Source organism: Arachis stenosperma, chromosome 5 (assembly GCF_014773155.1).
Source record: "Arachis stenosperma cultivar V10309 chromosome 5, arast.V10309.gnm1.PFL2, whole genome shotgun sequence".
Classification (NCBI taxonomy): Eukaryota; Viridiplantae; Streptophyta; class Magnoliopsida; order Fabales; family Fabaceae; genus Arachis; species Arachis stenosperma.
Window position 1 is genome coordinate 4355203 of NC_080381.1, and position 70535 is coordinate 4425737.

The following is a 70535-nucleotide window of genomic DNA, read 5'->3' on the forward strand; positions in this document are numbered from 1 at the left end:
GGAAGGTCTAACCTTGTCTGTGGTATTCTGAGTAGGATTCAATGATTGAATGACTGTGACGTGCTTCAAACTCCTGAGGGCGGGGCGTTAGTGACAGACGCAAAAGAATCACTGGATTCTATTCCGGCCTGATTGAGAACCGACAGATGGATAGCCGTGCCGTGACAGGGTGCGTTGAACATTTCCAATGAGAGGATGGGAGGTAGCCACTGACAACGGTGAAACCCTTGCATAAGCTTGCCATGGAAAGGAGTAAGAAGGATTGGATGAAGACAGTAGGAAAGCAGAGAGACGGAAGGGACAAAGCATCTTCATACGCTTATCTGAAGTTCTCACCAATGGAATACATAAGTATCTCTATCTTTATCTTTATGTTTTATTCATCATCTATACCCATTTGAGTCTGCCTGACTAAGATTTACAAGGTGACCATAGCTTGCTTCATACCAACAATCTCCGTGGGATCGACCCTTACTCGCGTAAGGTTTATTACTTGGACGACCCAGTGCACTTGCTGGTTAGTTGTGCGAAGTTGTAGTGATCACAATTTCGCGCACCATCTGGTCTATGAAGATATTTATACTTCTTTTCACATACGGAAATATGAAATTCAAACTCATGTGACAAGCCACGGTCCTGAAAAAATCATTAAGGAAATCCCACACCTAGAAGCCCATTTACTCCGAAATTTAGACAAAAATGGAATTGTTACCCCCGGATCTTGGGTAGAGACGGGCGATAGTGTACTTACCAAAATTTGAATCTGAGTGCAACATATTAAGAGACATGATTTAACTAGTTGTGCTAAACCTCAGCTGCCGACCTTTTTGAATTCGAAATGAAAGGGTTGGGTTCGCTTTGACCGTTAAAAGTAGGTAACCCTATTTGACTCGGACCTATTCTAAAAAAGTCGAGGCATTTCGAATTTTTTGTTGACACGGACAAAGTCAAGGAAAACCTCTGAAATTATTTCAATATTGGACCTTGGACCTACCTTCCGAAGAATAACACATCTACATTAACATTCTCTAATTGTCTGAAAGGTAAGTATCTCAATTTCACATATCATGTCATCAAAGTGCATATCTCTTTTTCAATAAAAAAGGTATTCTCATATATATATCGTTTTGGCGGCATGGCCGAGGCAGAATTTAATTTTTTGGGGGTGATAGTGGAAAAGTTGACAGATATTATTTTTTAGTTAGGTTATTAAATTTTTTTATTGAATATTTTTTATTTCTTTTTAATTAATAATAAGTAAATATTCTTTTTCATTATGGATAGCAATGGTATGGCCAATCATTGTAGGGATAATGGTAGATGTTCTAGACCAAGTTATTATTATTTTTTTCACTGTTGCCCCTTTAATAAATATTGATGCTATTCGTGAGCCTGGATCTCTATTTTATAGAAACATATTAAGGGCAAGAGACAAATCATTTGTCATATGTGTATGGGCTTTAATCTTTTTATTTTATTCACATGACCCAAAAGGATTTGGCCCAAACCTTCGTGTATGTCAAGACCAATAGAATAGAAAAAATTAATAAGCCGACTAGCTCGGTGGCTCCCTCGTGAATTTGAATTTAATTTTTCTAAAATGACAAAATTGGTAAAGTAATAATAAAAAAAGTTAATCACTATTAAATTTAAAATTTTTATAAAATGTGTATTTTATTATCTTAGAGTTTGTTTAGGTGTAATTTAAGTTGTTAAAAAAATTTAAATATTGTTTTTGTATTTTTGTGTGTTTAACAAAATTTCAGTAATGAAAACAAAAGAATTAGAAAAATAAAAAATATTTTTTAAAAAATTACAATTTACATTTTTTAAAGGTATTTTTTACTTAAAAAAAACATTTTTTATATAATAAATAAACAAAGAAGTACGTTTATATTATTGTACCCAAATATAATTATCAGATAAAAAGATATTTTTACATGATTACTTTTATTTTTTTTTTAAATCTTTTAAAATAAAGATAATTAAAAAATATATTTTTATAGAAATTCACCCAAACAAACTTTTAATTTAAGAATGATTAACTTGTTATTTTATCACTTTACTAATTTTTTCGCTTTAAAAAAATTTGATCAAATTGTTGAGAAAATTTTGCGTTAGACTTACAGGTAGATGATGAAAAAAGGGAACTAAGTAAATCCCTAGAAATTTACAATAATGAATTTATAGATACTTTTCTTAATGGTATAGAAGATAGAAGGATAATTATGTCCAATATTATAATTTTTAATGATCTTTAAGCGTAACAATTTATGGATAAAAGACTAAGAAAAATGAAGAGTAAAGACTTATGGCAAAATTTAGTGTTAATCTAAAAAGGAGAAATAATTAGGTGTTTTTGGAGCAGTGTCACGTATAGGAAAAAAAAAAAGATTGGATGACAATGATAAAGATGATGATAATAATATAAAGGTAAAATTGAAAAAGAAAAAGAAAAGGTTAGCCATTTGTTGATTATAAAAAGAGGTTAATGATAAAGTCATAAAGGTATTTCAATATAAATTGAATCAAGTTAAATCTTAGAGTTATTTTGAAAATTTTTCAAAAACAAAAAAAGAGTTGAAGTTAAATACTTAATAGTCTTAAATAGTGATAATGATGCATAAGAGAAAATAAATATAAATATAATTAACTAAAACCAAATTCACTTATTAATAATATGAATATATATCATTGAAGTGACATTTCATATTTCACATTCAATGCAATTTGCAACCATGATAATGTTACAGGATATATCCTTTTGGCTATAGATTACATAGATGATAATGTTAAAGCAAAAATGAAAGTTACAAACATATGTTCACCTTTGTTCAAGTGTAAAATCAAAATCAGACAAGGTTCCTCTACCACTAGCAAATTTCTTCATGGTGCCCAACGTTGGGGTGGCTGATTCTTTCTCTTCCAATACAAAAGCTTTCCCACTTTGCTTTGATCCCTCGTTACAATTTCCCTTGGCAATCCACAGCAGAATCTTCTTTTCAGGGCTTAGAACAGAGTCAATATTCTTATGTATTTGGTTTTTTTGTATGTTCTTATGGTTCTTGTTTTTGTTCTTGTTCTTCTTCTTGCGCTCAACTTGTCCAATGCATGAGACCTTGGGAGAGGAGGGTTCCTTAGCACTGAAGCTTGTACCCCTTTTGTGGTTTCTTCGAGCTTCCTTCGGAATTATAGAAACTGGTGGTCGACGAGGACTTAGACTCGGATTCTGAATGCCCATTGAGGCTACAGGTTCTTTTGGAAGAAACTTTAAGAATTTGTTCTTAATTTGAGATAGTTTCTCCATTTTTTTTAAAAAACTGGAATTAGAACTTAGTGCTCCAACTTTCAATGGCACTTATATATAGTGTCATGATGCTAGACAACATAGCAGCACAATATATAGACGTCTAAACAAACAAACAAACAATTATAATAGAGAAATGTTTTTAGAATATCTTAGTAATTTATGTAGAAATAAACTATCTTTAAATTTTGGTGTGACTCCTAAATTCATATATAGTTTAATATATCAAGTCCGGTAATAGCATAATAGAGGGGAAATTGGAGAAAGACTGAGAGCACAGTTAACAACTTTAATATTGAATTATTGATCACATATTCATATTAGAGAAGTGGCGTGCAGTTATAGTAAAGTAATTAAGAGAAATGAAGGCTGCAGATCCTGTTGCCGGCAGCATAAAATATATAGCTTGGATTTTGTCTCATCGATGGAAACGCTCCACTTGTTTGGCGGCAGGAATTTAGGCATAATTAAACAAGATCTACAAGCATGTTATTACATATTTTAGAATATTTACTAAAGGAAAATTGTGATGTGTTACGGAATCGCAATCATATTTCAAAAGCACCATTTTTTTTTTCGTGTTGTGTGTTCCTTCCTACCCTTTGTTGTATAGAAAGTCTTGTGAGAATAGGTACACAAGTCAGAACATCAGAAACGGTAAAAACTCCGATCTAAATCAGAAAAATGTATGCCACTTCATAACATACCACTAATACTCTATTTAATCACCTTCCACTTGTTCTAAGAACATATAAAATAACTTGCAAGATAGTTATTAAAATAATTATTATGCTTGGAGATAAAGTTTCTTACACGTAAACATTACATTAATTATAACGATTAACATCTTTGTTTGTTCTCGCCGTTTTTTCTTTCATCGATGACTTAGATCCACTATACAAGGGGGCTCTACGGAAAAATATAATCAACTGACATGACACGGGACACTTGATTCAGTGAAAGATTAGAATCTGATTTATCATTTTGCTTAAAGTCCGTATCTTACATTTGTTACAAAGAGAGATATTTTACAATGATCCATCATTAAGGCTTAACATGAACATGAACTAGAAGTGGTGCAAAGACACCAACAGAAAATAAAGCGAGACCCAAAATGTTCAACTATTAAAGCAGAATTTGAAATCAGAGTTCCACAAACTGCTGCTAATTCTCAACAGGGAATCTAATACTTTAGGCAAATAAATACTATGAAAACCAAATACACTTGATCATATTCATTTCCTTGTTGCCTCGTGTTTCCCCTGACTTCCTCATCCTTGGATATTTTTCCAGTGATGCTTGAATTTGCAGCAGTCACGTTCATATCACTATTCACAATTAGCCTTTTTAAATTAGAAAACTAGCAACAGGTTATCATTGATCCAAGGTTTTAAACCATGTTTTGGAAAATTGAAACATGCTTTAGCTGAATGTATTCTTAAACTAATGTCGAAGTCGAACTGGTGGATTTTCTGAATTATCAATACAGACAGAAGTATATTTACTCCGCTTCATTTTAGGTGTGATAGCTTACCTCAGCGAGTGCTCCTATCATCCTTGTCACTTGTTTGTGGGGTGTATTGGCTGGTTGATGATGGTGAATAACCAGGTTGACTCGGTGAGTATCCCGTACTGGGGCTGCAAATGATAAAAAAAAGACACAGCAATAACCAACCATGCTCAGAAATATGGCTCCGTACAATAACCAACCATGTTTGTATAGGTGCATACCTGTATTGTGGAGAGCTTGGGCTATAGTCCGGGCTTGCACCAGAATTATTGTATGGGCTACAGAATATGCAAAATTATGAATAAGACACATTAAGGGTATATACATACATATACAGAAAATAAAACTTTCCATTGGTTGAGTGGATACTAAGTGAAGTTCACTAACCTGCTGGGGCTGTATGTTGGGCTTGATGGAGAATAAGATGGAGATGTTGGAGAATATGATGGAGATGTTGGGCTGCAAAATATAGTTAATTGTTATGTATTTAGTTGGAGTAAACAGTTGTCACTATAGGATAAAATTTCAATTTTAAATGTTTCCATTGCTTGACCAAAAAAAATATGTTTCCATTGAAAACATTCTGTCCAGAAAACCAGTACTGAAGTTTCTAGAGAATGACTCGCCTGTAGTTTGGAGATGTTGGACTATACGGGCTTGACGGAGACAATCTAGGGCTACTTGGAGAATATGCCAAGGAAGGACTATACTTTGCAGACTGTGGATTGTAACTGGGAGAAGTAGGACTATAACTGGGAGAAGTGGGGCTATAACTAGGTGATGTGGGGCTATAACCAGGAGAGGTAGGGCTGTACGCAGGTGATGTAGGACTGTATGAAGGTGATGTAGGACTGTATGAAGGTGATGTTGGGCTATATGAAGGAGAAGTAGGACTATATGAAGGTGATGTTGGGCTATATGAAGGAGAAGTAGGACTGTATGCAGGTGATGTTGGGCTGTAGGCAGGTGAAGTTGGGCTGTAGGCAGGTGAGGTGGGGCTGTAGCTTGGTGAGGTGGGGCTATAGCTTGGAGAGGTGGGGCTGTAGCTTGGAGAAGTTGGGCTGTAGCTTGGTGAAGTGGGAGAGTATGATGGACTAGTAGGAGAATAAGCTGGACTTGTAGGACTATATCCTGGAGAACTAGGACTATACGTGGGAGAGGTAGGGCTGTAGCCTGGAGAGGTGGGGCTGTAGCCAGGAGATGTCGGGCTGTAGCCAGGAGAGGTAGGGCTATATCCAGGTGATGATGGACTATATCCCGGTGATGAAGGACTGTACCCCGGGGATGAAGTAGGAGAGAAAGCCATTCCACCAACATAAGGTGAAAACTGTGCATCACTAGTTGGTGACAGGCGCAGATTTGGGCTCAACAAATAACTTGGAGACATCAAACCTTCATGATAGGGAGTTCCAGAAATTGGGGAACGAGCAGGCGTCATGCCAAAATCAAGACCATCCATATAGCTAGGTAGCTGGAGCTCAATAGCATTCTTAAGCATCTCATCATTTAGATATAGAGCACATTCTCCAGTTCCAATAGGGGCAAGCTGACCTAACATAATATTTTCAGTGACTCCCCTCAAGTAATCAGTCTCGGCATATACTGCAGCATCAAGGAGAATGTCAACTGTCTCTTCAAATGAGCATCTCATCATTGGCCCGGTATCATTCCTGTTGATACCATGACGTGTAATAGCCATCAAATGCCCCCGATAAGTCATGGTATCACAAAGAATAGCCAGATGCCTGTAGTTCACATAAGAACCATCAAAAGAAATGACAACACGCAGTTCATCAAGCAGAGCTTTTCGGACTGCCTCAATTCCAAGAACTTCGATAACTTCAATCAAATGGTTGCTTGTGGTCCTCTTGGCATCAACATGCTCATGGCACATCACAGCTAAAAGATTGACACCTTCTGTATCAAGTGCCCATTCCTCGTGAGTTTTAAAACCTTCAATCTCGTCAAATTTCTGAACTTTGGTGGGTTTTATAAAAACTTTGTTGATGTCTGGAATGCCACGTAAGGTCATTTCAGTCAGCATGTTGCTTTCTATTTTCTTTAAGAAAACATCATCTTCAGCCGACTCATCCTGAATCTCTCCCTTGGGAGCTTCATCATTCATAATACGGATACGAAGTATAAGCTTTTCAGCATTGTCATCATTAAAAATACATTGCAGATCAGAATCAAATTCGAGGTTAATCTTCTCAGCAATGTCAGCCATACTCAACTTCTTATCCACCATCATTTCACGATTCAGTTCTATGCGAAGCAACCAAGGTGACATTTTATCAAGAGGAACTTCTTCATCGGGCATTTCAAAGTAAGACTTCACAAAATCAACATCTTCTTCAATTATTGTACTCTGGGGGTCTGGATCATACCAAACCTCTGTAGCCTGAGTCACACTCCTAAGAGTAGTATATTCTAAAGCACACTGCACACCCTTGGCCCTTTCTTTAGTCTTGCCAGTCTCGGGATTCAAAAATACCGACAAAGAAGGTGTTTTGATCCTCTTTGCAACATTAATGATTTCCCTTAACCTCGGAACACCAAGTGTAACGTTCTTAGCACTAACACCAGCATAGTGGAAGGTGTTGAGAGTCATCTGAGTAGCAGGCTCACCAATTGATTGCGCTGCTACACAACCAATCATTTCCCCAGAGGCTACAAGTGACTGCAGGAACCTTGATTCTATTTCTCCCACTAGCCACTCAAATGCCTCACGAGAGAGCCTATGTTCTTCCAAGACACGTTTACTAGCAAAAGTGCTGCGGAGCAAAATATTGAACAAGAGGGTAGCATTCTTCTGAGCTTCTTGACTCAAGGGATCTTCACCTGGAACAACCTTAAGTCTCTCTTGTAGCTTATCAATAGCTTCCACGACTTCCATTGGATGCATATCAGAAGGCCTTCGGAAGTCAACCTTGAACATCTTCTGAGCATTCCAGATAAGCCTCCTTAGATTAACAGGTAGTGGAAGAGAACTGTCACCAGTAGTGGCTATCTCAGTTGCAAGTTGAAGTCTATCATTTTCAAGCTTTTGAACTTCAGCCTCAAACACATTGCGAAACTCTCTGATGGTTTTCAAGTCTTCTATAGGCTCTTCTAGCATGTAAGTGGGCCTCCAGTTTTCATCATCAAACTCATACTTAAAGGCCCTATCAAAGTCTGACTTCTTCATTTTCAGTGAATCCAACTTCTGTGTTTCTATCCAAACTGCATCCATACCATCTTCGCCATAAAGAAATTGTATAACATCTCCCAAAGAGTTCCTAACTGTCCCATCATACTTAACCATGATGTCCTCCATAGCCTTCACAAGCCGTCTCTGGATGTACCCAGTTTCAGAAGTCTTCACTGCAGTATCAATAAGACCTTCTCGACCTCCCATGGCATGGAAAAAGAACTCCTGAGGGGTAAGTCCACGGAGATATGAGTTCTCCACAAAGCCACGACTTTCAGGCCCATAATCATCTTTTGTAAAGTGGGGCAGTGTCCGATCTATAAACCCATATGGAATTCTCTTCCCCTCAACATTCTGCTGTCCCACACAAGCAGTCATCTGAGATATATTGATAAAACTTCCTTTGGAGCCTGCTGTGACCATTGCTTTTAGATTATTGCTCTCGGATAAACTTCTTTGTGCACTGTTTCCAGCATCATCTCGAGCTTTATTCAGTGCCTAAAATCATCAACAACATAAGATTCAAACAAAGAAATTAACTGACATAGCAAAATGACAGCCAATATAATGGAATTACCTGATTCACTCTATTTTCAAAGGTATCCATCATTGTCCGACCAGGTTCAGGGTCCAGATTTTTTTCTTGAGCCTTCCTAATGAGTTGCTTCACTTCCTCCTTAGCCTTTGATATAGTCTGGTTAATAACCTCCATAGTCGAAGCATCAGCAATTGTATCACCAATTCCCATGCTAAACGCATTCTGCAAAAGCCAGTAGTTTACAAGCCACTGAGTATGGCCAAGAAATTTACGAGCTGCATCAGGGCCAACCTCTTCCCTGTATTCGAGCAGAGAGTCAGTTGCAGGGGAAAAACAAAAAGGAAAGCAATTGAATATGACAGTCTCCCCAGAGCCAAACAAAATTTTCATAAATATAGTTGGAACATTTCATTTTCACCCCTCTTTACAAAAAAGTTGAAAAGGTGCTTATTGATTGTTGTTAAGGTGAATGGGACACATGATATACCACAGCTAGTAATTTCAAAAGGCAATATCTGTATCATTAGTGTATGCTGGAGCTGCATACCAGATGACGTGAATTAGACTTCCAGTAGATGTACCAAGTGTCTTTTTGCAAAGAGTTCCAGTAAGTAATTCTCCCTTCTCAATTCTGACCAAGGTATCCCCAGGGGTTATGGATCCCCGTTCACTATCATTGTGCCAGCTTGAAACTCTTGTTAAATTTATTTGTTTAGGAATGATGAGATTGAAAACTTGTTTCCCAGTCCACAATGGCTCTGGCTTCAATATTGTAGGAGTCGGAACTTTCCCATCAAAATCTTCCCACCACATCAAAATGTTCATAAAAACATCCTGTAAAATAAAATCATGTGTCAGACTTCTGAGTTCTGAATAACTTGTACAACAACCACAATACTAAAGTCAATTGCAGCTAAAGAGAAATTCAATGAACATTACCTTTGTGATGAAGGTATCTCTCTTTGTGATTTTTCTGCATCCTAAAAGTGTATCTTGCACAATTCCCATTACAGGCCTGTTTGATTGAGGTGACACAATGCATTTAGGCACCATCATAAGCTCCAACACCTCTGCTCTTGTTTCAAATGACTGAGGAACATGCATATTCATTTCATCCCCATCAAAATCAGCATTATAAGGGGAAGTTACAGACAGATTAAGCCGGAACGTAGAATAAGGCATGATTTTGATTCTATGCCCCATGATAGACATTTTATGAAGACTAGGCTGACGATTGAAGAGAACAAAGTCTCCGTCATTCAAATGACGCTCGACCTGAGACCACAACATCATTATGACTATTAGAACACACATCAAATATTAACCAAAAAAAGCCTAGCATATAAAATATTATGTAGTCTATAAACAATACCTTGTACCCAAGCTCCAAATGATGATCACTACTTTTCTTCAAATATCTGAGATCAAGTCTTTGCCCATCATCACGAATGATGTACTTAGCACCAGTTTTTCCAGGTGGAGGATGGGGTCCATACTCAACAAGTTCCTTCAACCTGATTTTCAAGTTTCAAATAGGTTCCCTTTTAAAATCCCCAAAATGCTTGAAACACAAGAAAATGGAAAAATATATCCAGATGACAACCTTTCAATGTTATATGGAGTCACAGTCTCAGGATAAGTAAGGTTCAGAGCGATACTCCATGGTACCCCCAATTGATCGATGTTAATGGTTGGATCTGGTGTAATCACTGTTCGGGCAGAAAAATCAACTCTTTTTCCCATCAAGTTTCCTCTAATACGACCTTCCTTTGCCTTGAGCCTGCTACATATTGATTTGATAGGCCTTCCGGATCTCTGGGTAGCCTGCAAAGTAAAGGAAATCAACATATATGTAACTTCAAGCATTATCAGAAGTTTGAAATCAACTGAGATTAAAGGATGCATATCATGTCACTATTGAAAGGTAATCATACTCTTGGCAACCCAGGCAACTCATTGTCAAAATATGTGGCTATGTGGAACTGCAACAACTGAGCAAACTCAAGTATAATATGGGCAGGTGATCCATTCCTCTCTTGTCTCTTCAAATTCTCATTGTGCCTGATGATCATGGCCAACTGATGGGTCAAATCATCCTGTGGATATCAGAAACAAAAATGTCAGCATTAGAAACACAAGGATAATTGCAGCATAAGATTACAGTTTTCGAAACAAACATTATTGGTCGTACAATCAGTGGCAAGAGATAATTAGATAAAAAGGAGGAATTTGCGAAGGCCACATAAAAAGTTGTTTGAAAACACTTGCCTCACTCCTTGAGGATGTGTCCATCATAACAGAAGGTCTCACAGGTGGAGGTGGAATTGGGAGAACTTGTAAAATCATCCAGTCTGGGCGGGCATAATTGGGATCCAAGCCCAATAATTTGCAGTCCTCATCACTTATTCTTTTTAGAACACCAAGAACCTTCAACAATATAACAGTCACCAACTACATAAGTCTCGGGCACCAACAGACACATCATATATTCACAATTTGAATAAATTACCCTTTCTGCAGTAAGATGCTGCTTCCTTTCCCCAGGTTCAGGAAGCTGCTCCTGATCATCACTCTTCTTCCTTTGAGATTTGTACTCTGCAGTCATCTTCATACCATCGATGGTGATCTTAGGCTGCTGAGCACCACAGCCGCCACGGCTCTTTTTAACCGGCTCGTCTGTGTCGTGACCACCAGCAAGGTCAATCTCGTCACCACCTTCACACTTGCTTTTGTTCTTACAAGCATCCAAAATCTTCTTCAGCTTATTTTTCGGATTCCTAATCTTCGTCGCCTGTTTAAACTTATGGTCATTCTGCACCAAACAAAATATAAGCATCAAACATCATCTTCCCGTACACTCACAATAAAGATAACATTAAACAAACTTTCATATAAACATTCATATCTAATTCCAGCTATTAAACGTCAGCAACAGTTCACAATCGAATTGGAACACAGCTTCAGTTAATAAAAGACCTCATCGGCTAAAATCTTGGAGCAGTTGAAGCAAACACAACGCATTATGGAGAGAACCGTCTTCATAAATCCAATGTGAAACATTGGCTTAGCCAGCTCCAAGTGACCGAAATGCCCCGGGCACTCGGCCATACCAGCCGTGCAAGTCTCACACTTCAACTTCTTATCAATGGTTCCAAGGCGAGGGTCGCTCAACCCTCCAACTTTGGGTTTCCCCCTCTCCGTAGTCTCGCCGTGCTCAATTTGCACCACAGACATTTGTCTCTGCAAAAAACAAACCAAGAAAACTTTTAAGAAACATATAATTATAGTAACAGCAATATAGCTCAAACTAAACGCTTTTTTCGATTTCTGAAATTCGCAGAGGAGAAATCAGAGTCAAAGGAAAACAAATTTACAATCTCGTCGGGGCTGATAATTCCGAATTGAACCCTTCGGACTTTGGCGACCTCCGCCGGAGAATAAGGGAACCGAATATCCATGGCGGTGGTGGGGAATGTGGAATTTGTTGCTTCTAGGGTTTCAGAGGAATTGTTTGCTGATTAAACTTCGAATAGCGATGGTAATGATAATGGTGCAATAGAGCTCAGTCTTTTTCAGTTACTGGGTGTTCAAGGCGCGAATCAGATTTAGAGATCGCTGCGAAAACCCTCTCTCTCTCTATCGCAGATCAGAGGATTTCTCCTTGCATGGTAGAGAATGAAATTGGGAGCCCTAACCCTATATTTATAGACGGAGGGTCACGGTATCCTACGCGTATTTTCTATCGTGCGCTGCATTGCGCAGTTGACCGACTTTCATGTATCCCTTGTGGGCTACTGGGCTTGTAAGTGTTACTGGGCTTGTGCAAATGGCTGTGTATAAAATAATTAAAAATTTGCAACTAAAACTTTAGTTGAGTGGCTATAATGCTATATGCTTTGTTTTTTAATACGTTGTAGTTGAGTTTAAATCTTAATAATAGTCAAGCAGTAAATAAAATTTTTGTGATAAAATTGTGAAAGAATAAGAAAAGCAAAGAAAAAGAATTTTTATTGATTATTGATTGATTGAATTGTACTGAAGTGTGTTGTAAATTATGAAGGTAAAATTAAATATATATAGAGTATTGTGCTATGAAAGATAAAAGCAAATAAAGATAAAATAAGAATAATTAAAGATAAGATAAAGATAAGATAATAAAGATTAAAATTTTAGTTGAATTTATGTATTCTGTTGGATTGAATTTGTGGGTCACGAAACTTCTTTATTGTTGTCATTGACTAAAGTAAAAGAGTAATTTAATATACTTTGTATCCCGTTTCAATAATAAAAAAATAAAAAAATAAAATCTCTGTGCGTGTAGTATGTATAAATGTGACCTAGAATTAGAGATTGTCCAACTCATTTAACAAAAAAAAATTAAACAAAATTATTTGAAAATGTTTGGACTTGTATTATTGATTTTCGCAAATATCAAAAGTCAAAACCAAACTTTACCGTATCTTATATTAAACTTCAACATCAAAATAACAATTACATTCTGATACACTCTCAAATAATTTAATTGAAACAAACTTTGAACTCTTTTAAAATAAGATATGTAAGATACTGATATAGGGCTATGACATATTTTAAATGTATGTTTAGACTAGTGATTATACACCAAACATATAATTATATTCTAAATTTTTAGGAATGATTATGGATTTTTAAAGGATGGCTAAATAAGATAATAATATCTTTTATATGTGTGTTGAGTCAAAAAGATAAAGTTTGAAAGAATATTTTAATGAGTTGATTTTATCTTTTTAAATTAAATTGAGATAAATTGGCTAAATTTAAAGTTAAATAAATTAAATTAGATATATATTCACTAATCTCATGTGTAATGAGTTTTTTTTTTCTTTACATCTTTTAAAAAGAATGCTCGAAATATTATTACTTTAACTTATGTGATTCAACTGTATTTCTTTTATTATTTTAGCTAAAAAACCTTTCAATAAGAAAAATACCTAAAATTATTTCCAGAAAACCGCCCTCAAATTTACTAGTTTGGGTTCAAAAAAATAATTTTAGTAGTAAACTCTCACCTTTTTTTTTTAGCTCTTACGAAAATGATTGATAATGATGCCAAATTGTATTTGTTTTTACTTGTATGTAAACCATTAATTGTATGGTTTTGATAACCAAATCGAATTATCTGATCCAATTGAGAGTTATTTGATTAATACGTTTCAAAGTAAAATATTAGTTCAAGTTATAGTCACTTGATCAATTTGTTTAAGACTACAAATTGGTCAAAAATTGATGAAATGAATACCCAATTTTTTTTTTTTTTTGTTCAGTAAACTGTTAATTTAAAAAATATTTTTAGGAATATGTTATAAAAAAATATATTATGTTATTATAATTAATTTTAGTTAAATTTTGGAACAAACGAACTTTTAATTTTATATTTTCATTGATGGATTTGATTTTCAATAGTATTCTAAAAATTAGTTCAATAAAAAAACCGGCGAAAAATGTGATTCGAACTACATTAGAACCTAATAATCTTTAAAATCGGTGTTAAACTGAAAAACCGATCGAAAATTAGTTAGTAAAACAAAATCGGCAATATGCCAATTTAAAAAAAAACTCAAAGAAATAAAGTTAGAAAAATAAAGAAGGAAATAATGCTTGAAATTTCTAGTCCTCAGTTTCTTGTCTCCCATTCCAAGCCACCATTCGCCATTGTTCGTGACTATTCCCTTTGTTCTAGCGGTTCTCACCTCAATTTTCATCATTCCTCTATATTTCGCTACTCATCCTCCAATCTTATGTTCTACATATGTTCACCGTTAGTTCTACCCTCCTCCTATGCTCCGATGCCAATCCTCTTCTGTTCCAGTATGCTCAGCGACGTCTTTTTCTTCCTTTTCTTGCTTTTCTTTTTTTTTTTTTTCTGCTCTCCCTCTTTGTTTTTTTTTATTTCTTTTTGTTTTCTTTTTTTTCGTTTTTACTCCCTTGGCTGCTCTGTGTATAGGGGTAAGAAGTACTAGGAGTAGGGGGTTGCATTTGAAAGAGAGAGTGAGACTAAATTAAAGGGTTAAGTACAAAAATCGTCCTTAAATTTTGGGGCGAAAATCAAATTTGTCCCCAATCTTTTGTTGTTATTAAAATTATCCTGAACGTTCAGAAACACTTTAAAATCATCCTCCCCTCCTTAAAACAAAATTTTTAGACAATTTTACCCTTTTAGTCGTTACTAACTGTTGGAGATTTTAATGAATAAAGTTAATTTATTTGTTTATTTATTTATTTTTATAAATTATTGGTTTGGGGAGGGTTGGGATTAAATCAAAGCAGTCATCCCTAACCAACGAAGCAGAGAAGGAGCTAGGGCTTGCGAAGGTGAGTGGAGCCATGACTGCCGAGAGCTCATGGTTGTGTCGGAGTCGGTCGTCTGCGCAGAAGAGGGAGCTTGTGTGTGGACATGAGGAGAGACCGGTGCTTAGAATTTTGGGAACGAAGAAGAACCCTGAACGACATTTTGGGGGGTGTGTCTACTATGAGGTTAGGGTTTTAAGTTTCTGTAGGTGGGTGATGGCAATGTATTGTTTGTTCTGGGTACTAACTCTGGTGGGTTGCTGCAGATCCAAGAGTAGTGTAATTTCTTCCGATGGGCAGACCCAGAAGCAGAGAGTGAGTATCTTCATGTTGCAAGGATGAAGAAGAAAGTTGCGGCCCTGAAAGCAAAAGTGAGGGACATTGAGTGGAAGTTCAAGGTTGCTGCAGTGTTAGGAATTTTTGGAAGGGTTGTTTTATTTTGCTTCTGGTCGCAGATTTAGTTCAATCAGAGACAGGGGGTAGCATGTGTGATGCCGTTGAAGTATGGTTGATGAAATTATGGGAGAATTTAGGGTTCAGTTTGGATTTCTTTGATTGGTCTGAGTTATGTAAATTGAGTTGTATTGAATTTTGAATGAACATGTGGGTTTGGTTTAAGGTTTTGGTGATTAATTATGTGAGTGAAATGATGTCCTTGTAATTTGACAATTAATTAAAAAGGAAAATTCATCTGTTAGCCTGAAAATTGTGACTGAATAGTTGTGTTAATTCACTTTACAACATATGAACTAAAAGGTAGAAATTCATTAAACATAACCATAATAATATTAGGCAGAACACAACTATGTGTAATTCATTAATAAGCATAGGAAAATAACACCAAAAGGTTAAAACTTCAGTCACCATCACTTTCATTACATGGACACAGAACAAAATATAGTCTTTAGCCTTAAGGAAACAACAACAAAAGCTAGATTCCTAGGACATCTAGAAACCTAGAGCAACTTTGTTGCTCACTAAGAAAGATGAATCATAAACCATGTTATGTAAATTTCATTAGGAACCAAAAAAAGTGTCACAAACATTGTGTCTACTCAATCAATAATACATTAATAACAGCACAAAACTCAAATTTTCACAATAATCTAAAGTTTTTCCCAAAGACTTGGTGGAAGTTTTGCCATGAGCCTCAACTTTCTTGGAGATACATGAGGTGAAATTCTATGACTGAAGGAGATAGTTGTAAGAACTGCAACTAATCAACTGGTTAATTAAGTGATTAATTGCCCAAATTTGATTCCGAAAAGTTAGAGTGAGAATTTGAGTTTTTAAATACAATTTTTGGACTCAGTAGGTCTTTCTGAGTCAGAAAATGTACTTTTTGCGAAAACCGTAAAAAACTGCGAACCGGCAGTTGAACCGGTTGAACCGGTTCAAGTTTGTCTGGTACTGCACGAGAAAAGTGAAAACCGTCAAAATCCTTAGAAAAATATTAGAAGTTAAAAATCGGGCGTTAATTTTAAAGATTTGGCCCGAAGTTGGGCCTAACGGATTGGACCGGACTCAAATTGGGCCCAAGCCCAACATATAAAAGGTTCATTAGTGAAACCATTTCAGCACTAACACACAAACAAACACACTCACACATGATGAAAAGAGAAGAAGGGAGAAACCCCATGGTTACTATTCATCTCAATCTTCCAAAGCTCATATTTTGAGCTAGAGAGCTCCGATCGCCGCACCGTTTGTGACTACGCGTTCCTTGTGAAGAGTTCTACAAAACCCATCTAAGAAACCCTCAAGGTAATCACAAAATCTTCCCTGTTTCTCTCTTGAAAATTTCGGGTATAAAGGATTTTTGGTTAAATGAGTTTTTGTGATTTTGGATGTTTAGGTTCACTTTAATCCTTGCTTAGCATTGGGTTTTGACATCCAAATCTGTGGGAGAAGGTAAGAGCCACTAAACCCTTGTGAATTTGTATTTAATTGGAACCCTAGGTTGATTTGAGGTGATTTGTATGTATATAGTTTGATGTTTGTGGCTTTGGGAGCTATTGGAACTTATTTGTTCTTATCGGAGTGGATTTGAAAGCTTGGATTGTGATTGGAAGCTTGTTTGTGCTAAGTTGGAATTTGGGTGCATAAAGAGAATCGACCAAGGTATGGTTTCGGTTTCCTCTATGTAGTATATAATATTCATGGACACTTAGACTAGTGACCTATAGGATAGGTTTGGAAATTTTGTGTTGTTGATTGTTGTTTGTGTTGATGAGATATAATGTATTAATGTGTTGTTGTGATTAAATGATGAAGATGAAATACAATGGATTAGATGCATGAGTATTGTTGACTATAAATATGAATAATGGTTGAATTGATGATGAGAATTGGTAGTGAGATGATGATGATTGGTGGATATGTTATATACGTGATATTTGAAGTTGGGAATAATGAAAGGTGAAAGAAATTATGGTATGATTAGTGTGATATGATACAAAAGGTAAATTCTGATGAGAGAAGGGGGTTTGGAATGGTATGGTATGGTTTGGAATGTGTATGGTAAGAAATTGTGTAAATTGTGAACTTTGGTAAAATTGAGTTTTTGGTAAACTTTACTCAATCATAACTTTTACTCCGGTTTTCAAAATTGCTTGAAACTTGTTTAGAATTAAAGATCTTTGAAAACTCTTTAAATCGGTATAAAGTATGTGAAAATTGAAATTTTGTAGAGGAAGTTATGATCCGGCAAAGTTGGTGTTAAAAATCTGAAAATCTGCAAAGTTGCAGAATTTCATGATTTCTGATATGTGCGGATGCACAAACTTGTGTGGGCGCACACCCTGCAGAAATTTTGATCTGTGCGAACACACACACTTGTGCGCACGCATAGGCAGGGAAGTGCGTTCTGTTTGCAGCGCTAGCACAGCTTGTGCGCACGCATATCTAAGAAAAAAATTCAACCTGTGAGGACGCACACGTTGGGAAGACTTGTCTGTTGGGGACACTGGCACAGGTTGTGCGAGTGAACAGATTTTTGTAAAAATTTACACTTGTGCGTACGCACGCATTTTAAAACTATTAGGAGTGTGCACATGCACAGACCCTTGTGCGGCCGCACACGTCCTATTTCTCAAAATTTTTATTATTTTCAACTATTATACCTTCCCAACATGGTTGTAAGCTTCTTTAACATCATTTTAAGACTTATGAGCCTAGTTTTGAGTATTAGAACATGGGGTATAACTTAAGGGTTCAAGTACTTGATTTTACGATAAAATAGAAAACAGAGGCCTAGGTTTTTGGTGTGCTGAGAAGGGTTTGACGTTAGGTGAAGGATGATTGATATATGAGATGAGAAAATGATGAACTGTTGATATTTGAATACTGAGTTATGAATGGACAGTGGTTGAGATGAGTCGGGGACTCGGATTGAGATAATGAATCTCTGTATACTGAAAATATTTTGAAAACCACTGAAATAATGTTTTTACTGAGATTATGAGACGCTATGCGCCTGGCAAGGACGGTGGTTAATTCCACCTGTTGAGGTAGTAGCGGCGGCGTAAGGAAGGTGGTTAATCCCGCTTACGTTGAGATGTGAGGTCTGAGGCAAGAGTATCCCGCTCGCATCCCTTCGAATCTATAGGGTGAGCAGGCGCCGGTACCTGGACAGTGATCCAGGCACTATATCTTGGGGGTTCCCATATGAGAAATCCGAAGGGCAACGTCTCCATGGAGATGTGTCAGGTTGGCAGTTGAACCGACAATGTGATATTACAGCCAGTAGGGCAAGAATTCATCATATGCATTTTCTATCTGTTTGTATGCTTTGTTTACTTGTAAAGGCTTGCCTAATTGATAACATGCTTACTTGCTATTTGAATTATTTGCCTTATATGCTTCTACTTGTGTTTTACTTGCATTGTATATTATCTGTGTTTTCTGCTGGGATTGAGGAGGTTCGGAAGGCGGTGACGATGGGATCGCATGGAGGATCGGTTGGTGAAGGCTGTGGGACAGCGGTGTTTGGTTAGAGTAGAAATCCCCTAAGATAGATGACCTGGTTTATTTAAGTCAACATTGGTATATTTATGCTTATCTGTTTTAGAATGCTTTAAGCTTGAATCTTGTGATGGATATGTTGCTTAGGATTGCCTTTGGCATCTCGGGGTCTTATATCCTACATCACTGGGTACTGTTACCATACTGAGAACCTCCGGTTCTCATACCATATTATTGGTGTATTTTTCAGATGCAGGTCACAACCCACCTCGGTGAGTTGCTTTGGATGGTGACGGATAGTGGAGGATCTTGGATTCTTTTGGAGTCTTTTGGTTTATTTTGTTTATACATCTCTCCTTTTGTATTTTGTTTTGCCTAGAGGCATGTATTTGAGAGAACAAAATTTGTATAAGCTTATTTTTGTTACTGTCTAGTTTCTTTAGAGTCTGTATATGTCTAGCCGGCTTAAACTCCGCGAGTCCTGGTTAGTTCCTTATGATATTACACTATGATACTATTATCTTGTTTATATTACATCTGTTTCTTGTACCTTAAGATATTAGCTTCGTTAGCACGTTTTGCGCTTTTGAAATTCTATCTTTGAGCTATATCCTTCATCAGGCTTTTGAAATTCTATCTTTCGAGTAGAGTTTTCCTTTCTTTTTCTTATCACAATCAACAATCATAAGTATTTGTTTGGAATATGTATTAGAATACATTGGAATCTATTTGGACTATGGAATAAGAATAATATATATTCTAATATTTTTTCTATTTACTTTTTCGATATTTTTATCTATCTATCCGAGTAACTAATATTAATTGAATTAAAATATTTTAATTAATATTAAATAAAGGATATATATATAATATATATATATATATATATATATATAAGGTAAGGACCAAGATTGTATGGAGGGAACCGGTTTGGTAAATTGCGTCTTCGAGTGACTACACGTACCACTAAAAAGCAAGAACTTTTAACCGTTTGTATCCCCTACCTATGGGCTACTCACTTATACTATTGCTGCTTAAGAGAATATATATATAGAGTTTAGATCTGTCGTAATCTTTGATTAACATTTGTTTTATGACGCGAGGTAAGGTTTAGGCTAATTAGGGTGTTATAACAGTTCTGGCTGGTTGGCTGGAGTTGGCTGCACCCATCTCCTTTGGTGCTGGTGGTTGCTGTGTGTTGTTTTTGGTGGGCTTTCTCTTGGGTCTTCGGTGGAAAGCAGGGGTGGAGCTAGATGAAATATTAGAGGGGACAAAAAATATTTACACAATAAAATAAGACTAAAATAAAATTTTAAGGGGGGCTAAACTAAAATTTACATATAATTTACATGTAAAAAAAAAAAATTAGGGCGGTCATTGCCCTCTTTTCTTTGTACCTGGCTCCGCCCCTGGTAGAGAGTACCTGCTGGTGGACTGTTGGGCCTAGTTGAGGATGATGTGGGCTTGGACTTGGAATGGGTTGAGTTGGGTTTAGATGAGGTGGTGGCTAGTTGGGGGCTGAGATGATGCTCTCAACCTAGTGGACCTCCTCATACCTCCACTTGCAGCAGATTGCATATTAGGTTGTGATGAAGCCTTAGAACTGGTTATGGGTCTGCAAGATGAAGGCTTCCTCCTTTCTCTAGTTCTCTTGTTAGCAGCTTGCCTAGGTTGTTGGGCCTGAAACACATTAAAAAATGCAGCTGATGAAAAAATAAAATTGTAACTCTAACATATATGATGTACACACACTTACATCCAGGGATGGCTTATTGCATCCTCCCCTCTTGTGTTCAGATTCACCACAGTTTGAGCACCTTTGGATTTGTCTCCTCCTAGACAAGTGGGATTGGCTGCTGTCTGGAGCTTCATCACTGAAATCACCTCATGCAACCCCTTTTCCTTTATCAACCCGATCACCATCCGTCCCACCTCTTACTTCATCAAATCCGCTCTCATCGTCGTACTCCTCTTCACTGTCTGTAAACATCACATCATCTGCACTGTCAACCTCACCATCAGATGGAATAAAATCCTCATCATCGCTATCATCTCCCTCGTTAACTTTCTCCGCATTGTACCTTTCCACCTTCTGACCTTGTTCACCCTGAAAAATCACCAACTGATTATGATTATGTACCTCTTCATCATTGCCCCTCTCCGCCTCCTGACCCTGTTCACCCTAGCCTCCAACATCAAGAAACCCTACTTCGAAAAATTTTTCAGCATCCTCAACCTTATGGACCACAAAAAACTCGACATGACCCCTCGTCCCCGCTATTTTACACATCTCAATGGCATCTTTGTCTCCCTCAAATAACTTCAGATCCTTTTCTAACCATTCAGAACTTGGGTCCTTATACCAGAAAGTTGAAATCTTTTCTTTTGTGTACCCAAACTGTCCCACCTCAGCATATGCCTAAAAAACAGACTAGCAATCCATATCAACATTTTTTTATCATTGTCCTTTCTCCCCCTATATACTCCAATGTACCATTGTCATATCCAAATCTACTACCATGATAGACAGTCAAGTTAAAGATTCCCATCACCTAAAACCTACAAACAAAAATCACACCCAACTCTTATTTGTAAACCAACAAATACCCATGATACATTATTAAGTTCAAGCTACAAAAAATCGAAACAAATGCTGCACACGTACCTGACTTGAGATGACTGCCACGAGAACGAGCTCCTCTCCAACTCTTTCTCACGCAATGCAAATGCAGTGACGCTACTCTTCAGGCAAGCCCTCACTCTGTTAGGGCATCAAATGAAGGTGGAGGATCAGTTTTTTCTTGTGTAACGTTACTCAGAGAATGAAGCCCTTTCGCGGGAATAAAACACGAAGCGTCAAAGGGTTCAAGGGCAAAATTGTAATTAAAATTTTTTTAATGCACTTGAGGATGATTTTAAAGTGTTTCTGAGCGTTCGGGATGATTTTAATAGAAAAAAAGGTCGGGGACGAATTTGATTTTCTCCCCAAACCTTAGGGACGATTTCAGTACTTAATCCATAAATTAAATTTTTGTATTGTGTGTTGTTGTAAAATATACTAAATTTAGTTATATCTCAGTATCATGTTTAGTTTAAAACAAATATAAAAATTAAGGGGTAGATTTAGAATTTGAAAAGTTAAATAATGGTATTTTTAAAAAGAAATATTATTAAAGTTTTAGTTTCTGTCTCCAAAAAATATCAATTCTCTATGTTCTCACTTTTTGAAGAGATTGAAATTTTATATTTTTAGACTGAAATTTTAATTTTAATCTGTAACTCAACAAAAATAATACTAAATCCGAATCTCTTAGGGCCCGTTTAGATAGGTCCATACGTTATTTTTTTTTACTTCTAACTTATGAAAAGATATATTATTAATGTTTGGTACAATTTTCAAAACCAAATTTTATCTTTCTAAAAAGCTATTTTAGAACCAACTCGGGTTGGTCGAGTGGTCAGCTCATTCCTCCACTTAAGCAAGTGTTGGAGGTTCGAATCTCGCATTGTGCATGCAACAACTCATCGACCAGCGGCAGACCCTTAAATGGAGCTCAAATCTGCGACGGATTAGTCCTTGACCTGTCGGGTTGGGGAATACCGTGGGAAAAAAAAAAACAAAAAAAAAGCTATTTTAGTGCTTATGGAGAAGTTAAAAAAAAATTTCTTCTCTTATAATAAAAAACTTTTTATCACTCTTATCTTAAAATAAGCACTTTTAAAACTAAAAAACCAAATACAAAATAACTTATTTATAAGTTACTTTTATATAAGCATTTATTGTTTAAGTTATTTTTTCAAAAGTAACTTAATTAAGTTATTTACCCAAATTGGACCTTAGTGTCAGTGCCAGTTTTTGAAAACAAATACTACTATAATGTGTATGTTAAACCTTTTGTTTTTAAAAAAAAAAAAATTAGAGTTAGGTTGATCATTTGACAATTAGATTAAGTATTTATCGGAATGGGTTCTTAGACCCGATAAATAAAGTTGTTTTGTTTTTTATTTATAAGATTTTTATTGTTAATATTTTTTGTTTATATAATAAATTAATCTTATCTTCAAGATAATAATATAATACGTCTATTTTAAACTGTATATATTGAAAAGATATAAAATACACTTACTTTTTAAATAAAAAAATACAAATTATGAAAAAGAAAATTTTACAAATTGTGATATAATTAAATTAATTTTTGTTCTGTGGTTATTCTTTAAGATATAATATACACTATCATGAATTTTATACAAATATAAATTTTATATTTGGTTATTTTATTTTTTATTTAACTCTTACGTTATACTTATATAAAATTATAAAAATTTAGTTAGTTTTATATTTTTAATTTATGTAATTTTTAAATTTATATAATATATATTTATATTTTTATATATTTATTTATAATTTTATATTATTTTATTATAATTTGATTATTTTAATTAAATTACTATTGAACTTTTAAATCAATGAATCAGTATTTTGAGTAATTTAATGAATGGTTCGATTTTCATAATCTTAATTTTTAGAAAATTAATTGAGCCACCAATTGTTTGTGAGAATTCTTTTTCCTCTTATGGGCCGAGTGAGATCAATTATATTAGGGGTGTTTTTGTCATGGGATTATATTATCTGTTTTTATGTTGTAAAAAAATCCATTTCCTTTCTGGTCCCAAAAAGGCCAATTTAGTTTATCAAAACACTAGTGGTCTGGATATATTTTTGAAAACTTCCTAGGCAGACTTTTTCATTTTTTTACTTTATCTTTTACTCTTTTTTACGAAATTATAAAAACAACCGATTTTACAACCGAGGCTTTATTGAATGATTAAATATATTATCTCTTAATATATTATGGACTATAAGTTTATTTGGGTGAGTTTTAAAAAAAAAAGATATTTTTTAAATTATTTTTTTTAAAAGATTTTATAAAAAAATAAAAATAATTTTATATTTGAGTATCTTATGTAAAAAGATATTTTTTCTATCAATTATGTTTGGGTACATATAATAATATAAAAGTACTTTTTTATTTATTACATGAAAAAAATCTTTTTTTAAAGAAAAAATATTTTTAAAAAAATGTAAATTACAAGTTATTAAAAAAGATGTTTTTTTTTTATTTTTCTAATGCTTTTATTTTTACTACTAAAAATTTGTCAAACACACTAAAAAATAAAAAAGATATTTTTTTATCAAAATAATAACAACCAAACAAGCACTATATTTAAGTTCGAATTTTGATGGTAGCTAAATAATGGATAGTAATTCCTTAGATAAATTAATTTTTTATTTATCAAATTAAAAAATATCATAAAAAATAAATAAAATTCTCAAAATAAAAGAATTCTATATTTGAGCTTTGAATTTTAGAATACAAATTCACCCCGCGTGTCCACAACAGTTGTAATCAAATTAATCGAATCCCTATTATAAATTAACCTTTGAGGATCCTTGGCTGCCTCCTCCGTATCTTTTAATGATTTCTGACATGCCAAATAGACAGGCTATTTCTGAGTTGTTTCCAAAAGTTAAAGATCTAATTACTGAAAATAGAAATTGGAATCAGAATCTCATTCAAGAACTATTTCCCCAAGACGTTGCAAACAGGATTTTATCAGTTAAAATTCAGCAGAGTAGGGACAAATTGCAATGGGATTTGAACAAATCCAAGCACTATGATACAGCTTCAGGTCACAGAATTGGCTATTTATTTTACCATCCGCCTCTGGAGCTTTGCCCTAATTATATGCAACAGAAAAAGCCGTGGATTGATCTATGGAAGTTGAACTTGCCTCACAAAATTAAGCTATTTATTTGGAAAGCTCTCCATGGCCGACTTTCGGTGCTTGCTCAGATTCATCACCACATCCCATCTATATCACCAATATGCCCTTGCTGTCATGAAGCAACAGAAACAGTCACTCATTGTTTGATCGATTGCTCTAGAATTAAAGACGTATGGTCTCATAGTTATCTTCGTGACTGTCTTCCCCCTCAGAGTTCTAACGACTTTTGGACATGGTGGACTGCATCAACAGAGATACTTAACCCGTTGAAAAATGCTGACCGTAATTCTCAATTGCTTGCCATCATTTGCTGGAACTGCTGGAAAGCTCGCAACCAGTTGATTTTTGAAGGTTCTACTTCTATGCCGTCTGCCATTCTAGCAAGCTCTGTCAAGTTGCTTCGTGAAATCCAAAGAACTCCCAGTTTAGGTCGTCATCTCCATGAGACAAGCTCTTAGGTGCATTCAATTTGATTTATCATTATTTCTTCTTTAAGATTTTTCTTCGTTTTTCGACCACGCACCGTTGGATGAATACCTTCAGTGTAGTGTTTTTGGGAAATCCCCACCTTTTATTATGCTGTCCTGCTTTTGGACATCTTTATATTTCATTTTTTAATAATTAATGAAATATAACCTATTATCTTTGGAAAAAAATATTAAAAAATTAATTTTTTCAGATAATATTAATCATTTTTTAAAATTATTTTATTTATTTTAAATTTAAAATTTAATCATAAACTTATAATTTTTAATTCTAAATTATAAATCTAGTTTCGTATATTTTTTTAAAAATCAATGTTTGCCAAAGTTTTTTTTAGTAAGAAAAAAATATATATGTATTTTTCAAAAAGAAAGTAGTTCTCTAAGGCTGTATTTAAAAAGAAAAGTAAAACTAAATAATAGAAATTAAAAAATCGATATGAAATTAAATTTTTATGTTGTATGTAATATAAATATATGATTGAGTAATGTCTCAATTTTATTTAATTTAAAATAATATAAAGTCTAAAATAAATAAAATTATTTAAATATCTTTATTAATTAAAAAATAAAAATATTTAAAAAAATAAAATTTAAATATTTATCTCCAAAACTTTGGCCTCTATTTTTTTAAATATTAAAAAAACTAAAATTTTATGGGTTCGAGACTATTTAGATTGTAATCATAAACTATTAATTAGTTAATATTAGTTAATTAAAAAATAATTTTCTATAATTAAAAAGAAAAAGCAAAATGTGCCAAAGTTTTTTTTAAATAAGAAAAGAAGTTTGTATATATTTTAGAGAGTAGTTTTCTAAGATTGTATTTGAAAAGAAGACTCAAATTAAAAGATAAAAACTAGAAAATAAAGACTAAATTAAATTTTTGTATTGTATTTAGTGTAAATTATACATAATTGAATTGAGTTCTGTTAGATAAATAATGAAGGGTGCGAACAACGTAATATTAGGCTGCCCTCTAAGACCACTAAAACAAAAAAAAACATTCCATTTTATTTATTCACCACAACCCTAACTTCTCCCCTTTCGCAATTCTCTCTTTTTACCGCAGTCGCTTCACTTCCCTTTTCCTGTTGCACTGTCACCAATGCACTTCACTGCCGTTGCCACTGTCTGAAAAAGCAACGCGCCACACTGCTGCTGCACCTTCTTCTTCCATGCGTCCCGCACCGTCGCTACACCTTCTTCTTCCTTGCCTCGCGCCCCCTGCTCTCGACGTTGCCGCTGTACCTTCTTCTTCTATGCGCTGCGTTGCCCCTGTTTTCCCCTCAAGTGACGCTGCCGCTATATGCCTCTTTCTCCCCTCCGTGATGTCGCATTGTTGCCCTTGTTTCAGTGCTGCACTTTTGCCCTTGCTTCCACGCTGCTGCGTCATGTCTTCGTCACTTCTATCGCATGCCGCTTTGCTTCGTTCTCCCAAATGATATGACCTAAATAAATATCTACATCTTATTGAAAAGAATCATTCACATACATAGTAAAACAAACATTCTACGAAGCATGTGCATGCATAATAAAGCAAATCAAGAAAAATACTAATAGTATACCCAAATAAACATCCACATTAGAATAAAAAAATATCCGTATACATAATAAAATAAACATCCAATTTACTTAGTAAGAAATAAATAACGAGATAATATATGTGGGATACCGAGATCGAAATACAACAGCGACGGTGGCACAAAATTACAAGAGAGTAGTTGCAGCAAAAATAAAAACAAATTTAAAATTACGATTAACCTAATTAATTCAAATTTTAATTTTTAAAATTCAAATGAACTTTTTTTTAACAAATTGTTTACGTTGTTAAATTTTTTTTTATACTTTTTCAATTTAATTGTGTCTTATTTTATTTAGTTTAAGATAAATATAAAAATTAAAATAAATAGAATTAATTAAATACTTTTGTTAATTAAAAAATAAGAGTATTTTAAAAAATATTAAAATTTAAGTATTCATTTTAAAAAATTGTAGTTATGTGTCTATTTTTTAAGATATTAAAAGGACAAAAAATTTATTTATTAAGACTAAAATTTTAATTACAGATTGATAGTTAAAAATGTGAAATACAGTATTGATCCAATCTTTTAACACTAGTCCCAGTTAATTTTAGGCTGCGTTTAGAAAAGAAATTTAAATTGAAAAACTGAGATTAAGACAAAAAAATAAAAATTAAGAGACTTAAATTAAATTAAATTTTTATATTATATTTAGTATAAAATACATTAAATTAAATTAATTTTAGTATTATATATAATTTAAAATAAATATAAAAATTAAAAAATAAATTTAAAATTTAAAAAATTAAATAAAAATATTTTTAATTAAAATTTCAATATTCATTCTCAAAATTTAAATCTCTTATATTTTCACTTTCTAAAAATCCTAAAAGAATTAAAATTTACAAAACATACGCTGAAATTTTAATTCTAATTTCTTATTTCTTAATTCTTATGTCTCACTCCCCTGACCAAACGCTACCAAATTGTAGGGAAAATTATTGTAAAGGATCGTTAGAAAGATTTAATTATTAAAAAGGACCTTTCATATTAAAATTATTAAGAAGGACCAAATCTTTTTATAATATTTAAGAAAAAGAACCAAATCTTTCTATAAAAAGATAAATATATCTTTAATTATTTTTTATTTATTTTTTATAATTTTTATATTAACATTTTTTTTCTAAAATTTTAGTAATTTTTATTATTTATTTATGTATTTTTTTACTTTTCTAATTTTTTAACTTTATTTTTCTTGTTGGGTAAAGATCACAAAATTAAAAAATAAATAAAAATTATTAAAATTTTAAGAAAAATAAAATTTATCAACATAAAGATTATAATTTTTAGAGACCATGCATTTTATATTTTCTTTGGGGTATAGCATTCATGTTAATTTTTTTTAAGAGGTCTCCCCATATTCAATTAAGAGGTCGCGCGGATTTGAGTCTTCTATCTTTGGAAAAAAAAAGCATTCATGTTAATTTAGCCATTAAATTATAATAATAAAACATGATATAAATTCAAAGGTAATTTATGTTAATAAATAGAGATTAAAGTTATACAGATGTCCTACATAAAATTATTTGATTACACATCTGTTTTAAATATATCTATATAAATTAAATTAGATAAATTTAATTATTAATAAGATAAAATATCTAAATAAATCGAATTAAGCCATTTCAATTTATTAAAACAAGTGAAAAATTATATCTGCACTAAATTCTTTAATAAATCTAATCAATCCAATTTAATTTATTATTATAGAAAATACATGATAAATTGAATCGGTTCATAAACTCAATTTACTATAATACATAACACGAAATAAGTATTATTGTGTAAGTATCTAAAGAATAATTATTAATTTAAAATTTTAGATGACCAATTTTAGAAAATAATATTTAGTAAAACTGTTATTAAAATTTTATTTTTTATTATTATTTTAGTAATTTTTATTATTTAAGAGAAAATTATAAAAAATAAATAAAAAATAATTAAAGATATATTTGTCTCTTTATAAAAAGATTTGATTCTTCTTCTTAAATATTATAAGAAGATTTAGTTCTTTTTAATAATTTTAATATTAAAGGTCCTTTTTAATAATTAAATCTTCCTAGCTTTACAATAATTTTTCCCAAATTGTATTTGTTGGCGCAAAGAAGCCACCTTGTCTTCTACGCCATCGCCATCTGCCTCCGTTGAAACAACAACTAACACCTCCACCTTCAACCCTTCAACACTCACGCGTTTTCGACTTTTCATCTATCTCTTTCTCTCATGTACAACGCTATTACCTTCCCCTCTTCTTCTTCTTCTCTTTTCACTCGCACATAAAACCAGCATAAACAATGGCTTCCACCTACAGCTGCAAGCATTGCGGCACCAACCTCAACCTGAGATCCTTCTACGCCTTCCCACCGGACTTCTACTTCGAGGCCGGCAACAAAGGTTCCGTCTCCTTCTCCGCCGTGGACGCCGCCAAGCTCCGATTCGAGAAAGAGGACAAAATCAAACCCTTCTTCGAAACCCTAAACTACTGGGGCATCCAACGAAAGAGGACCAAGATGATCTGCAACTCTTGCGCCCATCTCCTTGGCTACATCTACGACGACGGCCCTCCACTCACCGATACTCCCGGTCAGTTCCACATGGGTCCCAGCCAGGTCATACCTCGTGCCCCCAGGTACCGTTTCAAGACCAAAGCACTCACAATTCTTCAACATCCCTCTTAAGTCTTATCGTCAAAACTTAGCTGGAGTCGACCACACGGGATAACTGAGAGCTGAGAACCATAAAGATGAAAATTTAGTCAAATTAGTTAAATCATTTATTGGCTCTCAATTATCACTTTAGCCTGAGTATCCACCTTTTGTATATTATGTACTTTATATTTTGAGCTTTCATTATCATGTATACAAAATTAATCATCATTTGCATATGATTGCGTTTATTGTATAGTTTATGCTTGGTTTCTGAATTCTGATTGAATGTCAAGTTGGATATGAATTATGTCTGGCTATGATAGTTTTGAGAGAATAATTCTAGATATGTGTATTGTCATGTTGAATTGTTCTGTTTGGTAACCATAAGTAATCCAAGATAGTCTTTCATTTTTGCTGGATCAAGGTTGAGGTGATATTTTCTTCTCTGCAGGAAATGTACAATGATTCCTTCTGACTCCTTTTAACAAATTTTATCCTTTTTTTTTTCTTTGGAGATGCATTAACACAGTCCTATGAATTTAGCATCAGACAGAGATTTTCTTGAATTCTCTTATGACTAGTATGAAATTGACTGTCAAAAAAACCATGTTCTCCATGTTTGTGTCCACAATCTTACCAAATCCAAAGTTGCTGCTGAAGATATGAGTGTGATTTAGACCATTAACTTGAGTATCTCCTTGCACAAATGAATCTTGCCATGTTATTTTTTCACATAATATTGTCATATGTGATCTTTTCACTATGAATTCATGTCTTGTAATATGTTTTTTGTCACATGTAATTTCTTACAAGAGCAATGCTACATAGCTAGTAAATATTTTCATTTTTGACCAGCACTTAGCCACCAATAATTTGCACCCATATCTCTAGATGTTTTGCACACAAGAAGTATATAATTTGCATTTATATTTACTAGAATTTTACACACATAAATCAATACAGTTTGCACCAATGAATCAATACAATTTGTATCCACGCTTTTTTAGAATTTACACACATAAATTAGTAAAATGACAATTTAATGTTTGTGCTGGTCAAAAATAATAAAAATTGCTAGTCTCCAAGAGTTTCTCTTCTTGCAATTTATTTTCTTATATGACATGGCGTGTCTAAAAAACATGAGAAAAGAAAATACTTTTTTTTAGTTTACTCTATTAAATATTTATAGGTAATTTACATGGAGTAGAATCTACAGCACTAGATGCCAGCTTATCCTATATGGTAAATTGGTAATATGTTCCATTAGAAGAAACCTTCTTCTACCTGAATTAGGTGCATCGTTAGTCTCTTTTCTCGATTGTATTCTCAATTTCTCATCTTTTGGTTGTTTCTTTCGTTGTGTGCATTTTGGGGTATACAAGATTACTATGAAACTCTAGCGTTGGCGGTAGAATATACGAAGTAATATTTGGTCTTGGGCACCGGAAAGGTCGTATTTTATATTTTATTATATCTTTTATTCTTTTGTTGCCAACCGTTCATTCTGATTTCCATTTTATATTATAATGGTAAAGCTTGTATAGTGGCAACTGGCAACTAGCATGCGAATAATCAAATTTCTAATGTAAGTGATTTATGAAGGAAAGGAATCCAAAGCACAAATGTTGCTCCTTTTGGGAACAAGAACAAGGAAAAGAAAAATTGAAATGAAACTGCTAGGGAAATCACAAAACTATATGCAAACTTTTGCACATCCATGTGTCACAAACCTTGAACAGTTAAGGTTACCAAGTTTTTTGTCTTGGCAGTCCTATAAATTTCTTGTACATTTAAAAACACTAGTCCTCAAATCTAGCATATACATATCTGGAGCTGAGATTCTTTGAACCGAATTATGATAATAACAGATGATGTTAACGTTATCTAAAGAAACTTGTGCAATTCTAATGTTGAAGATTTTGATACTGCGGAGGGATTGGATTCAATTATCTTAATTGTTTTTGGAAGGTGGTCAAACCTCAATAAGAAACTTAGATAGTGATCAACCTACGATGAAATATTATAACTTTGCTTCTTAGAATATAATTCCATCCCCATCTTATTTATTAAAGAGAAGTATTAGGTGGTTAACTAAAACCGTTGATTTTGCAGTATTCTCCTCTATTTAAATTTATCGTATTTGCCAACAGAGTTGATTTTGGCCTTTTGCTTTGTAGAAGGGCCGGTACTGGTTGTCTTTTATACGAGTTAATACTCAATTTGGCCCTTAGAAATTTAAAGTCGGATTTAATTTGACCTTAAAATTTTTAATAGAATCAAATTGGATTTCGAAATTTAAAATTGTACCTCACATTAATATTTAAGTTAATCTCCTTTAATGACATGTTGATTCGGTAGATTAATTTGTTGCAACTTGGATTTCTTTGCCAGGATTGCAAAATTTTCAAATTGAGCTTGTAAGGATATTGGAGAGTCAATTAAGCTTTTAGGAAATCTAATAGGCCTTGGTCACATGAAATTTAGGCGAGGAGTTCAAATCTTAGTAAATTTAACGTGCAAAGTCAACACTTAATTCACTGAAAGCAGCTCAAGAGTTAACGTGAGTTACTATTGTAAATTTTGGGAGCCAAATTAAGTTAATAATAATTTAGTCACAAAAAAAAGTCAATCGTAATTTTAAGAGTTAATCTGAATCTCATTTTAAATTTTAGAGGTCAAATTGAATATTAACTCGAGTTTATACATTAGGACTTTAACCTAAAGTCCATTAAAAAAAAAAACTAAAGTAAATTAGCTCATTCCCAAAGAAAACTTAATCTGGTAAAATATTTGGCAAGAAAGTTGATTTCGGTCTTTTCCTCGTAGATTATAAAATAGTGGTTCGAGATGAAATCAGGTAAAATAGTGATTCGATATACTTTAGTTTTTTACTTTTTCTTTAGATGAAAAAACGATTAGGGAAAGAAACTTAAAGCATTAAGACTTGGAAACTGAATGGTAAATGTCACCCATTCTCAAGAAGAGTATTTAAGTGTGGAATTCACCTACGATTTAACTAGCTTTCATTGATCTAATTCCCATTCTCATTCAATAATTGGTCTTGTATTATTAGTAGCATTATCCACTGACTACAATAACCAGAGGTTGGGCCATAATTTCGAATAAAATTTTATTTTCAAGAGTTTAGTTAACGAATTCCCTAAACACTTTTGATAAGAGGTCAAATATGAAAAATTTGTGTTGAAAAAAAAAAATTTATTGTATAATTTTTTTTTATATAAAAATCATCAAAGCTTCTCAAATTGAAAACCTTATAAAATAAATGCTTTTTAACAAAATCCTTACTTTAATTTAATAGTGACTAGTTGCTTATGCTGATCTAAGTACCACAATAATCCATTGAAGATTCCTGATAGGGACGAGGTAACCTCCTTTAGAAGTCACTTCTTTGAGAAATGAAAGCCGCAACAACCATTCCAATTTATTTTTAAATTGAATCTTTGGTGTCCACACGCAACAAGAGGGATTGCTATATACACAACATTATTGTTATTATTGCATATTCCACTTGACTAAGATATTCCTATTCCACATGCTAGTGTAATCTCTACCACCACTCCGTATAGTGTGTGAAAGGTAGGTTTAGATTGTTAGCTAAGATCATAAGATCATGGTTTTAAATAGGAGAATTTTGATGTTGATGATTCATTCTATGATCACCTTTATTTTTTTTTATAGGAAACAATAAGGTGAATATATATAGCAAAGTTTGTTTATAATGAAGCAAGGGAAGGAAGAAAGTGATGTAGTTGGATCAAGGACAAAGAGAGTGGTTCCAAGGCCGCCTCCTCCTCCTCCTCCGCTTCCAAAGTTCCGGGGATTCACAAGACCTAGAGCAGAGGAGAGCGTGACGAACCGAGAAATCGCGAGGTTTTGGAGGCAGAAGCGGATCGAGGAGGAGGATCATCTCCTTGCTGCCATCAAGGCAGCAGCAAGACTTCGAGCTCGAAATCTCTCGGTAAGATCATGATCATCCACATGCTTTTTTCCTTTCTTGTTGTATAAGACAACTAAGGAAAAGAGTGATAGAAAATAATCTTAATGTTGCAAACAGAATTGATAATGTTATATGACAAGTTATTTTGATAACCAAATTCAACTAAATTGAACAAAAAGAAGAAAAGAAAAAAGACGGTTGAATTTAGTTAAAAAGTAACTTGTTCACTCTCAATGGAAATTTGTTATAGTTGGGTGTGGTGACTAACTTCCTATAATATATTATGAATTGTGATTGTTCCTTGGTTCTGTTCCTCTGTCTAACCCTGAAGTTATTGTTTGCCGTTTTATGTTGAATTCTTATGGACAATGGAGAACAGGAGGAAGATTATCTGAACTTTGAATTGTCCTTGAGGGATGAGAGTGATGAAGGTGACACCAAGAAAAAAATGGTCAAAGGGGTAGCAGTGCCAAATGATTGCAGAAAACAAGGGAAAGACAAGGAAGTGCGTGTTGGAATAAAGGACTGGTTAGTAAATTCCCTCTTACTATAGAATTATTTTATAAAATATTTTATTAATTCTTTTTTAAGTTAGGAGTGAGACTCGAACCCAAACTTTTAAGTGAGAATATAAAGACTGTTATGTTATTTGAATTATAACTTATTGTATTTTATTAACTTGCTTTGCAATTATTTGTACACTAGATTGAATTAGTACATTTATTGTTATTTATTTTTGTAATTGTTTTGAAATTTGCAGGTGGACGAAAAGCAAGTATGCTTATTTGAACCAACCAGCCATAGATTCCATGGATCCTTCCAAGAAACGAATTTCATCAACTTATGTTCCCAATTGTATGTCTTACAATCCCAAGGCTTTGTACCCTACAGCTATTGGCGCATTTTAAGCCATATAGGTGTCTTAAGATGTATTTCAATGTGATTAATATCATCATTATTGATGTAATGGTAATGTTTCGTTTGTTTTTTTATTAAAATGTCAACGTGTTCATCTTTCAATTCATTTCTACTGTCTAGTGGTTTGAGATTAGGAGAAAAGAAAACAAAAAAAGGAAAGAATCTGGAAACTATGTACATGTAAAGTCATTGTATTGTTCCTCTTCCTGGTTATTCACCAGTGATTATTGAATGATGAAGGTCTTGTTACTTATTTAATCGTATTTATTAGAAATTATTGAATGATGAAATTATTAACACCAGGGGCGCAGGCGCTTATACGTGTCTTCTAAAGTTTGAATTTCATTTTAAAAAGTAAATGTAATCTTCTATTCTTTAATAGTTTTTCTTTTATATTTATTATTGACCTCACTTATAAAATTAATAGTAAGAGATCATATTTTATTCTCTAAAATGAAATTCAAACTTTAAAAAATCCAAATCCTTCATTTATATATCGCTGGGGAAATTCTTAACTACTATAAGTGCAAGTTATAACTCTTAAAAAAATAAGACAATTGTTAGTAAAAATCTTAAAAAAATATATTAATAGTTTTAAATTATCTTTGTAATTTTTTTAATTTATGAACAACGAATTTTATTTTTTTAATGTTTTCATAATATATTTAATTTTTTTATTAGTAATTTGATTGAATTTTCTTTTCGCCTAACGTTACTATAAAAATCCATATTGTTCATCTTAAAAACTTTAAATTTAAGAATAAAAATATGCTAAAAAAATAAAATCATTTTTTTTTCTATTCTCTTTGATTTTTTCAAAGCCTTTCGTTTCTATTCTATCAGAACTCAAAAACACATTCTAAATTGCTAAGAACGTAGTAGAATTAACTAAAAATACTAGAATAACTTGTAATTTAACATAAATACCTATAAGTTTTCTTAATAATAAAATTAATAATAATATTAGATATACACTAAAATCAATTAATAAAATTAATTAATAATATAAAATATATATTAAAATATAAAATATATATTAAAAATAAATTAAATTATATAAACTAGCGGCTCAACAGGCACTGTCGTGCCTGTTCAGCCGCTTTTCTATTATTTTTAAGAAATTAATTTTATTTTTTTGTTAATATATTATTCCTTCTCTAAATTTATTAGATAAGTATTTTTTTATTTTAATATTGACGTGATCTTATTTATATTATATTTTATTTAAGTCAAAATTACTATAAAAAATCTTTAAAATATTAAATTATAAAAGCTCGCAATAGAGAAGTATATATATTATCAGAAAAAATATAATTTAAAAAATGATAATAACATTATCATAATTCAAAAAGAGTATACATAAACCAAAATATATGTTAATTATTTATAAAAAATAATTTTTACTTAAATGTCATGAATATTCATATTTGTCTTCATATATTTTAAGTAGTAGGTTAAAATATGAATCTGAATATGAAGATGCCTTCATTTTTTTATAAATAGTGAAAGATATAAAAAATGTGAATGCTTATTTTTTTCGTTTTAAATATCAAACTGTAAGAATAATTAATAAAAAAAGGAGAGTATAAAAATTGTGTATTTAGAAAAAATCATTCATAATTTATCATACATCTCCTTATCAATAACTTTTCGAGTTTTGAAAAACTGTCAAATTTATTGACCATAAAAATAATTATATAAACGCTTCAATATTATTCAATTAAAAATGATGTGTAACAAAATCAAAATATAAATTTAAAAATATTATTTACAAATTTAATATTTATAAACATTATTAAGTTTAATTATTTATTTTTAATAGTATTTAATTTGAGACTGAGATTAAAATTTATATTCAAAAGACTCTTTATCTTCGTGCATAATTTCAATTGTTAAAAAATATTTTATTTTTTTATTTTATATTTAATTTTTAACTTTTTTTTAATTTCATTATTTTTTTAAAAAATTTAATTTATATTTTTATTATATCCCCTTACTATATTAAATACTATTCTTTCTCTTATTATCTTTCTTGTCATTGTCTTATCGCCATTATTATATTTTTTTGTTTTCCTTTTTCATTTTTTCCTTCTTCTTCCACCTTCTCTTCGCCCGATTGTAATTAATTATTACCAAGTATTATTATCGCAACTTTTAATCTTGTCTATCACTTCGATTTATAACCATCTATTATATTAACTTTTATGAGTTGTTGAAGTTTCACTAAAAGAAATAAGACATAAAGCATTTAAAATTTTTATCCAAATTATCAAATTAACTTTTAGAACGTATAAAATTTATAAATTTAAATTAAATAAGATATTAAACAAATTTAGTATGTTGTTATTATAGGTAACAAAATCAAAATAAAAATTTAAAAGCATTATTTACAAATTAACTATTTATAAACGTTATTAAGGTTAGTTATTTATTTTTAATAGTATTTAATTTGAAGTCGAGATAAAAATTTATATTTAAAACACTATTTATCTTCATGCATAATTCTAATTGATAAAAAATATTTTAATTTTCTTTTTAATTTTATATTTAATTTTTTAAATTATCTTTACTTTTATTATTTTTTTAAAATTATTAATTTATATTTTTATTATATCCCTTTACTATATCAAACACTTTTTTTTTCTTATTATTATTATGTATACACATACTTGTCATGGTCGCATCGCCATTATTATATTACCTTGTTCTCCTTTCTCATTTTTTTCTTCTCCTTTCACCTTCTCTTCACCCGACCGTAATTAATTATCACCAAGTATTATTATCGCAACTTTCAATCTTGTCTATCACTTTGATTTATAACTATCTATTTGTTAACTTTTATGAATTGTTGAAGTTTTGTTAAAAGAAGTAAGACATAAAGCACTTAATTTTTTTTTCAAATTATCAAAATTTGATGTCAATAATTCTAAAAAACAATATCAAAATATATTATTTTTAACTAAAATAATTAAAAAAATACATAATTGTAAGTTTTTAAACTAATAATTATAAATTTAAGTCGCAATTTAATATAGTACATTGGGACAAAAGATAACCATTGCTATTCATATTTGACTGCTACTATCTAAGTTTTACATTTATTTTATTGTGCACATTAATTTAAGTGTATTTTATTATTTTATTTTACATGTTTTGAAATAATGCCATTGTATTATAAGGATGAGATTAACTTTCATAATCTAATGCGAATCTTTTTATTATTTTGTTTGTTATTTGAATACTATCTATTTAAATAGTTACTTAAAGTGAAACACTATATAAAGAGAAATAGAAAACTTTATATTTATCGTTCTAGTTTGCTTCTTATTAATCCTCACTTAATATACTCAAATTTAATAGCTTTGATGGTGGTGAATTTTTGTAATTAGTTAAAAAATTTTAACTTTTTCTTCCTCTCTCTACGATTTTGAACAAACTCAATTTTATTATTAAATAGTTTTTAAGTTCAGAATATTTTTAACCTTTTGTATAAAAATTAGACTTAATAAATTACCAAAATTCAAACCTATTCTCTTGAACTACTTCTTGATCGTATAATTTGAATCGTTTAAACGGAAGATCATTAGACCCCCAAAGTTTTTAAAGTAAAAGAAAAATACAATAAAATAAATTAATTAAAAAATCTATTAAAATAAAATGGTTTAAAAAATAGAATATATATATATATATATATAGAAAAAATAATAAATTAAAACTTACATGGCTCATGAGTTAGAAAAATAAAGAGAAGAAAATAATTATAAAGGTTGAAACAATTAAAAATGTATAACATAGTTTTTATTTTGCCACATTTAAATGTTATATGTAAATCTAATAATTAATAAAAAATAATATTATCTAATGTAAAATAGATTAAAAATAAAAAAGAGATTAACAAAATCAATTAACAAAATTCTTATCTTAGGTCACCAGATCATTTAAAAAATCAATTAACAAAGTTCTTATATTGCTACATTTGTTGTGTTATATGTCGAACTAATAATTAATAAAAATAATATTATCCAATGTAAAATAGATTACAAATAAAAAAAAGAAGTTAACAAAATATGTGTGAGAATTTTTCATTCTACTGATAGGTGTAGGCTTTTTTTATCTTTTATATGTTAATTATGTGACAAACAAATAATATAAAATTAACTAATTTTTTTGCAACACAATTTAGGAAATTAATAAATGTCAACCATAGTACTCTATATAATTAAATATCAAATCCAATACTCTACATAATTAATAGTTTAGATAGTTTAGGAAATTAACATATTAATATTTTTAACGAATCTTTGATGGGTGCGAATTTTCTTACGTCCTATATATATGCAGTCAAATAACTTAGCCAATATGCAAAATAAATAGTATTGTGGTAAACAAAATTAATAATTTAATTTATTTTCAAAGTAAATATTTATGTATTCAAATTTTGAACATAATACTCTATATAATCAATATTTTAAAAAATTAAAAAAAATATTATTACAAAGTAATTTAAAAAAAATAAGTTAACAAAATATTTATGGAACTCTTTCATTCAATTAATGATAGGTGACATATAAAAAACATAAAACACATATCAAATAAAAAGAAATTGTTTTCTTTCTGCATCAAATTGATAAGAAAAAAAATATTTCTTTCTACATTAAATTGATAAAAAAAAGACGTAGTAGTATTTTGATACGTCAAAAGTTGAGAATAAATTAAAAAGCAAAGGAATGATTGAAAATATAGATTAGATAGGTAAACTAAAGAGAAGAAAAGATATAAGTGGATGTTATATGTGAAAGTAGTAACCGCTGTAAAACTGAATGAAATTAACAACTGCAGTTGATGAAGGCAATGAAAAAAGACGAAGGCGAGAGTGTTGAAGAAAGGAGAATAACAGAACAGTAAGAAAAATACAGAAAAGTAAAAACTAAACTACTGAAAGGATAATGTAATCAAAACAAAAGAATATAAATTAAAATTAATATAAAATTAAACAAAATATAAACATGATAAAGAATGCGAAAACATTGATAGAACAAACGATATAAACTAAAACTAACATAAACAAAGCATGAAGATATTGATAGATATAAACTAAAACTAACATAGAATTAAACAAAGCATGAAGATGATGAAGAATGTGAAGAAGATATTGATATTCATACCAGTCCATTTTCTTTTTATTTATTAGCAATTTGCAGACTGTCTTATATTTTTTAAAATTGTCATTTTAGTGGGAAGTTATTGGATTTTTCAAAACAAATTTTATGTCTATTTTGTCCTTATAATTTAGTTTTCAAAATAGTTTATTGTATGATTAATATAGTCTAAAAAATTGGACACCAAAATCATAGTCAACTCTCTGTATTGGCTCTATATATTATGGTTAGACGTATAATATATATATATATATATATATATATATATATATATATATATATATATATAAAAATAATAAATTAAAACTTACATGGCTCATGAGATAGAAAAATAAAGAGAAGAAAATAATCATAAAGGTTGAAACAATAAAAAATGTATAACATAGTTCTTATCTTGCCACATTTAAATGTTATATGTCAATCTAATAATTAATAAAAAATAATATTATCTAATGTAAAATAGATTAAAAATAAAAAAGAAATTAATAAAATTAATTAACAAAATTCTTATCTTAGGTCGCCAAATTATTTGAAAAATCAATTAACAAAGTTCTTATATTGCTACATTTATTGTGTTACCTGTCCAACTAATAATCAATAAAAAATAATATTGTAGTAGACAAAATTAATAATTTAATTTAGTTTCAAAGTAAATATTTATGTATTCAAATTTCGAACATAATACTCTACATAATCAATATTTTAGAAAATTTAACAAAAATTATTGCAAAGCATTTAAAAAAAATTAACAAAATATTTATGAAACTTTTCATTCAATCATTGATAGTAAAAGACATATAAAAAAATAAAAACAGATATCAAATAAAAAGAAACTGTTTTCTTTCTGCATCAAATTGATAAGACAAAAAAATTATTTGTTTTTACATTATTAATTAAATTGATAAAAACAAAAGGAAATACAGTACTGTTTTCATACGTCAAAAGTTAGGAATAAATTAAAAAAGCAGTTAAATGACTGAAAATATAGATTAGATAAGTAAACTAAAGAGAAGAAGAAGAGATATAAGTGAATGTTATGCGTAAAAGTAGTAACTGAATGAAATTTGCAACTGCAATGGATGAATGCAATGGACGAGGATGGAGGCGAGAGTGTTGAAGAAAGGAGAAGAACAGAACAGCAAGAAAAATATAGAAAAGTAAAATCTAAACTGCAGTGGATGGAGGCAATGGAAGATGTGTTATTTATAGAAGTAACAAAATTGGGAAGTTAATAGAAGTAACAAAACTGTTTTCATTTTAGTGGGAAGTTATTAGATTTTTCAAAACAAAATTTATGTCTATTTTGTCCTTATAATTTGCTTTATTAAATAGTTTATTGTAGGGTTAATATAGTCCAAAAAATTGGACACCAAAGTCATGGTCAACTCTCTGTATTGGCTTTATATATTGTTATAGATATACAATAATTAATTTTTAGTGTGTGGATAATATTTTTGTAAAATTAAACTAAGTTGGAAAGAATGTAATTTTCCTTTTTTTATTTTTTCTGTAAAAAATCCTAACCAATCAAGTCATCTCATTGCTTTTTCATTAGGAAAAATATTTTATCACTTTATCCCAAAAGAGATCAATGATATTTAATATTTAGACAGCTCAACTCCGATTTAATAATGCACCAAAAATCAAAGTGACATGCAATTTTTCCAAAATCCAAAAATTCCCCTCACAACAAACAACCTTAGGTAGAAGAAGTAGGACTCAGCTGAATTTTTGAAGCGTAGAAGAAGAAAAATAGAAAAATAAAAAATAAATAGATAAAAAAAAACGCCAGCCACCGTTGCTGCCACTACAACAACAACCAAGTCATCACTCTTCTTCTTCTTGTCTGAGAGATTCGTTCAAAATTCTTCAGATCTTGTTGTTGTTATTCAAAGTATCATCAGATCCAAATCCTGAACCCCGTTTTCAACAATGGCGAAGGGCAAGTACTCTCGCTTGCAGCCTCGGAAGTCATCGTCGTCGACGCTGATGCTCTCGCTGCTTGTGGCCTTCACCTTCGTCGTTCTCATCCTTCTCGCTCTCGGAATCCTCTCCATTCCTTCTCCCTCGCGTTCGCGTTTTCCAAAGCCTAACGATCTCACCTCCATCGCTCACAACACTCGAGACAGGTAAATTTCCGTAATTGCCCCTCTCCTATTTCGATTCTCTTTCGTTTCTATCTTAATTTGTTTTCAAATTTTGATTTTTCCCCCTCTTTGTCACTTTTTTCGGTTCTTTTGAGCAGAAGCGGTGGTGCTGAAGATGATAATGGAGAACAGTGGGTTGAAGTCGTTTCCTGGGAGCCTCGAGCTTTTGTTTATCATAATTTCCTGGTCAGTTGAAAACTTCTTCTCTTAATTATAATTGCTTTCTGTTTTCAAGTTCAATTGTGCATGAGATCATGGAAATCGTGTGTGGAACTTTTTTCTTTTTAAAATAAAATAAAATTTGGGTGGTTCCTGAGCTTGATGTTGTACTAGGAATCAGGATTTGTGAATCTGAAACGAGTTTGCCTTTAACTTTTAATATTCTCCTGCATTTATGCGAGGTCAAGCAATTGTTGAAAATTGGTGGTATTATGATTTGATCTCTAGTTTCTGGTAGCTCATGTTGATGAATCCTCCTTTCTTTTGTTACATTTTCAATTCGGAGATTAGGATAATATATCACCCAAATTGTGTTTCTGTTTTCTTTGGCTGCATGATGATTGATAGCGGCATTCAGATTAGTATGTTACAGTTTGCTTGTGAGCTTTACATGATGCAATGACATTGTGTTTAAATCCTGGTTGATGTTCATGTTTTTTGGGAGCATTAATTTGATGGATTGTATTGTTTTCACTTTCCAAATACTGAAATTTAGCTTATTAATCTGAGCAGACCAAAGAGGAATGTGATTATCTAATCAGTATTGCAAAGCCACACATGCAAAAATCGACAGTTGTTGATAGCGAAACTGGAAAAAGTAAAGACAGCAGGTTAGAGATTTCTCCCCTATCTTTCTCTGTTCACTGTCCTTTGATATTGAAAGTTGTCTCCCGAGACTACCCTTGCTCCTCTTCCGTGATGATAGACCTTACCTTTTCGTATTTCTTTTACATTTAGAGTCCGTACAAGCTCCGGAACTTTTCTGGCCAGAGGACGTGATAAGATTGTGAGGAATATTGAGAAAAAAATTGCTGACTTCACTTTCATACCTGTAGGTAAGTACTCTGTTTTTGTCTTTCTTATGATATATTCTTGTTTGTTGGAAATGACATGCTACCTTTTTTGCCAATTGCTCTGCTATTTCACATGAAGTTTTCCCGTTGATATTGGAAACTAATTTCCCATCAAGCAAACAAGATGGAATAATTTTAGTTGACTTTGCAATCTGGTTTTGTGGTCTTTGATCTTAGGTAGTAGCATATTTTTTGTTATATGCTTCACAAAGCATTACTTATACAATGTCTTGCAATGCAGAGCACGGTGAAGGGCTTCAAGTTCTACATTACGAAGTTGGACAGAAGTATGAACCTCACTATGACTACTTTCAGGATGAATTTAACACTAAGAATGGAGGTCAACGCATTGCAACAGTACTGATGTACCTGTAAGTGTCATCAAGTGGTCTCTTCTTAGTTGTTAGCTTCTATTTATCTTCAACATGAGGATATCTGTTCATGCCATGTTCCATCTATATTATGATAATACAGTACAGATGTTGAAGAAGGGGGTGAGACAGTGTTCCCGGCTGCCAAGGGGAACTTCAGCTCTGTGCCGTGGTGGAATGAGCTTTCGGATTGTGGTAAAAAAGGACTTTCAATTAAACCAAAGAGGGGGGATGCTTTACTCTTCTGGAGCATGAGGCCGGATGCAACCTTAGATCCATCAAGTCTGCATGGTTAGTTGGTGGTTTTATTATTAATATGTGTGCTGCTTGATGTGTCAACAAGCTTTCACAAAAGGAGATATATTAACGGAAATTTTCACTTGATAATTTTCCAGGCGGTTGTCCGGTGATTAAGGGTAATAAGTGGTCAAGTACCAAATGGATGCGTGTCAGCGAATACAAAGCTTGAACATACATTACTACAGGTATTTATCTTCTCTTATTGTACTGTTAAAAAATCGTATATTACAATTGAGGCTATACATAAAACAACCCTGTTATGGGAATAATTTTTGTCACTATTGACTTAGATTGAACTCATCAAACAACTCAGTTTTATGATCTTTGTTTGGTTATTACTTAAATAGGGTTCAGTTGTTGGATTGATATATGACTTAGAAAGAGTGTCAAAACATTTAGTATGTAGAGCTATTTTGCACAATATTAGTCTATTAATTTACACCAACATCCAATTAGGTGTTATCATATAGACAAGCAATATCTACTATCTAAAACAAAATCACTTTTATCTATGTGGTAACACTTGATTGGATGTAAGTATAAATACTAAGAATTTTATACGGACATCCGTGAAAATTAAACTCTTTCAAAATTGGAAAACCGGTACTTGTGACTGCATTTCCTTGTTTGCAATGTAAAGTTGTATTCATGGCCTAGTGTTTTGTCTTGCATAGCATGATTCTTAGCTATTGCTTTCCAAGTTTCATATGATGCTAGTTGTTGCTCGACCACTCACGTTGATTGATTTATTGTTCAGGTTTCTAAGAGTCCATCATTCCCATATTGTACTACTTTAAAGGCTGAGCTAAAACTCTGCACGATAATACTTGCGGCCTTGAAGGAAATGCTTATAGATGCCGATGTTTCTGTGATTTTGGATGTTCCGTTGTATCCTCGGCTAACTAATTTTTTCCCCCTACATTTTTCATTTATATTAGTAAAAATATAATAATAAAATATAAAAAAGAGTATATACATGTTACAATTTGCATTAGGGGTTTTTGGAGAGAAATGTATCAAACCAATAGATGAGACCAGTGTACCTGCTCTTTCCTCAGAGTTCACTTAACCTTGTGTAGTTATCGTTGTTATTTACTTGTGTTGTTAATTAGCCCTTTACGAGATGCCTTTTCTACATCATTGCACCTTTTCAGTCTAAAAGACTAAAGAGCAGTGTTGAGTTTACCTTTTGAAAATGCTGTCATGATACTGGTAGTTTCCTACCTTTTGTTTTTCCGCTTTTTGTTTTTAATATTAGAGAAGAGTGTATTTATGAAAATGAGAGGTCTATCACACAATTGTGGAGAAGAGTTAGAAGAAATTCGGTAAAAAAAAATTTGAGAGTCAGATTTATATTTATGATTTTGTTTTTTATTTTTCGAAGATCAGAAATTTAAGGGTCGGATTTATGTATCTGTAAAATTCTGTAATAAAATCTGACCGTCAAATTTTTTATTTTTATATTAAAAAAATAACTCAGCTTACCCATAAAAGTGAATAACACGCTATACTTATCTATTTCTAAAATAATTAGTCTTGTTTTTCTTTTCCAAAAAAAGAAGAAAAAGAAAAAGAAAAACAAGTTAGGTTGGTTTATACGATTTATAAGATTTAAGTTTTATTATGCCCAGAAATCATAACTACATGGTTGTCTTTTCCCTTTCAATAGGCAAGTATCAATCACTTAATATCTGATACATGTTCCATTAATCTCCTCCACCTGGATATGAATAAGGCCAAACAAAGCAAATATTGATATTCAGATTAATCACTATATAAATATATAGGATTCTTTCCGGTTATTTGAATATGAATAAGGCAATAAGCCAAGGTTAAATGATAACGAAACATATTTGGCAGTCATACACTCTTACCTGAAGGGCGTTGACTAAAATGCAGTTTCATAGTAGCTTTAATTATACGAGACAATAAACCATTTTTTTAAGCTCAACTGCCAAAAGAGAAATTTTTTGAAGGTATTAATTTTTTTACGTATATTGAATATTACTTATGAACCTTTCTAATAAACGTTTTCAGTGTATTTATTAATTTTTTATGAAAAAAGGACATTGACGATGACGTGACTAAGAAAACTAATTACTGTAATTTTTGTTGTCCAAATATTTCCTTGTAAGTAGTGATAAATGAAAACTCTCGTCCTTTCCCCCCCTTTTTTTTTTTAATTTTGTGAGAGCACTCAGAGCAGTAACAGAACCTAGTAAATATATTTCCAGATATTAAATAAGGTATAACATGAATACAATAAAAATTTCGTTAAATTGTACAGTCGATCAATTGTTCTATCATTTGGTGATTATAAAGTTTTAAAATTGTTAACTAATAAACCATCTCAGAATCTTTTTTTTTTTTTTTTGTCAGAAACCATCTCTGAATCTGATAACTATTTTATGAACTATAGGATATGTGGAATTGTGGATTGTTAGACTTCAGTCTCTAGCACTGCATATTTTTCGAGGCACACAAAAGGTTTATTAACCCCAGAACCCAAAAAAGAAAAAAGGTTTATCAACCCTTCAACTGATGATTCTCTATTTCTCTTGAAAGTAAATGTTCGCCACAACACTCAAACTCTAAAATAAGGAATAAAGACTTCTCCATTCTCAAATAAATATGAGAAATGAAAAGTGACAGCCATTACAACAACCCTTCATCATTCCTTGGTTTATTGATACAACATTTGATAGCAAGGATTTTTTACCACCTTGGAGGAACCTTTATTTAGACAAAGTTAAAAATCAGTGGTGCGACTGTATCCTACCAATGCCACCAGCCAACATTGTTTCTTTTAACACCCTTAATGTTTAGCATTGATCAAGTTTCTGATCACATATTGCAAGATGCCTCCATGGCTGAAGTAAGCAAGTTCAACCTGCAATGAAGTGGCTAAAACATCAACCAAGAAAACAGAATGATCAAAGAGTTGCAACAAAAAATGGAAGACCAAATATTACCTCTGTATCGAATCTTAGAGTAGTTGCAAACTTCTTCCCATCATCTGTCACCACTGTGACATCTTGACCAGGTCGGATTTCACTTATGTTCGGAAGATCAATGGTGTACCGCTCACGACCAGTCAATCCAAGACTATCAGCATCCTCCCCGGACTTGAAACATAGAGGGATAATACCCATTCCCACCAAATTACTTCGGTGAATCCTTTCAAAGCTTTTTGATATGACAGCTTTCACACCCTGACAAATGAATATGTCATTAAATTTACCAATAAAAAACACACATTTTTTTTTATAGTAGAATGGAATCTAGGAAGTACCAGTAGCATCGGCCCCTTTGCAGCCCAATCACGGGAACTTCCACTTCCATACTCTGCACCAGCTAAGATAATCATATCATGCCCCTCGCTCTTGTATTTCTGAAAATAGATATGATGATCCAACAAGGTTACAAATAAGTCAACCAAAAAAAGCTTGGGTTAACTACAGTAATCATGAATGAAAAATACACTGGATTTTTTTGTGCTTTCTTTTGACATTTCCAGTCTAAAGCCAAACTGAATTTACTTTCTCTATTTCTCCCCTTTTTTGCTCTTTCAATATAGATGTAGTGCCCATATAATTTGATAGATTCAGGCAGATTGTCAAGAATGTTTTCCAATCAAAATCAAATCTATCTATCACAGGAATGAGAAGGTATATCACAGAGCATCATTATGATGTAAAAAAGCATTGCCTAGTGCACCTACTTAGAAGAAAAATTACCATTGCAGCATCAAAGACTGATAACTTCTCCCCAGAAGGAATATGGATTGTTTTCGGTCCAACTTCTCCATTCAAGAGTTTGTTGACGATGCGAATATTGGCAAAAGTTCCTCGTGCCATCACCTCATCGTTACCACGGCGACTTCCGTAGGAGTTGAAGTCTCGTCTGTCAACCCCACGCTCCATAAGGTATTTGGCAGCAGGACTATCTTTATGTATGCTACCAGCTGGAGAGATGTGGTCAGTCGTAATACTATCCCCAAAATTGAGCAAACAGTAAGCATTCTTCACTCCCTGTCCACCGGGTGGAGACATGGTCATGTTCTTAAAATAAGGTGGCTCATGAATATATGTTGATGAAGGGTCCCAGGAATAAAGAGTGCCAGTGGGAACAGAGAGATTATTCCACATGGGATTGCCCTTGGTGATCGCATTATATGTTTCCCTAAACATATCTGGCAGCACACTTGATTGTACAACCTGAAAATTGGACAAATAAGAACCATCACCTTTATACAATGAATTTGTGTTGATATCCGAAAAGTGATAGCTAACACAATAGGCTACTTACACTTGCAATTTCTTCACTTGATGGCCAAATATCCTTGAAGAATATCCTCTCTCCATCCTTGGTTATTCCAATAGGTTCAGTTTCAAAGTCAATGTCAACCTGCAGAATGTGTCCAGTTTAGAAAGTCCAACATAGAAGGCAAGACCTAGTTTGGCATTAAAAGCAGGCCTGAACTCAATTTGCAAGAGACATACTGTGCCAGCAAGTGCATAGGCAACAACAAGAGGAGGCGAAGCTAGATAATTAGCCCTTGTTAATGGATGAACTCGGCCCTCAAAGTTCCTATTTCCAGACAAGACAGCTGCAGCTACAATATCTGGAATGTTCAGAAAATCAATGTTTAGGTCAGCTAAGATTCCTTGATGAATACAGAGAGAATATCTGCTTACAAAAAAAATGTGTACCATTTTCAGTAATTGCAGAAGCCACAGCTTCATTAATATCCCCTGAATTACCAATGCATGTGGTGCATCCATACCCAACTATATGAAAACCTAGCTGGTTCAAATACTTCTGCAAGCCACTGAAGGTGAAATGTAATAAAAGTGTTTCAGCCACAGTAAGCTTGATGCTATTGCCGGTGTGTCACAGTTAATATACTTCGCATATTCTAAACATACCTCCTCTCTAAATATTTAGTTACAACACCGGAACCTGGAGCAAGACTTGTTTTAATCCATGGCTTCACCTAATAGTCAAAATCAGATTAGGAAACAATGGCAATCAATTAGTACCCAACAAATTATCCAGAAAAAAACATGATGGATAAAAAAAAGGAAGAAACTGAAAATATGCAATGTATTCTTAGAAGGGGAAAAAAAAATCAATAATCACCCTTAAAAACAAAAACAAGCCTAAGACAGTTGCTTAGTTAATTTCAACTTTATTCAGAAAGAGGAAAGAAACAAGAACAAATGATGTACCAAGCCTGCAATTCCAGGACAACCACCATGTGCTTTTACTGCTGAAGTCATATGTTTGGGGGGATAGGGAGTGCAATTTGGGTGCATTCACCAATATTAAAAAAAGATATAAAAGCAATCATACAATAATCATATAATCCTGATCATGTAGCCCAACTATAGTACATGCATATGATTATCAAGTTAAATCTTAAAACTTCATGACACAGGTAACAAAAAAGCAGAGACATTGACAAACCTCCAATCCCAAGTCACATGCTTTCTTTGCAACCAGTGCAGCTCCAAGCATGACATAAGGGTTTGAGGTATTTGTACAGCTGGTGATAGCAGCTATAACAACATCCCCATGCCTAAGATGTGCTTTTGTCCCATTGAATGTGAACTCTGCAACCTTATTTTGAGATTCTATTGGTATGGCAAAACCCTGTAACATTGCAATATACAGATCAAAAGACCATAAAAATAAATAAAGGCAAAAAAAAAATCAAAAGCAGATAACTAGGATGAGTATATAATCATACAAACTATTGATCTGTATATAGTTGTTGACAAAATTATATCCATGGTTCAAGCAGCATACCTTAAACCCAACTTTATTGTTGAGGCAGGCATGCCAATCTACCTTCATTTCTTTCAAAGGGACACGATCGTGAGGCCTGAAAAGATTTAAAGCAATGATTAAACTATGTAAAAACTAGAAACTGAAAACATGATTTTATTTTAGTGTGAATTATGTCAGCTCCCTATTAATTTACACTTACTATAAAAGCCTTTCCACGCGTATGTCTTTTTATACCCCCAAAATAACCAAAATTAACTCCAAACTGTGATCAGACATTACACATTTGTTAAAGTATCTTATGGAATTCTGGTCAATTTTAAACATTGATTCAGCTGCACAAATTGAATGCTTCTTCGCTTTTTCTCAATATATAGTTGAACAAGGGAATGAATACACTTTCAGCAAATCATGATAGAATTTTGGAAGCATGGGTGTTTGAGAAAGACAGAAGTATTATGTAGGTTTTCAAAATAGAGTGGAGGCATGTGTATAAAATGCATACAATAACGGCAGGAGCATTTTACCCTTATGTTTAACTGGAAAACATGATTACACATTACCTCTTTGGACCTGAGACACAAGGTTCTACATCCTCAAGTTTGAGCTCCAAATATGATGAGTACACTCTCTCCACTTGAGGCTGCATGAAATAAAAATCACAAGTCAAACGAGGCCCTTCCAAACCACTGAGGCATAACTATTCCAAAAACCACATGCAGGAAGCATAGTACCTCATTGTAGTCCACAAACATCTTATTGGCTCGTAAATAGGATTCTATCATGGAAACCTGTATGGGAGATATGTAAGCAAATGTAGACAACAAAAGTAGCATGATGTAAGTGTTAACTTACAGTTTCATCACTTCTTCCTGTCAACTTCAGATATTGCAAAGTGACATGATCAACAGGAAAGAAGCCCATGGTTGCACCATATTCAGGAGACATGTTTGCTATGGTGGCACGATCTGCCAAAGGTAGCTCACTCATGCCCTCCCCTGCATAACAAAGGTAAAAAAACAATTATTCAAGGGAAGATTAATCAGGCAGGCAGGTCGTGCTATGAAGGAACAAGAAAAAAATCATAGCATCGTTTGCATAAGTTAACACTTGCCATAGAACTCCACAAACTTGCCAACAACCCCGTGTTTCCTTAGCATTTGAGTAACAGTCAACACCAAATCAGTAGCCGTCACGCCACTTCGTAGTTTTCCTAATAATTTAAATCCAACAACACCTGGTAGGACCATGCTCATGGGCTGCAAAGACATTGAGAGATAAATAAATAATCTAATATCTTAACACCCAAATAATCAATTAACATGCTTGCTGCAAATAATCTACAGAAAAACGTTTTGAATATACTCAATAAATTAACTCCATCGCGCTACTATTTAAAAGAATTTCATGGATTTCCGTAACAAATGACAAATCTACATTTTCTTTTACCTGGCCGAGCATAGCAGCTTCTGCTTCAATTCCACCAACTCCCCACCCAGCAACACCCAAGCCATCAATCATAGTTGTGTGCGAATCAGTTCCCACAACACTGTCTGGATAGAGCACACCATTCGTGTTGAACACCACTCTACCGAGGTATTCTAAATTGACCTACACAAATTGAGTTGTAAAATTTAATTTAGGAGACAAACTATTATAAACTGCATTAAGAATCATGCGAGTTTTCCTTGCCGCAGAAATAAAAATCTTCAAGAGAGTAAATGTTACAGAATTAGGTCAAATATACATCTATACCAGTTGGGATTTGAATGAGGCACTGACCTGGTGAACTATTCCTGATCCAGGAGGAACAACAAGCATGTTATTGAATGCAGTGGAACCCCACTTGAGGAAACCAAATCTTTCCTTGTTCCTCTGAAATTCAAGTTCCATATTTGCCTGAACAGCATTTTCTGATCTTGCAACATCAACCTGAACTGAGTGATCAATGACAAGATCTACTGGTACCTGAAGGGAAACAATTATGAAATCATTAGAGTTGAAGTACCTAGATACATAAAAGAAAAAAATCAATATTAGTCTCAACCAATTAATGTGCTTAAGGATACTGCTTACCAAGGGATTAATTCTATTAGAATCGCCACCAAGCTTGTTCATTGCGTCTCGCATGCAAGCAAGATCAACAACAGCAGGCACACCAGTAAAATCCTGATATTGACATGAAAAGCTCGTTGAATACCACAAAAAGTTTGCTCAATTCAAATACTAATAAAAACAACATCCATTATATCTTCATGGCTTCACGGTACTTACCTGCAGCAGCACTCTAGCCGGCTTGAATGGAATTTCCACCTGTTTGGGAGCAGAATTCTCCCAATCAATAATTTTTTCAACGTCATGCTTCTTAACTTGAAACTCATCACAGTTACGAATCGCAGATTCCAAAAGTATCCTGATAGAGTAAGGAAGTTTATCTGCGAGGCAAACACAAAAAAACAGTCACCATCAAGTTCTGTAATCACTCGAAATCAGATTTCAAGTAATCAATCATCAAATGATATCACTACATTACGTCTCACACTCTGATTTCTTCCCTCCAGATCCAATCCAATTAACAACAATAAAACAACAACGGATCTCATAGAAGATGAATCATTGAATCCAGATTTCTTTTTTCAATATTAGTTAGTAATAACATCTACCGAGACCGTAATCCCTAAAAATAACAATAACAAGTGCTAAGTTTTCAACATACTGCGTTATTTCCAATCAAGGAAAAAAAATATATCAGCGAAAATTGGAAAAACAAAAAACTAACCAATTCTTGGATCATTAAGAGCTGGCAAGCTAAAGTAGCTTCCGAAGTCACCAGCACCACCAGGCTTCTGAAGCGTCTTCAGAATGCTCTGGAAGGGGTTTGCAGTCGCCGCTGCAACAACGAACCAACCAATCAAATTTGTCAAAAAGAAAAGAAAAGAAATACATGAAAAGAATGAATGATACGAAGTGAAAGTGAAGGAGTATGTATTGTGTTACCCATAGTCCCTGAATGTAGCTATGAGATTATGGATCGATCAAACGAGAAGGAGAGGGAGTAGGTGAAGCGAGAAGCGAAGACAGATATGAATTGATAAAGAGAAGTGAAACAAAGTGGAGCGTGCTATTCTGGTATTGTCCTAATATAAAAAAATAAATAAAAAATAAAAAATTTAAATTAGTATGTATAAATTAAATATATTATATTTAAATTATTTGTTTACTATTGATTTGATTATTTTAATACGACAAGTTTAACTATTTTGAATTTTCATAATTTATTATTTAATTAAAATAATTAAAAAGTATAAAGATTCTGTTCTGTTAATTTAAGTATTGGATTAGTTGTCGTCACAGTGTGCTTGAGAATTCGAGATCCGTTGATGTGTGTCATATGTTATGAGCGTATATTCAAGCTTGATCCTCCTTCCCTCGCACGTAATATTCTTACTCTCTTCCTCCTCCATGTTCCATATTCCATATTCACCACGTCAAATCAAATCAAAATGAAAAATATCTCGTAGTTTTAAACAAAGATTTTTATTGTTTGGGTTTTTTCTACCTAATAAGTTTGTGAATTTGTCGATTATACAAAAATGGAAGTTTTATATAAGGAAATTACGTTCTGTAGGACTTCACTATTATTAAAATATTAGATTCTATTACTTTCATTTTTATTTTTATTAATTTTTTAAATTTTGAATTTTATATATTAAAAAAAACAGATAAATTAGTTCTTGACTTAATTTATTCCATATTTGAAAAAGAACATATTTATTAATAAATATTATTATAAATAATTCTACTTAAATTAAAAATTAAAAAAAGTATGTTATAATTTATAAATATATTCATATGTATATTATTTATATCCTAATCCAAAAAATAAAAGTCAAGTCTAATAAAAAGAAAAGATTCATTAATAAAGTGGTTCTTTACTATAAGTCCTATCTTTTAAAAAGGCCAACACCAAAAAGAGATCCAACTCTATTTAATTTGATGAGTAATCGTCTGATATTTTTCCACTATATTTAGAAGAGAAGTTTTAATAGACTCCTAAGATAAAAAGAATAATTATTTATTAGAAAAATAGAACTATTCTAAGTTTCTAACAAAAGTACTTATCAATTTTATTATAAATATACTGGCACTCCAGATATAATTCATATTTTAATCTATTAAAACTTGTCTAAAGTCTTTGCTAACTTAAATATCGGAGTCTTTTATAAGTATCACCCTCCATCTCCTTACGAGAAACTCAAATAAACGACATCTCGACATCAAAGAGATCGAACACTATCACACTACGGATGTAAACCTCACGTTCAGTCCAATCAACGTTTCAGATAATTATCGTAACATATATTAATAAATAAAATATTTATTTAAAGAAAATCTAATTTTGCCTTAGTCCTGACGAAACGGAACAGACTATCCACTTTGCCAACGCTTAAGAGGCTAAAGGTGATGACTGATGAGCGATGACTAAAATGAACTCGTTTCAATGTTTTGGTTGATCTACGGGGCTCAGTCCATAAGCCCATATAAATCCTTGTATAAAGGCCCAGTTGTGTATTTTTAATTTTAGGCCCTAAATTGCTAACTCTGTATAAAAAGATACCTAAGCCTTAAAAAAATTTCTTATAGCCCAATATAAAAAAGGGAAAAAATATCGTTTAATTTGTAATTAGTTTTTTTTTTCTTTTGAACTTATATCCTAGTTCAATACAAAAACAAAAAAATATTATTTATTTATATTTTCTTCAACACTAAATAAAGTAAAATATGAATATTTTCAGTATCTTAAAATCTTATACAAAATGTTCTTTCATTTAGTAATTAGGTGGACCTTTAAAAGCTCGAATCTTTTTGAAAATTTTATTTAGGGTACAAATTAGGAGGACAGAAAAGTAACGAATATAAAAAAAATAGAAATGGGGACAAAAATATAAATTAGAATAATTTTTTGGACATAAATATATTTTTTTATTTTGAAATTAAAATTAAATGCAAGTACTAGAAGAAGAAAAAGCTAGACTAGACCTATAAAAAGTATATTAATTTAAAACAACGAAAATTTAACTTACCATGGTTTCCTTATCTTTCTTTTTAATATAATTAAATAGTTTTCTATATATATTGTTAGTTTGTAAAAAATATATGCATTCATTCAATTATGTATTGTCATATAATGTTGTTGTATTTTACATTTGTTACGGATCCGGCCCACGGATCTCGGACCCGGGACCGGACCTGAACCTGGCTTCTCGGACCAATCCGTCTCCCCTTCCGAAAGGCCCAAAACTGGCCCTAAGGAGCTCCTAAACCAACTTTCAAACTCAAACATCTCCCTTATCTTAAACCAAATAAGATAAGATAAGACAGGTCCCCATCTCCTATAAATAAAAGGACCCAAGTCCCCTCCAGGTATTCATTCATCCCTCACACTTCTTACCTCTTGGATCCATTCTGACTTGAGCGTCGGAGTGTCTTTGCAGGTATCTCTCCTCCGCTCTGCTTGGACTGGCCGACATCCATCTCGACCCGCAGGTTCCCGATTCCCCTCCTGAACCGTATCAGAGACGTTCTGTACATTGGCGCCGTCTGTGGGGACCTGCAACAGTCGAACCAGATGGAGGGCATCCTGGAGGAAAACCCATCAAGCCAAGACGACTCCCGACCACGTCATCCGGTCTCAGAACAACAGGAGGTCACGAACCAAGCTAGGATAGCAAGCACCATCCACCGCACGAACGAACACATGGTCGCAGACCCACAACACCCCGAGAAAGCAAGGGACAAAGCGGCACAGATCATCCAGGATCTCTGCCTCCGAGTCCAGGAACTTGAAGGCAAACTGACCGACAGAGGAAAATACGCCAACGAGCACGGAAGCCAGGCAACTTCCAGGCCACGATCCCACCGCGGAAGGTCGCCAACCCGGCAACACGATAGGAGAGATGGCCGCAGTACCTCACGTAACCATCGACATGAGAAATCGCAAGAACGGCGACACAACAAGAAACACCACCGCAGCGCGTCCCATGATCTAAGTCGTCAACACGACTCGGACGAAGACCTGAGACGACGAAACACCAAACGCACGAGAAACGACCACATTATAATGGGAGCCACGCCCTTCACGGAAAGAATCTTAAGAGTAAAACTCCCCAAAGGTTTCGACAAACCCACCGACATGAAGTATGACGGAACTAAGGACCCTCAAGAACACCTAACGGCCTTCGAGGCCAGAATGAACTTAGAAGGAGCATCCGACGCAGTTCGATGCAGAGCCTTCCCGGTAACCCTTGCCGGACCGGTGATCAAATGGTTCAACGCCCTCCCAAACGGATCCATAGCCAGCTTCCACGACATCGCACGAAAATTCATGGCCCAATTCACAACCCGAATCACCAAGGTCAAACACCCCATCAGCTTGCTAGGGGTCACACAGAAACAAGAAGAATCTACAAGGAAATACCTCGACCGCTTCAACGACGAATGCCTGACGGTCGACGAACTCACGGACTCTGTTGCAAGCCTCTGCCTAACTAACGGGCTCATGAATGAAGATTTTCGCAAACACCTCACTACCAAACCAGTGTGGACCATGCACGAAATTTAGAACGTCGCCAAGGACTACATCAACGACGAGGAAGTCAGCCAGGTCGTCGCTGCCAACAAACGGCAGCACGCCACTACCCAACACGGCAACCCGCCTCCACGTCACAATCCACCACCCAAAGAGAACCAACGAGACCACCTCAGGCCGGCCAACCGGCCACCAAGAATAGGAAAATTCTCTAATTACACGCCCCTAACAGCACCAATTACTGAGATATACCACCAAATAGCAAACCGAGGCGTCATCCCCAGAGCCCGTCCACTCAAGGAAAGGACAGGAGGCAATAAAACCCTCTACTGTGACTACCACCGAGGCTACGGCCACAAAACACAAGATTGTTTTGACCTTAAAGACGCTCTCGAACAAGCCATACGAGACGGCAAACTCCCGGAATTCGTCAAAATCATCAAAGAACCAAGGCGCGCCGACAGAGACAAGTCGCCAGAAAGAGAAGGGCGCAACCCGAGAACTTAAAAGCTACCCCCCAGGGAAAGCCCCGAAGAAGACCCGACCATCATAGTAAACGTTATCACAGGCAAGGACGTACCAAGCAAATCAAAACTAACAATGAAAAAAGACCTCAAGATAATGGCCGTCAGACACCACGACCCAGTCGCCACAGCCGACAGCCCGATAACTTTCCTACCGGAGGACTGCCAACACGGCACCTCGGCCGAAGATGCCCCCTTCGTCATCTCAGCCCGAATCGGAACAGGACTAGTAAGAAGAATACTGGTAGACACCGGCGCAGACTCCAACATCCTCTTCCGAGGAGCTTTCGACAAACTCGGACTCCGCAACGACAACCTCCAAACACACCGCCATGGCGTCACGGGCCTCGGAGACAACTTTCTCAAACCAGATGGCTCGATTACCCTCCCCATCACTATAGGACCAAGCAATCAGAGAAAGACGATCATATCCGAATTCGTAGTCCTAAAAGACTCCACAGCCTATAACGTCATTCTCGGGAGGAAAACGATCAACGACTTCTCGGCAGTCATCTTTACCAAATACCTCCTCATGAAGTTCAGAACCGACGACGGCACCGTCGGAACCATTCACGGAGACCGAGAAGTCGCGGCCGAATGCGACAACAATAGCCTAGCCCTAAGGAAAAAATCCCGGGACACGGCCGGAATATTCATTGCCGACCTAGACGCACGACTAGACGGCCAACCTAGACCGGAACCAGAAGGAGACATGGAAAAGCTACAAATAGGGCCAACCAAAGAAGAATACACTTTCATCAACAGAAACCTCCCGTACGACCTCAAAGAAGAACTCTCCCAACTCTTGAAACAGAACAGAGACCTGTTCGCATTTACACCAGCCGATATGCCGGGAATAAACCCCGACCTAATGTCTCACCATCTGGCCGTGGACCCCCAAGCTAAGCCAGTAGCACAAAAAAGACGGAAAATGTCACCAGACCGAGCCGCCGAGGTCAGAAATCAAGTTAAAGCCCTGCTCGAAGCCAACTTCATCCGGGAACTCCCCTACACGACCTGGCTAGCCAACGTCGTACTAGTAAGGAAATCTAACGGAAAATGGCGAATGTGCGTCGACTACACAGACCTCAACAAAGCCTACCCGAAGGACGCCTTCCCCCTACCAAACATCGACGGGCTAGTAGACGCAGCATCCGGCCACCGATACCTCAGCTTCATGGACGCATATTCCGGCTACAACCAGATCCCGATGCACCGACCGGACGAAGAAAAAACAGCATTTATCACCCCGGACGGAACCTACTGCTACACAGTAATGCCTTTCGGCTTAAAAAACGCCGGAGCCACCTATCAGCGACTTGTTAACAAGATATTTTGCAACCTGTCCGGAAACAAAATAGAAGTCTACATAGACGATATGCTCGCCAAGACTGAATCCGGTGAGCAACTAACCGACGACCTCAAAGTAATAATGAACACCCTACGAGAACACCAAATGCGGCTTAACCTGGCAAAATGCGCCTTCGGAATGGAAGCAGGAAAGTTCCTTGGCTTCATGATTACGCAACGCGGAGTTGAGGCAAACCCAGAGAAATGTCGTGCCGTCCTCGAGATGACAAGTCCCAAAAACCATAAAGACATCCAAAAACTTACCGGCCGACTGACCGCGCTATCCCGGTTTCTCGGGGCATCGGCCCAAAAGGCAATCCCTTTCTTCAAACTAATGAAAAAAGGAACCCCTTTTAAATGGGAGACAGAGTGCGAAGAAGCGTTCCAACACTTCAAGAGGGTTCTAGCGGAACCACCGATCCTCGCCAAACCCCAAACAGGGGAAACACTTTACCTGTACCTCTCCATAACAGAAGAAGCAATAGCAGCAGCACTCGTCCGGGAAAACGAGAAAAAGGAGCAAAAACCCATATACTTCATAAGCAAAGTCCTACAGGATACAGAAGCTCGCTATTCACGCTTAGAAAAGCTAGCTTTCGCACTCCTCTCGGCTTCCCGTCGGCTGCGACAATACTTCCAAGCTCACCCCATAACAGTCCGAACCGACCAAGCGGTCAAACAGGTATTACAGAAACCCGACCTAGCAGGAAGAATGCTAGCATGGTCCATCGAGTTATCCTAATTCCAGATCAGGTTCGAACCCCGAAACGCCATCAAAGCGCAGGCCTTGACCGATTTCATCGCTGAAATGACTCCGATTAAACTCACCCTCGAACCATGGAAACCGCACGTCGATGGCTCATCAAACTCCACTCACGGAGGCGCCGGAATTATACTCGAAAAACAAAACGGGATCACAATTGAACAATCAATACGATACGAATTTCCAGTATCAAATAACCAAGCAGAATACGAGGCCCTCTTAGCAGGCCTAACCCTAGCCCGGGAAGTCGAAGCAAAGGTACTTGAGGTAAATACCGATTCCCAGGTAGTCAGTTCCCAAATCAACGGAAGCTTCTAGACACGTGATCCCCTACTCCAACAATACCTCAACAAGGTAAACGAATTGAAGGAAGGATTCGAAAACATTACCATACAACACGTCCCCAGGGAACGAAACGCCAGGGCGGACCTACTTTCCAAACTAGCCAGTACAAAATCAGGACACGGTAACAAATCGCTAATTCAGGAGGTCGTTAGGTCACCTTCCGTATCAACGATAACCAACGCACATCTAGCATCCTCAAACCGGGAGTCCTGGACATACCCTATCCTACAGTACCTCCTCGACGGAACCCTACCGCCAGACCCAAAAGAAGGAAGGCGAATAAAAAGGGAAGCCGCCAACTACTCCATCATAGCAGGACAACTATACAAACGCGGATTCCCGCAACCCCTACTCAAATGTATTGAACCCGGGGACACGGAGTACATACTCCGCGAGATCCACGAGGGCTGCTGCGGTCACCACATCGGAGGAAAGACGCTAGCCCAAAAGATCATCAGGGCTGGCTACTTCTGGCCCACAATCATTCGAGATTCCATACAATTGACAAAAAGCTGCGACAAATGCCAAAGACACGCCAATATCCACCAAGCCGCCCCATACCAACTCAACACCATATCGGCAGAACGGCCGTTCGGCAGTTGGGGAATCGACCTCGTCGGACCCTTCCCCGCAGCGCCCGGCCAACTCAGATATCTCGTTGTCGCCATAGACTACTACACCAAATGGATCGAGGCCGAACCTCTGGCCTCCATAACGGTGACCCAGTGTCGAAAATTCGTCTGGCGACAGATCATCACCCGATTCGGAATCCCCGAGGTCATCATCTCAGACAACGGAACTCAGTTTACCGACAAAAAATTCAGAGAATTCCTAGAAGGATTACGCATATCCCATCGCTTCAGCTCGGTAGAACACCCCCAAACAAACGGACAGGTGGAATCCACGAACAAAATAATCGTTAAAGACTCAAGAAACGGCTCGACGAAGCCAAAGGACTATGGGCAGATGAGTTAGGGTCAGTTCTATGGTCGTACCGAACAACACCCCAAACGAGTACGGGGGAAACGCCTTTCCGATTAACATACGGCGTAGAAGCAGTCATCCCAGTGGAAATCGAGGACCCCAGCCCCAGGAAAACAGTTGGAAGCAACGATGAGGAAGCCGAACGAGATCTTATTGACGAAGAGAGAAGCATAGCTCACATCAAAGAGTTAGCACTCAAACAACGAATCAGCCTAAGATACAATCACAGTGTTATCCGACGGGAGTTCGCGACCGATGACCTCGTCCTACGACGAAACGATATCGGTCCTTCGACCCCAGGAGAAGGGAAACTCGCCCCCAACTGGGAAGGACCATACAGAATCAAGGCCGTAATCGGAAAATGAGCATATAAACTCGAACGACTCAACGGCAGCGAAGTCCCAAGAACTTGGAACGCGGCCAACTTGCGAAGATACTACACTTAAACCAAAACTAAATAGGTCACCCTTTGTTTTTCTTTCATTTTTTATTTTTACTTTCGTTTTTTTTAAATCTCGGGTACTCTTTCCCCTCGTTAACGAAGGGTTTTAACGAGGCCCAACCGTTCAAATAAAATTTTCATTACAAGTTACTTCCACTTCATTTCCATTACAAGTTATTTCCACTTCTCAACACGTCCCATATACGGAACAAAGACACGGCCACCACTGGAGGACTGATCACCCCCCAGGCCGAACACACGGATATCCATAAAAACCGACCAAACGACGGTTGAGGAAAACGAGAAACAAACGGAATAACTCAAAATACACGAGAAGGCCCGAACGGCCAAAAACACCACAAGACGGATCATACAAAAAAGGCCCAAACCGCCGAAAATACCATTAAAACAAAGTTACTGCCCTTAGCCACTCGAAATATTCAGAAACAAGCAAAAGTTCAAAAAACTAATTACAAAGAGCTACTCAAGGTCGACAATCCGACCATCACGAACAACCTTAAACGCTCCCATCACGGACACATCCACGCCAGGAGCCAGCACCAGAACCTGCGCCTTCATCGTCTCCTCGGTAGCAGCGATAGCACCCTTGGCATCAGCCAACAGCCCCGTTTTCTCCTTTTTCAAAGCTTCAACCTCGGCCTTCAGAGCTTCCGACTCGGCGAGAAGGACGGCAGCTTGAGAGCCCGCATCCGAAGCGCGCGTCCGCTCCTCCGCCAATTGAGAAAGAAGCGAAGTCTCAACACCGGCAAGTCGGAGAATCTCCGCCCCGGCATCCTCTGCAGACTTCACCGCCTTCTCCTTCGCAACATTGGCGGCCTCAAGCTCCTCCTTCATCTTAGTCACCTCATCCTGAGCCTGCCGAAGCTTCTTTTCTAACAAACCCACTTGAGCCATCACGGGCTCGGCCTTCCGAACAACCACGGCAGAGCGAAGAAGGGCACGGTAAACCGACTTGGCCTGGAACGAGACGTCACAGCCATCAAAAAATGACTCCGTTCCAGGCATCAAGTGCTGATCAATAAAACCTGTGGCATCGAAGCGTCGGTCCATCACACTAGGTACCAAACCCTCCTCCTCAAAGGTCTCACTGCCCGGCTCCTCAGGCCTACTCCTCTTCCGAGAAGCCTCAGCAGCCGTCACCACGACAACCTCAGGTGAACTCGCAGGACCGGGAGGAACCTGAGCACCAGTAGGCGCCCCCGAAGAAACCACCCCCTGAGAAGCAGCCTGAGAATCCACAGCCGGATTCGAAACAGGAGTAGATGGAGACGACGACCCCTCCTCCCGGACCAGCGCTACTTTTAGCCTCGCCAAAGAAGTCAGCCCGCCAGCCATCTCAACTGAAAGAAAACAGGAGAAGAGTTAAAAAAAAAAAAGAACACACCAATATATGTCCGACAAGCCTCAGGATCCCCCATAATGTCTCGAGGATTCAATGGACGCTCGCCAAACAAATGCCACAAAACGCTGGCAATGTCCTTATCCTCCCGAGACAAATCATCATAGGAAATTTTAGTCAAAACCGACGGGCCGGCACCAAAATTCCAGTACATCGGAAACCGGCGCTCACCCTCCAATGTAAGCCAAAACGGATGGTGCCCCTGAACGGGACGCACCTTAAAATACTCCCATTTAAATCCATGAAAAGAATCCTCAAACAACCCAAAAATCCGGCGATGAGGTTGAGCACGAAAAGACATATATCCTTTCTTGTGCTTCCTCTCCTTAGTCGGAAGAGTGCACAAGAAAAGAAAGAGAAAAACAGGAACTGAAGCCGGAAGATCGAGATACCGGCACACCAGCTCAAAACATCGCACGACTGCCCAACTATTCGGGTGAAGCTGAGACGGCGCTACGGAACACCGACTAAGTAAACCCTGGACAAACGGCGAAAACGGGAACCGCACGCCAAGCCGAGTAAACATGGACTCATAAACCCACATCCAGTCCGGCACGGTGGGCGAATGGAGGTTCAAATAACAGACGCGCTCGTCGGCATCAGGGAGCACGAGCTCATATCGCCCCTCCTCATCACCACCACCGCAAATTGCCCCCTGGTCGCGGAGCCGCTGGAGATCACCCTCCGTCATCCGCGACGGAACACCCCATACATCGCTGGTCACCCAACCATAGCGATTGGGAACGCCCCTGGAAGGGGCTACTGGGGCTCCCACACCCTCATTTCTCCGACGATGCATACCTAAAACAGGGAGGAGCACCACCATCAGCCTACCAACTCTACGCAGTAACAAGACAAAAACCTAGCACCACTACCAACCCAACGCGATGACCCACCACTACAATCAAGATAAAAATGGCGGTGCTCAGCCCCTCCCCCAAAACTCAACAAATGAAACACCAAGCACAATAAACAAGCAATAAAAAAGGAAAAACAGGCAGAACAACGCATGGCAAAAACAGAACAAGCATGCACAAAGTAAAGAAGAAAAAGGCAAAGCATGCCAACCTGGTAATTTCGAGGGAAGCTTGAGGAAGAACTAGGAAGACAGAAGAAACAGAGCGGCACCAGAAAGTAAAAACCACGGAGAAAAGAGGAGTTCCCTTTCAGAAATGAAGAGTTTTTTTCCTTTAGCAGAAAGAAACGGACGAGGGAAATGGAACAAAAGCAGGAACAGTTTCAAAAGAAAGCAAAAAGACACAACTAACCCTAGGCACAATGAAGACTCACAGGGGCAAGAAAGAGAAAAAACCCTCTCGCAATAAATGCCCCCTTGGAAAAACAAACTAATAAATCACGCCTCGAAGGACGCAACGGGCGCAGCAGACACGGAAAGGTCACGTCAAGACCAAAAAACGGTCAGACAAATCTTTCACCAAACAAAACCGAGAGGCCGACTTCGTCACCAAACGGACACTCGAGAAAGACCGGAGACGCACTGAAAAACGCCTCACCTCCTAGCGACAAACCGACCTTGCTCGCTCTCCCGCTGGGGGGCAACTGTTACGGATCCGGCCCACGGATCCCGGACCCGAGACCGGACCCGAACCCGGCTTCTCGGACCAACCCGTCTCCCCTTCCGAAAGGCCCAAAACCGGCCCTAAGGAGCTCCTAAACCAACTTTCAAACTCAAACATCTCCCTTATCTTAAACCAAATAAGATAAGATAAGACAGGTCCCCATCTCCTATAAATAAAAGGACCCAAGTCCCCTCCAGGTATTCATTCATCCCTCACACTTCCTACCTCTTGGATTCATTCTGACTTGAGCGTCGGAGTGTCTTTGCAGGTATCTCCCCTCCGCTCCGCTTGGACTGGCCGACATCCATCTCGACCCGCAGGTTCCCGATTCCCCTCCTGAACCGTATCAGAGACGTTCTGTACAACATTCATCATATCAACAATTATTCGAAAAATAGATATGATTGATTAACGGTATAAAGTTATTTATATTGTCAACTAATGAAAATAAACTTTTATATTCTTAAATAATTATGTTAATATTAATTAAATTATTATCCAACTATTAATTATGTTCCACTCAATTATAAAATTCATTTTCTATAATATTTACAGCATTTTTTTAAAAACTAAAACAGTAATTGTTATAAACAAGATCATTAAAGAGTGAAAATAAAAAATATTGCATAACTTTAAAATAAAAAATATTAGTTAATAGATAGATTAATAATATTCTTTCTTATCTCTGTTTTTTTTAAGAAAAAAGAGACACCAATAGATAAAAAACTAAGATTTGATTTAGTAATTAATTAATTAGTTAGTTAGTTTTATAAAATACAATGTTGTTACTTATTGAATTTTTATTGATCTAATTTATGTAATTATTTTTCTAATTTTACTATTAAGTCCAATTTAATAAGATAATTGTTGTTGTATGTTAATATTAATAAAATATATTTTATTTTAAACAAACATAAATCTCAAAAGAATTATCTTATAGAAATCTTGGTCACTGTATCTGAAATTTGTACAATAATGCAAAATCAATATAAATAAATATATTTGTATTATTGTACATATTCGAGTATATTGGTCTTTTATATGATCGATCATATCCAGATACTCAGTATTTAATTTATATATAACTAGCGTGATAACCCGTGTAATACACGGGATTCACGAAATTTAAATCATTTAAAAAAATATTAAGAATATAACTAAAATGTATTTTATAAAAATAGATATATTGTATTAATTTTGGATAATTACAAAATTATCACTACCCTAAAATAAAAAAAATAAAATACAACAATTATTCAATATATCAATAAATGGCATAATATATTTTCTAAGATAATAAAAGATAATAAAATATTCAAACAATTGTTAGACACTACAAAAAAAAAAAAAAGAAGTCCAACAGAGATGTAGTTTACTATTACGTATTATGTTAAAAACACATAACGTCAAGATACCTACTGATAGCAAAACAAAATATATACAACATATATAAATTTGATCATTAAATAAAAAATAAAATATGTCTAAGACAACTTAACACATAATTCAAAATATCCATCAAATAGAGTTATACATAGGAGGCCTAACATCGCTGAATCGATAACTCTATCTGACGGTTAGCTATCGAGCCGAGTTTTAAAATAATGATATCACTCTCTTTTAAATTGTATATTCTACAACACTCACTCCACCCGACTCCAAATTTTCATTATGTACCTCTTCCTCTACTTTTCAGTAAGTGAAAAAAGAACACATTCTTCTCTACATTGGAATCTGGACCGGTGATTAGGGGTGCACAGACCCGGCCCGACCCGAAGGCCCGGCCCGGGTCCGAACACTTTAGGGGCTAATTTGGTGTGATTTCATCGGGTTTAGGGCCGGGTTAGGGTCTCAAAAATAGACCCGGTCATTATTTCGGGTCGGGTCCGGGCCATAACTCGGGTCACCCGAAGTCGGCCCGGTGGCCCGGTCATCATACATAATTAATATTTTGTGTTATTAGTGATGGATCATGACTATTTTTATGTGGAATTTAAGTATTGTAAACCTTAATATTTTGTGTTATTAGTCATTATAAGACTATAAGTTAATGTTTTATGTTTAGAATGCATAAGACCTTTAGACTAATGCATAATATTGTGTTATTTGTATTGATTTAAATATTTGATATTATTAGACAATATTAGTATTGATTGTGGTTTTGCTTTAGTATTGATTGTGGTTATGCTTTAATTTTAAAGAAGGATTGATTCTTGTTATATTTTTCTAAGTAAATTTTACCATGTTAAATAATTGTTGGAGTCTTGGAAATTTGGATATTTTTACATGCTAGCTTACAAGAAGGTATCAACGTAATGTAATGTTAATGGCCCGGTTTTCACCCGGTATAATTGTGGCCCGAAAGTGTATTGGTTTCATCGGGTCTAGGGTCGGGTTCGGGTCTAATAAATAGACCCGGTATATATTTCGGGTCGGGTCTGGGTCCCATCAAACCCAGCTTCACCCGGCCCATGTGCACCCCTACCGGTGATCGTCCAAATCGAACCATCTCCAGATAGTTTAAGATACACAGCAAATTTTGAAGCCAAATACTGCAACGAATAATTCATAGTTAACACAAACATAATATTTTCATACACAATGAATAACAGATTTAGGAAGAACATCCAATAAGTTTGCAAGAAAAAAAACAAAAGAAAACACTCTTTTGAGATCAATTTACCAATCTAGATTGTCCGACATCCGAAGCTGTGATGATCATTTCATAAGAAACCTCTGGAGCATATCTAATTTAGGATAATATGAATATGTTAGTCACCAGACTAAAAAATAGCAAGCTATCCCATATATTAAAATCCAAAACACAAGAAAAAAAGTTACATCTAGCATTACCTAGGATCATCCAATTTGTTTGCCGCGTTACTTTGTTCGTCGACCTCCAATGATAAACTACTTCCACTAGATAAATCTATCGGATTATGCAGATTATCCCCTACCAGTGTCCCATCTTGATCATTGTTTTCATTACCATCTGATGAAAACTGATCATCAGATGGTTTAGACCCAGATAAAACCATCACATCAGCTGATGACTCCTCATCAATCCTAGTATACTTGATGTGAAACACTCTTGATACATTATCAAGTGTCTCTGGGTCCATTAACTTAGGCACATATGCATTAGGATCTAGGTGAACTTGTATGGGTTGGTTGTCCTTATCCCACAATGAAATAAAAAAAATTCCAAAACCGACATACCTAAATTGAACAGATGCCTCTCTATCGATAAGATAGGAAGTTCTAATCTGTTCAAATGAGTAGTCAGTTATGAGCAACTGATCATTCTTTCTTGTCACCTCTAGGACTAAACAATTATCTAGCTCGTCAATAACATAGAACATTGGACCTAATCGTTCCTCATGATTTGAAATAAAAGTTGGAGGAAGAGCTCTGTCACCCTATATTTAAATTTCTTCCCAAAGTTAATTCATGTGTAACAAAACATGCTAAAAAACTTTTACATAATTTTACCTAATTATTTAACAAATAGAGGTATTTTAAATCTACCATTATTACCAACTGAGCAACACAAGAGAACAATAATCACGTAAATGAACTAACATTATAATGAGAAGAAAGCCCTAGCATAAATAATTGAGAAGATTATAATTGAGTAAACAGCTAAATGAATTTAAACAAAATATCCATAGAAAATGGACAAAGGGGCAAAGCAACCACTCTCAGACATGCAGAAAATAGTAAAAAATAACAAATTAAATATCATAAAGTCAAATAAGGAATCTAATTAATTGAGATTGATACTACTGGCCAAAACTGCACATTGGCCATCAAGCTTATTAAGAATCAAAGAGAAAACTGAGAGATTTCAACAATAAAAAAGAAATTTCTGTTATCTTGATAGATTCTGAAACTAAATTATGTACATAAATTTCGAATAATCTTTTCAGGTATTAATAAATGTTAAATTTTTAAAGTCATTATCAATATATGTATGATTAGTAAACATGATATTTTTTATTTTAAATCGACATTGATAATTTATTAAAACTAATCTTTTTAGAGTTGTTGTAGTCTATACCCATTTGAGAACAGAAAGATCAGGAACACAGAATTAGCTAATCAAACTCATCTAACAAGAAAAAAAACTATCAAGAAGAGAAAAGTAGAAAAGATCACTAACTGAATATAAATTAAAAACAAATCATTCGAAGTTAAAGATTTAACCCACCTCTTTAATCAGTTAACATGCATGATATAATATTTCATAATATATTTCGTTACCTGCTTACTAAAAAGGCGAAATTTAAAAATCAGTTCCTTTCCGTTGGGCCAGTATTGCTGGGTTGCTAAAAACCTCCTATTAGCACATAATGGTACAATTAGAATTTAAGACTGAGACTTTTAATCAAGAAACCAACTAACTAAGTATACAAAAAAAAGTAACAAATTAAAAGCACATTATGAAAAATACCCAAGAGACCACGTTGAAAAACTACTACACAACATATTTTACAGATTACAATAACTTCTGAAATCTGGCCTACATATAAATGAGAAGTGAATAAAATTAAATTACAACATGAAAAATATATGAGAAAGAATTAAAAAAAAACTATAGATGGCATAACATCGATATTTAATTGACATTAAAAATTTCAAAAGTTAATCTGAAATACATTGAACGGAAAAATAAATGAGACTTCAATCGAACTAAAAATGCAGCAAAAAAAATATCTTCTCTAATGCTAAGCAACATACCTGTTTGGATCTTCTTTATTGGCATCCATGGCCATTCAGCCTTATCAGATAGAGAGAGTTGGTATAAAGATTCAAGAACAAATAAAATATCTTGTCTCTTACTGCAAAAGAGAAAATTATAATAAAGTAAACCCTAATAGGAGATTTCAACAAAATCAAGAAAAACAGGTGATAAAATTGAATAAAGAAACTTAAAAAATAAACATAAAGAAAGAACAGCAACCATTCATAAACAAAAGAAGAAATAGAGGAACAAAAATATTATTATTTATTCTAGTAAATTAAATTTCTACTAATGCTAATTATAATGTTGAGAAGTTTAAGAAAGCTAACAACTACTACTAATAATAATTTAAAGAAACAATCATGAATTATGAATTTGTTAATTAGAATATGCATTATAAACGATATGAAAAAAAAAAGAAAATATACAAAAATTAGATCAATAATAAAATATAAAAGACCAAAATGAATATCAAAAAATTATAATTACAATTTTATTTTTTTTTACTTTTAAAAATGTTTTAAATTATCTGCTTAAATTTTTTTTATTCGATACAATATAGTAATACCAAAATTACCGAATTTCACACGGCCAATACAACTTCACTAAAATTGAATTAATTAACTTGCTAAAAAGAAATTAACAAAAAAAAATAGCTTCCTGTTATTATCCTTTGAAGTTCTCTCACGTTAATAACTTACATTTTAGTATGTTACCTTAAATATAGCTTCTTAATCAAGATGATTAACAAAAGTAGCACCTATTCACGTGTGACAACCTGCTAACAAAAAGCATAAAAAAAAGAACTTAATAACAATCAGATGTTGGAGATATCCAAGTGTCAGAGATCCGTTGTTTTGGAAATAAAAAATGTTTTTCTTTCTTTTTGAATCGGAAAGAACCTCTCCTTGAACGATACATGCATGCCAAAATATATGACAATCTCTTATATTGGTTCAAATTAAAACTCAGCAAGATGGGAGAGCAACAAAAATTTGAGTATTAGACAAAAAAATAATCAGAAAGGATACTTGAACTGTGACTATTCACATAAAGGTATTAACTGGATATTTTTAGAAGACAAAACTTTAGTTGATGAAATCACCGAAAGAAAAGCTAGAAAAAATGAAAAGAAAAGCAAAAGAAAAAAAAGTGAAGAGAAGATCATGTTGGGACTGCAACAGTTAGGGCAAAACCTTAACTTGTTATTCGATTGTCAAAAAATTTACCTGTTGAAAGAAATGGAGACGCCAGGACCACTGGAGATGACGACAAGTTTGTATCTTGTATGATTATTTGGGGTTTAACCATGCAAAAAGTTGGGCGGTGTCTTTCTAGGTTGAGTGAGCTGAGACCCCAGAGAGAGAGGATGGACGGCGACGGCATTAGGTCTTCTTTCTGACCTCTTTTTTTTTTATTACGTGTGTGTGTAATGTTTGTGAGCTTTGTTTTTTTATTGCGTGTGTGTGGAGGTAGGAAGGGGGTGGGAGAAGAAAGAGTGACCTTTGATTTTTTAATGTTTCTTGGTAATGTTAAAGAGCTAAAAATACTAATAGAAGATATAAGATTATAATTAAAATAATGTAGATAATTCCTTACAAATAAATGAGACTAAAAAAACGGTTATGAGAGATGAATCATTAGACAATACAATTAATTTCACAATTATTAATCAGAAATTTTTTTAATATTTATGATAGCTAAAAATAACTAAATACTGAAAAAAATATATTGTAATATATTTTTTTTATTCATTTGAGAATTTTTATATCAATAAATTTTATCTGTCTCAAAGTTTAATTAATTTTTATAATTTTTTTCATTTTTATTTCTATTGATAATTAGAAAAAAATGATAGAAAATCACAAAAAAATAATTACTGAACGAAAATTATACGAAATATAAAATAAATTAACATACGAATTAACAAAAAATAACTAAAAAATAATTAAAAATATATTTATTTTTTTATAAAAACATATGGTTCTTCCTCTTAAATATGAAACTTATTAAAAAAAAGTTAATTATTGTTAATAATTTTATCAGAAAAATTTTTTTTTAGTAATAAATATATTTGTATTATTGTACATATCTGAGTATATTGGTCAAGACTTTTATATGATTGATTATATCCGGATACTCAGTACTTAATTTATATATAATTATACAGTTGTATCGTATCATTTTTTTTAAAATTATCATATCTCAGATACACAATATTCAATCTATATAATTAAAACTTAATATTTTTTTTATACGTGCATCCAAAATGTGTAATAGTATTTAAAATCGTAATTTATCTCTACACAATACATATTTCAATAAATATTATATTTTATTAATTTAAATAACAAAATCATCATATAATTTCAGAATTGAATTTATCTCAAATTTGAAGATTGATAAAATAAAAAATAATAATTTAATTATTATATTAAATTAAAAGATTAGGATCTATAATTTTATATATAATGTAAGTTATGAAATGAATTTTTATTTTTTATGTTTTAAAATTTTTAATTTTAGATCATTTTTTCTGCTATCCTGTTTCGGAAGTGAAAAGACAACCCCGTCCATGAGATCGTGGCGAATTGTGGCTCCTGTGATGATTACTCTTCTTGGTCAATTGTGTCCAGCAACCGTTGACTTTTATATTAGAGATTACGTTGAATCTTTTAATTGTTCTATTCATCTCTTTCATTCCCCATAGAAAATTTTTACCTAAATTTTAACATTTCAATTT

General features: G+C 34.2%; 6 protein-coding genes across 6 annotated transcripts; 3 read left to right on the forward strand and 3 right to left on the reverse strand.

Annotated features, from left to right (window-relative positions):
- Positions 1–2679: 2679 nt before the first annotated feature.
- On the reverse strand, positions 2680–3352 carry LOC130983183 (uncharacterized protein At1g76070-like). Its single transcript, XM_057907369.1, has one exon. The coding sequence runs from the start codon at positions 3305–3307 to the stop codon at positions 2825–2827; it is 483 nt and encodes a 160-aa protein (XP_057763352.1). The 5' UTR covers positions 3308–3352; the 3' UTR covers positions 2680–2824.
- Positions 3353–4259: 907 nt separating this feature from the next.
- LOC130981836 (DNA-directed RNA polymerase II subunit RPB1) lies at positions 4260–12221 on the reverse strand. The gene is made up of 15 exons (XM_057905567.1): positions 11920–12221; positions 11522–11785; positions 11055–11357; positions 10814–10972; positions 10480–10641; positions 10149–10369; positions 9918–10059; positions 9485–9820; positions 9093–9379; positions 8585–8843; positions 5444–8505; positions 5205–5276; positions 5039–5095; positions 4842–4945; positions 4260–4635 (listed from the first exon to the last, which is right to left on the reverse strand). The coding sequence occupies exons 1-14, from the start codon at positions 12001–12003 to the stop codon at positions 4843–4845; spliced, it is 5511 nt and encodes a 1836-aa protein (XP_057761550.1). The 5' UTR covers positions 12004–12221; the 3' UTR covers positions 4260–4635; position 4842.
- A 16582-nt stretch (positions 12222–28803) lies between these two features.
- Positions 28804–29650, forward strand: LOC130979398 (uncharacterized). Its single transcript, XM_057902831.1, has one exon. The coding sequence runs from the start codon at positions 28982–28984 to the stop codon at positions 29363–29365; it is 384 nt and encodes a 127-aa protein (XP_057758814.1). The 5' UTR covers positions 28804–28981; the 3' UTR covers positions 29366–29650.
- Positions 29651–32731: 3081 nt separating this feature from the next.
- On the forward strand, positions 32732–34464 carry LOC130982221 (uncharacterized). Its single transcript, XM_057906120.1, has 4 exons — positions 32732–32932; positions 33035–33314; positions 33673–33821; positions 34054–34464. Exons 2-4 carry the CDS (start codon positions 33075–33077, stop codon positions 34199–34201), a joined length of 537 nt encoding a protein of 178 aa, XP_057762103.1. The 5' UTR covers positions 32732–32932; positions 33035–33074; the 3' UTR covers positions 34202–34464.
- A 6556-nt stretch (positions 34465–41020) lies between these two features.
- Positions 41021–44570, forward strand: LOC130982992 (probable prolyl 4-hydroxylase 10). Its single transcript, XM_057907151.1, has 8 exons — positions 41021–41499; positions 41616–41703; positions 42250–42347; positions 42475–42572; positions 42832–42961; positions 43065–43252; positions 43357–43446; positions 44019–44570. Exons 1-7 carry the CDS (start codon positions 41303–41305, stop codon positions 43428–43430), a joined length of 873 nt encoding a protein of 290 aa, XP_057763134.1. The 5' UTR covers positions 41021–41302; the 3' UTR covers positions 43431–43446; positions 44019–44570.
- Positions 44571–45769: 1199 nt separating this feature from the next.
- On the reverse strand, positions 45770–52202 carry LOC130982991 (aconitate hydratase 1). Its single transcript, XM_057907150.1, has 20 exons — positions 52049–52202; positions 51831–51941; positions 51326–51486; positions 51128–51220; positions 50834–51019; positions 50501–50662; positions 50166–50310; positions 49907–50049; positions 49786–49842; positions 49615–49694; positions 49073–49148; positions 48731–48916; positions 48190–48257; positions 47974–48092; positions 47764–47885; positions 47570–47668; positions 46999–47478; positions 46554–46652; positions 46234–46473; positions 45770–46151 (listed from the first exon to the last, which is right to left on the reverse strand). Exons 1-20 carry the CDS (start codon positions 52050–52052, stop codon positions 46077–46079), a joined length of 2706 nt encoding a protein of 901 aa, XP_057763133.1. The 5' UTR covers positions 52053–52202; the 3' UTR covers positions 45770–46076.
- Between the last annotated feature and the right edge of the window lie 18333 nt (positions 52203–70535).

Coding starts and splice junctions, on each gene's coding strand:
- LOC130982992 (XM_057907151.1), top strand. CDS start 41,303: ATGGCGAAGGGCAAGTACTCTCGCTTGCAGCCTCGGAAGTCATCGTCG. Junction 41,500..41,615: donor GCTCACAACACTCGAGACAG/GTAAATTTCCGT, acceptor TCTTTTGAGCAG/AAGCGGTGGTGCTGAAGATG. Junction 41,704..42,249: donor TTGTTTATCATAATTTCCTG/GTCAGTTGAAAA, acceptor TAATCTGAGCAG/ACCAAAGAGGAATGTGATTA.
- LOC130982991 (XM_057907150.1), bottom strand. Junction 51,020..51,127: donor CTAATAGAATTAATCCCTTG/GTAAGCAGTATC, acceptor GTTTCCCTTCAG/GTACCAGTAGATCTTGTCAT. Junction 50,663..50,833: donor GATCAGGAATAGTTCACCAG/GTCAGTGCCTCA, acceptor CAATTTGTGTAG/GTCAATTTAGAATACCTCGG.
- LOC130982221 (XM_057906120.1), top strand. CDS start 33,075: ATGAAGCAAGGGAAGGAAGAAAGTGATGTAGTTGGATCAAGGACAAAG. Junction 33,315..33,672: donor TTCGAGCTCGAAATCTCTCG/GTAAGATCATGA, acceptor AATGGAGAACAG/GAGGAAGATTATCTGAACTT. Junction 33,822..34,053: donor CGTGTTGGAATAAAGGACTG/GTTAGTAAATTC, acceptor TGAAATTTGCAG/GTGGACGAAAAGCAAGTATG.
- LOC130981836 (XM_057905567.1), bottom strand. CDS start 12,003: ATGGATATTCGGTTCCCTTATTCTCCGGCGGAGGTCGCCAAAGTCCGA. Junction 11,786..11,919: donor TTATCAGCCCCGACGAGATT/GTAAATTTGTTT, acceptor TGTTTTTTGCAG/AGACAAATGTCTGTGGTGCA. Junction 10,370..10,479: donor AGTTGCCTGGGTTGCCAAGA/GTATGATTACCT, acceptor TTTACTTTGCAG/GCTACCCAGAGATCCGGAAG.
- LOC130983183 (XM_057907369.1), bottom strand. CDS start 3,307: ATGGAGAAACTATCTCAAATTAAGAACAAATTCTTAAAGTTTCTTCCA.
- LOC130979398 (XM_057902831.1), top strand. CDS start 28,982: ATGGCTTCCACCTACAGCTGCAAGCATTGCGGCACCAACCTCAACCTG.